Source organism: Rhamphochromis longiceps, linkage group LG19 (genome assembly GCF_057381845.1).
Source record: "Rhamphochromis longiceps isolate RC_006_pf linkage group LG19, R_longiceps_female_GT1.1, whole genome shotgun sequence".
Taxonomy (NCBI): Eukaryota; Metazoa; Chordata; class Actinopteri; order Cichliformes; family Cichlidae; genus Rhamphochromis; species Rhamphochromis longiceps.
Window position 1 is genome coordinate 30,895,742 of NC_140575.1, and position 70,783 is coordinate 30,966,524.

At 42.4% G+C, this 70,783-nt stretch overlaps 4 protein-coding genes and 1 long non-coding RNA gene across 8 annotated transcripts in view; 2 read left to right on the forward strand and 3 right to left on the reverse strand.

Annotated features, from left to right (window-relative positions):
- Window positions 1-624: 624 nt before the first annotated feature.
- Window positions 625-11,325, reverse strand: exoc5 (exocyst complex component 5). Its single transcript, XM_085391107.1, has 18 exons — window positions 11,144-11,325; window positions 10,666-10,760; window positions 9,268-9,415; window positions 8,935-9,129; window positions 7,446-7,510; window positions 7,212-7,240; window positions 5,935-6,044; window positions 5,728-5,772; window positions 5,493-5,633; window positions 5,336-5,418; window positions 5,033-5,242; window positions 4,796-4,943; window positions 4,585-4,693; window positions 3,409-3,529; window positions 3,237-3,323; window positions 3,027-3,135; window positions 2,635-2,850; window positions 625-1,834 (listed from the first exon to the last, which is right to left on the reverse strand). Exons 1-18 carry the CDS (start codon window positions 11,168-11,170, stop codon window positions 1,646-1,648), a joined length of 2,127 nt encoding a protein of 708 aa, XP_085247233.1. The 5' UTR covers window positions 11,171-11,325; the 3' UTR covers window positions 625-1,645.
- Window positions 11,326-11,470: 145 nt separating this feature from the next.
- Window positions 11,471-16,054, forward strand: ap5m1 (adaptor related protein complex 5 subunit mu 1). Of its 2 annotated transcripts, XM_085391109.1 has the most exons (9): window positions 11,471-11,608; window positions 11,714-11,832; window positions 11,983-12,365; window positions 12,459-12,686; window positions 12,762-12,901; window positions 13,238-13,323; window positions 13,430-13,542; window positions 13,922-14,018; window positions 14,104-16,054. In XM_085391109.1, the coding sequence occupies exons 1-9, from the start codon at window positions 11,541-11,543 to the stop codon at window positions 14,184-14,186; spliced, it is 1,317 nt and encodes a 438-aa protein (XP_085247235.1). In that variant the 5' UTR covers window positions 11,471-11,540; the 3' UTR covers window positions 14,187-16,054. The 2 variants fall into 2 exon arrangements, with proteins under 2 accessions (XP_085247235.1, XP_085247234.1); XM_085391108.1 differs by having other exon boundaries at window positions 11,522-11,608; window positions 11,714-12,365.
- A 354-nt stretch (window positions 16,055-16,408) lies between these two features.
- Window positions 16,409-19,022, reverse strand: LOC146647102 (uncharacterized). The gene is made up of 3 exons (XR_014908748.1): window positions 18,505-19,022; window positions 17,956-18,030; window positions 16,409-17,087 (listed from the first exon to the last, which is right to left on the reverse strand). It is a non-coding gene; the product is annotated as an uncharacterized LOC146647102 (long non-coding RNA).
- A 2,037-nt stretch (window positions 19,023-21,059) lies between these two features.
- slc35f4 (solute carrier family 35 member F4) lies at window positions 21,060-37,354 on the reverse strand. 2 transcript variants are annotated; one of them, XM_085391288.1, is made up of 7 exons: window positions 37,005-37,354; window positions 24,305-24,605; window positions 23,871-24,090; window positions 23,653-23,778; window positions 23,372-23,564; window positions 22,622-22,711; window positions 21,060-22,072 (listed from the first exon to the last, which is right to left on the reverse strand). In XM_085391288.1, the coding sequence occupies exons 1-7, from the start codon at window positions 37,231-37,233 to the stop codon at window positions 21,831-21,833; spliced, it is 1,401 nt and encodes a 466-aa protein (XP_085247414.1). In that variant the 5' UTR covers window positions 37,234-37,354; the 3' UTR covers window positions 21,060-21,830. The 2 variants fall into 2 exon arrangements, with proteins under 2 accessions (XP_085247414.1, XP_085247415.1); XM_085391289.1 differs by lacking the exon at window positions 37,005-37,354 and adding an exon at window positions 28,611-29,535.
- A 26,199-nt stretch (window positions 37,355-63,553) lies between these two features.
- Window positions 63,554-70,783, forward strand: part of pgfb (placental growth factor b) — a 12,656-nt gene continuing 5,426 nt past the window's right edge. The window contains exon 1 of one of the 2 annotated variants that reach the window (XM_085391412.1): window positions 63,554-64,350. In XM_085391412.1, coding sequence (XP_085247538.1) covers window positions 64,288-64,350 — 63 coding nt within the window. In that variant the 5' untranslated portion in view covers window positions 63,554-64,287. The remainder of the gene's footprint in view (window positions 64,351-70,783) is intronic. The other variant, XM_085391411.1, reaches the window with a different exon arrangement.

A 70,783-nucleotide genomic window follows, 5' to 3' on the forward strand; every position in this document is an offset into this window, starting at 1 on the left:
TTTCCATGTGCCTGTGCTGGGAGTCCCTGGGGCCAGGCTGCGCCTCTGCCTTCGTCTCCACACCAGTTATCGTCTCTGGCCTGGCTCCGCTCCCCTTCCCGCGCCACACACATTAATCGGCGCAAAAACAAATAGTTTTCAAATGTTTGGAAAAGACCCACTGTTTGCATCAGGGCCTAACAAAATAATTTTTACAAGCTATCCAGTTGTGATTAGGGCTGAGAGAATTGAATTTATGTGGCATTGATAATATTAATATTAGCCTAATTAATTATGTTGTTTGAACTTGCACAGCACCGTGTGTACCCTCTACACAACACTAACCAGCCGGCGCTGGAACTGAGCTTTCAGCCATCTCTATCTCCCCAGCTCTCCCCCAGTCCATGACTACTGCACACAATTCATCAACTCGTAGATATCTAATCCCCTCTGGCTCTGCTCACTTCCTGAAGTCTAAGAAAGAACTTTACTCTGGTGGCAAGAATTCCTATGAATACTTGATGACTTCTATAGACAGACTGTTTCATCTCACTTTGAAAGTCACATTTGAAGAGAACTCAGCAAACTTTCTATTCACAGCTCCCCAATTTATGAAGGATATTCATAGACGGACAGTAATAAAATGCAACAGATTTTTATTGGGTCACTAATTAAGGTAAACAGCAGTACAATGAGAGCGACTTTGTATAAGAGACAGTTTTGGGCATTAGGTACACGACCCTTCGTCTTTCTCAGTGTAGAAGCTCCCTAATAAGCCCTGTGTGAAGAAGTCCCTTCTTGCTTGTTTCCTTAATCATTAGAGGTCCACACTGTAGTGTCTCCTGACCCAGAAACACTGCAGATCAGACTGACAATGTCTTTGGACTGTGTGCCCCACTGGATGAGCAAGTGTTGATCTGTGCAATTACAGTGACACATACTCAGTGACCCATCACACCAATCATCTAAGCCATAAAGAGACCACCCAAACCTACAGAGAGGTTCTCAGACCTGTTTGCAGCTCGGATCACACTACTCTGAGATGGCCTCTTGACCTGTAATTTGTGGTCAAGGGTCAAAGGTTATAGAGGTGGTCATGTGTCTCTCTTAGCCAGACAGACCTCAGATCTCATGCTTAGTCAGGCTGTCTCTGTCTGGTTTCCTACAGTTCATTACAAGGGGTAGCTGTCTGCAATGCACAGAGTGACTACAGCCTTGACTTTACAGTGTGATTGTTGACAGATTCCCTTTAAAGCAGCTTTCGGGTCCACTTCTGTGCACAGGTGCAGCCACAGAATTTATATTTTTGGCACAATAAAAAAAAAAGTGTTTCTTTTTAGATAACCATAGAAATGAGTAATGTCCATTTACTTAGATTTCAGATATCTTTGCCATAGATTAGTATTTAAAAACAATTGAAATTAAGTCAATAGACATTTAAATTTCTTCAGCTTGGAGAAATAAACAATGGGAAAAAAAGGTAAAATGCACACATTCAAGGAGCACTGGCCCTTGTCTCCATGACGCACAAAGCAATCCCAGTACAGTCTGTATGCTAGGGCCAGACTGATGCATTCACTGAAGCAGTAATGGGTATCTTCAAGATGCATCATCTCATCAAAGCATAATTTACTGGACGGAGCTCAGGGAGGTGTTGAAACAGTCATTAACTGAAGTGTCTACCGAGTCGAGCTGAACGGTAATCCACTCTGAGCTGGACGAAGGCGTGCAGGAGGTTTCGGTCCAGATTGGTTAGCTGCTCACCCGAACAGACCTGCTTCAGGTTATCAGGGGCAACCACCAGGAGGTTACAAAGGGCATGGAGTGTGTCAAAGAGCTGCAGCACCAGAGGGACCTGAACGACAGTGAAGTACAAGACTGTTTACATACTTTAGGTTTTTATACATTTAGATTAAATAAAAATGTCTAATATTTGCAGACTCTCTGTGAGAATTGCCAGTTTTTCCATATAATATAGTTAATTGTGAATAGATTAATTTAATTTATTTATTTGCTACATAACATGATACACGGGTCAAGTTTTTTAAACCTCTACATCAGTGTTGTCCCCCCCAACCTTAACCCTAGTCCCCATATGTTTTTGTTTGAGGTAAACAAACTGCGAGCAATAGTCTACAAAAATGCCAGATTTAGTAAAAATGACACAAATTACAATAAAATGCATACATGCAAATTTATATTTATAAATGCATATTCTTTTTTTAGTCATCAGAAGGTTAAAAAAATCAAATTTTCTGAGAATTTTTAATGGTTCATCCTTTACGGGGTTAAATAATTAATAATTAAAATGAATTGTCTTGTGGACTTTTAACAGCTGTTCTGACAAAATAAGCAAATGTACACGTTAAACACGGAAAATTTACAATGCTGTTGGTCCATGTATGTTTAGACTGAATGTTTAACAAAGGAAAATAAGCAATCAAATAATCAATGATGGAACTAATTCTTATTTGCCACCCTTCTTGTTTGTACTGAAAGATTAACAAAGGATGCCAGAGCCTTTATTTTGGATTGGCCTGACCAGTTTATTTAATAAAACATCCCAGGTAGAGCCTTTGTAGGAAAAGCCATGTTTGCCCTGTGACCAGTGCATTCTGGACCTATGCTCCACCCCCCACCCCACCCCACACTCACCCTGAAGTCCTTGGCGCATCGTCGGTATTCAGCCACGTCGCAGATGGCCAGCATCCCTCCCATTGAGCTGTAGCTGTATTGCTGTAGATGCTCATGGATGAGCCGGTGGAAACGAATGCCCAACTCCGTCAGCACTGTGTCCACATTTTTCCCATCCATGGACTTCCGCACGTGCTCCACCTGCCGACTGACGTAGGCACATACCTTGGAGCAGGCCTGTCAAGGTGGGGGGTACACGAGGAGAAACATGGAAAACACGTTCAGTCCGACACACTATCTGTATTTAGTCGAAGAAAAACTAGGTGTGGATTTGATTTGCAAGTTTCCTTTGCTAATTTGTTTAGTTTTGAATGTGAGCTCCTTAAAGCGAGCTGAAGATTTTTCTCTCTTACTGTAGTGTACTGGATCATGACATTGTTTTCATCCTCAGGCCTGAAATCTGTCTTCTTCTGCTCTGTTGCCAAGATGTGCTTCATCTGGCCCACCATGCAGTTTAGTGTTCTGTGTGCAGCAGGGAGAAAGATTAAAAACAAAACACCCATAAATGTCTTTTAAAACTACTTGCTATTTCATTACAGACAAAGTATTAGAAACACACAGACCTGTCGATTCCTGTGTCCAGTTTCACTTCCATCTGCTCTATCACCTCTTTTTTCTTGTGCAAACACTCTGCCAACTTTGGAGATGAGCTAAAATCAGATTAGGAAAGATAAATTCAGGAAAATCTTTTTACTAGATGAATAAAAGGTTCATCATCTTTAACCCTTAACTGACCTTATCAGAGGCATGAGCTGGTCATTAAACTGTTTGTCAAACAAATGAAAGATAGAGTTCGCCTGCTGAACCACATCCAGGAAGTACAGGTTGGCATTCTTTGCATCAGGTGAGGGAATTGCTGTAGAAGAGAAAGAGAGAAAGCCAGACGATAGGAAAAAAAAAAAGTGGGTGAAAGCATGAATCAACATGATTCACAAAGAGCAGAAAACCACTAGTGCCTGATGTCTACTTCTTGGCATTAGAGAAATATAATGCATGAAGCAGAAATTCTCAGTAATGCTCTATTTCAGTGTCAGACAGTGAGGAGAAAGTAATCAAACCACAGGGACATCAATGATCCATTTCCTTAATGCAGAATGTACCTAACGAATTGAGCACTGGGATGTACCAAATGCATGTTTAGTTCCACTGTAGCTGGCTGAAAATGATAAGCTGCTCCCTTATTATACAGTCCCATAGAAAATGTAAAGAAGTGCCAAAAGCGCAGCCTGCATGGCATCAAGGTAACTTGGATTTTTCACTTTTTCATATGGAACAGACATTAATGGGCACATGTAACCAACCGCAGTAAGTGATGTCAGAGCAGGTGTTTTCCTCTAGGTGTCGAATCAAAAACGGAGGATGTGGCCTGCCAGGTAACATACTTGATGGTTTCAACTCATGTGGAGCAAGGAGAATGATGATGGATCTTCCACATGCGGCTAAGAAATTGGGATTTCTTTTGTCTTTGATAAAATGATTTGTGTCTGTCACTATGTGTTAGTTCAGTGATAGACTGGTGCCTTGTCCAGTGTGTACCCTGACTCACCGAATGACAGCTGGGTTAGGCTTCCCGCCAGCACTGAATTCGATGTGTTTCCAGCTTCCTTTGTTAGTGTTTTGTTACAAATAAATGTAAGACAGAAATATTGTATTCATCTGGTTTTCCACACCTAATCTGCTCTGGTTCAACAGTTTGAGAACCACTGGACTAGACCATTATCAAAGTTTCACCAGGATGGCTGCTATTATTTAACAGTCTGCTGGCTGTTTGATTGAAAAGCTTTTCTTACAAGATGGCAAGGAAGACCTGGATCATCCTTGCCAGTAAATTAGAAGTTTTAGTTTTAGGACACAGCTATAGTGAACACTGCAGACAAACATTATGGTTTTAATGAGCTAAGTTGGATTTACCTGAGAGGCCAATCTCTAAGGCGTAATCAATGTGTTCTACACAAAGGTGGTCAACCAGTAGCAGGAAGATTGAGAAGGCATTCTTGGGCAGGTCAGACGGGTCTGAAAGCTGTGTAACATCAAAGAAAAATATGCATTTAAACTTTTTCAAAAAACACAAATGCAGTACAGTTAGCGCACCGCTAGTAAACATAGGGCAGAAAAGCCTCACCCTGTGGCATCTCTCAAAGGCATGGCGTGTCTCCTGCAACAAATTGACAACCAGCTCCGGAGAGAGAAAAGTCTCTCCGTGGGTGTCAATGCTAGGGCCCAATGGAAGATTGGTGCGTTGTCTGATCCGTTCCTTCAGATCTTGAATACTGTTACAAAAAACAAAACTTAAATTATGTTTTGTTTTTTTACCAGTTAATCTTTTCTTTGTGTAAAATCAAATGTGTAAAAGTCTGACCTGCCAGCACCCACTGGCCGTTTCTGGTGATTCTTAGAGTCGTAGTATCGCTGCAGAATCATGGCACCTCGAGTGCGAAGGTATTCTCTCTCCATGTCAATGTAACTTTCCAAGTATGAAGAAAAAATGCTCTTAATCAGCTTGGAGAGGAACGTATGCTTGTCTGAGCCCAGGTTGAACTCTGTGAGCTTTGTGGCTAATCCTGTGGTCCTTCAAAAGGGAAATAATCAGAGTCATAAACAAGAACAATGGTTTCCGGGTACCCATGAAGTGAACTGAATTAAAAGTCAGCAAGTTAATTACCTGGTGTAAAGGTCATAGAGATTCTTGAGGTATTGTTCTACATCTGAGTGTCGAGTTTCATCCAGTTTTTCTTTAACATGTGCCTGCAGACACAAAGCCAGTTAAATATAACCAAAGACAGAGTAATACATCAAACTCTTCATTTCAGTAGAAATACCTGTAATTTGTTCTCAAAGATGTTCTGGATGAGTTTGGCCATGACAGTCTCAGGACTACTGAAGACCTCGCCCACCTGCTTATTGACCCTCTGGCAGAGGACTGCCGTGTCCTCAAACACGTCATTCCTCACGTAGGCACCCTTACAAAGACAGATGACATCAGCAACATGTAAATGTCTGCAGATATTACTTGAAGCAATACTACCAAGTGTAAGAGGAACTTTACACACTCACCTCCTGACACTGCTTGATGTAGACGTCCACACAGTGTGCATAGCCCTTTTACGAAAAGACACAAGCATTACATCGCTGTGCAACATTTCAAGGAAGTGCTAAAAATTTAAATCATACATGATTAATATGAACAGAATGGGAATCACAATTATCCAATTAATTTGACCAAAGGTCAAATGTGGACACTGAACCCATTTTCTAGGTTACCTTGAAATGTAATAGAACTGCTGCAACCTCCCGCATACGTCCAATCTCACCCCTGCGCTGAGCTGCAGTGAACTCCTGGATTAACTGCCGCTCCAGGTCATGGTATTTACCTGGTTAGAAAACCAAACAACCACCAATAAATTATTAGATTTTATATTATATTATTACAAAGGATTACTAGGATTTCTGATTTGACTACTCATAAAATGTGGCCTGATATTCATCTAAGTCACAGACACCAATAAACACAAGCTGATTAAATTAATGATACACAAACAGTTGTACTTCATGTGATTTAAAAATCAACACAGTGCAGGCTGGAAAAAGGAATTAAACTCTTAAATTTAGTTATGCATCTTAATGGCAAAAACCTCCATCAGATGAGGATGGTGTGCATCAGCACACATCAGCATGCCCCCATTCGGAAGCCAAAAAAAGTTTACAGGTCACATCCTACAGCATAAACATAAGTCAACTTACATAAGTCCCATTTTCCTCAGTTTTTCCACACTCCACAGTTTCATATAGAGACACCTTTATTGTGAAATGTCATTGTTTCCCCCTAGATTGGGAGACATCCAGGCCCCGAGATAGAAAAGAGTATACCGATGATCTAAGGGTTGAGTGCTAATGTACTTTCCTCTTTGCACAGACTTTTGTGTGTATTTGTGTTTATTATTAAAAAAAACAAACACCAAAAAAACAACTTCTTTCTCATTAGTCCAGGAAACACTGATCAACAAGTGTTCTGGGATACCTAAATGGACTTCAGTAACCTTGACATATTGCACAAAGTTGTTTTGTGAGGGCAGAGGTTCCATTTGTCCTTCCATCAGCACACTGTCATTTACTGTTTTTCTTAGACTGGAAATAACGTTACAGAAACAAACATTTTTGCAAAGTTTTGATATTTCTGCAGGTGTTTTCTGTAAGCCTTGTTTGGTTTTTTCATTCTTTATGTACACACACTTTTGCTCCTGGTCTGAACTCTGTAGTACATTCACTACTCATGACAGCAGCATCAGGCCTGGACAGATGACCACCCGGGTCTTCAGAAATACTTTTACAGGCTTTTTAATGTTCGGACCCATGAAAGTTGTTGAGACTGAGGGATGGTTAAAACAAACAGTGTTTGTTTAACTTTAATAAGGTTTTCTTCATTGGAGCAGTGACTCAATATTCAATGTTCAATAATGTTTCTTCAAATGAAGAAAACTTGGTCATTCCAAGTAGTTTACAATAGAAACACTAAATGTGGGTGACTGTCAAAAACTTACTTGCAATTTTTGCCTTGACATCTGCAAACCTGGCAGAGAAAAACAGTAAATCAATATCAATGACATTTTAATCTATATACTAGTAAAATAAAAAAGTAGACTATTTTTAGAAATCACATGATGCTGTAAAGATTTAGTGTTGCGATTACACTGAGAGGAACAAAAGTAATACTCTGCGTTCCTCTTGTATGTCACTGCTTTTGTCTAAAGCTGCCTTCAGGATGCCTGACTCACCTGTCGAATGGCAGCTCCTGGGCAATGAGATGCAGCTTCTGAATGATATCAGCAGCTTCCTTAATCTGAGGAACAGAGAAAAAGTGAGAGTGGGTATGTATGTGTGTTTATGAGAGAGAGATATCAGGTGATGGAAAAAGAGTGAGAGCACAGCGGGACCATGTGAAGTGGACATCCAGAGAAAAAGTGGGCAGGCCGCCGGCAGTGTTTCCCCTTGGGGGATCATCATCTTAAAGCAGCCCTCCTCCACCTTCCCGTGTTGAACAGGGAGCTGATAACAGACAGGCTGCGCTCACCTGGGCATCGGCAGCAGCAGCAGTGGAAGTCCTGACTTAGCAGCACATCCAACTCTTTATTGGCATGCCTTTTCTGAATAGGCTGTAATCCCACAGGAGTCTAAATCGCCTTCAATAATCTGTCCGTCCAGGGATATCTGTCTAAAAAAAGGGGGCCCTGTCGAGAGCCGCCCCACACCCCCATACACACCCCCACCCCTCCTGACATACACGCTGGCTGAAAAAAAAGCCCCAGACCTACGAAAGGCCCGCCGTCCGCAACTCCTCTGTTCCCGCAGATGCCTGCCTCAGCTAACATCATTACTCTGCTCCCGTGAGGAGGATCCAGCCTTTCTGCTCGGCGAAGGTTTTCTAAGTATCTGTCCCCCAGCTAAGATTAGCTAAATCCCATGTAAGTAATGTAGCCGTCTCCCTGCAGTCAGGGTTTAGCAGCACTTGTCTCCACGCTGGCGGCCCAGCCCTCCCTTTCAGAAGGATTAGCAAAGCCATCCCCCTTCAGCTATTCACTTGCAGCTTTCCTCTTTTCCCCCTCATATGGAGGTATGCTCAGGAAAAAGGAATCTGGACAGATATTTCTGCATGCCTTTCCAGAAAACCAGCTCCATCTCCAGCTTTCGTTTCTGGGATTGACCCCCAGACACACTTCTCAGCATCCGCTAATGACATTCCTACTAACAAGAATAAATCTAAAGCATCTCAGTCGCTCTGCTGTCACTACAAAACTGCAAAATCAAACTTTTGGCCACTTGTCTAACATCGAAAAGGCCTCTGTGTAGACTGACACTGGGTAAAAGTGTGCATATCTTTTCCCAGGATGTATGTCACCAGTGCCCTTGCATGCACCACCTTGCTACAAGCTCTCTTCTGCTGTAACGTGACACAAAGCTGAGGGCCATCCAAATTCTCTCTCCCAGACAACCTACTGTAAATGCAATTAGTTTTGACATGAGCATGTTGACATCCATGCTAGTCAATCAGCCAGCTATTGTCAGACAGCAAATGACAGTTTATTAATCCAAATTAGTCGAGGGATCCAACTAAAGGGATAAACTTAACAAATTAATATGGATGGTTTACCTCGTAATCCTGTTCATTCTCACCTCCAGCAGTATCACAGCAGGGGGCCCCCGACAGTGGTCACGCATACACACCTCCACTGATGTGAAGGGAAAGAACATGTGCAGCATACTTACCTTGTCTGGGTTGTTAAATACATCGCTGCGTAGGTCTCCATCCAAGAACTCGTTGAAGTAGGTCATCAGACGCTGAGCTTCTACAGCTCTCTGGCGAGGCGTGTTCACCCCCTCCAGCTGGTCCCCCAGGTGACAAACCTTAGTGGCCACATAGCTGATGTGCTCGTCGAGCTCTTGGAAATGCTGAAAGGCCACCTGATATCATGCAAAACAAAGAGGATGTGAAATAAAAAACACACAGAAAAAAGTTTTTGGAATGACAGATAATATAATCTTTGACAGCTCAAGGGCTTTGCAGTGGGTGTGATTGGCTCCTTTCACCACACAACACACCTGGTTGCTTCTCTGCAAGTCTTGAACTTTGTGGGCAAATTCCTTGGCCTCACGATGACACTGATGCTCAAGCTTCTCCACCTTCCGCTGGATCTTCTCATCCAATTGCTTCAACTCCTCAATGTGGTTCTGAAACTCCTCCAACAGCCTTTAATGGGGGAAAGAATGCATGTAAGTTTCCACTTGGTAGTTCTTCAAAAAAAATAACAGGTAAAAGATGCAGAAAATGCCCTTAGTTTAGAATAGTAATTTGGTACCGCAAGGTTAAATCTGTCCCACTGACCTCACAGTTACAGTTAATAGTTAAAGAATAGTGCCAGATGCTTAATTCCTGGGTCCCCAGGCTTAAGAAGCTCTGAAAACTAGCAGCTTCGTCAGCTGCATTTTAAGTGCCACCAGGACTGCAGAGCAAATGTTCTAAGTCAGCACCACATTTCACAGAGTAGGAAACATCCCAAAATGATGAGTGTATAATCTTCTGACTAATTCCCTCAGCACTGGCTAGAGCTTAAAGACATCTCCCATCCTTTCCCAACAGACACTCATTCCCTGGCTGGTGACTCACAGTATGGTGGCCTCCACAGATATGTTGTCTCTGACTTGTAGCTAAGAGTATCCGAGGAGGTGGTGGCAACAGTTTGTGTAGTGAGAAGATAAGCAGGATGCATCTGTGGCACAGTTAAACTGCTGTGGCATTTTTGCTTACGAGATGCAGGCCTGTCCCCAAATATAAACATCACAACAAATATGGGGAAAAAAGATGCAAAAGACTTTAATATTTATTTCTTGTTTTTCTCCAACCCGAAACTTTAAATGAGTGGAGAGGAGATCCAGGTGAGCTTTGTGAAGGACAGCTTCTTTAGAAAGTCAGTCTGTTGACTGTTATAAAATAATACAATGACATAATGTAATTGAAACACTAAAATCTAAAATATAATGAATTATTTCCAAGTATTTTAACAGGAAGCTTACCCTAAATTATTATTAAAATATGTTTACTGAGAGAGAAGAAGATGGTTTATGTGTATTTAATGGCTACAGAGAGAAAATGGTCTTGATTACAGTCTAATTAATTTAATTAACTGCTCAAAAAATGAGTGGCACTATGGCTAGAAAGACAGTATGCATGGTTAATGCTTTCCATTTGTAAAAGTTGAAATATTAATTCATGAATAAGGCATCCTTTTGAGAACATATTCATTATTATAATAACTAAAAATAATCAATTAAATTTTACTTCCTTTTCAATAAAGATAATGGATGGAAGGAGATCTTATACGCTATATAATCTAAAACTTTGAGCTAAAATGTGGTGCATGTAATTCTTATAAACTACGACCTTATATTAAGGATAAGAGAGATGCTACTGCATATGTAAATGACAAGTATCTATAGTACCTTTTGGGGTCAAACGCCTCGGCTCCTCCTTTGGAGCCTCCCCCAGGAGTCCTCCATGCCAGCCTTTCAATGTACTCATCTGCGTCAAAGGGCTCCTAAAGGGGGGAAAAAGCAATGGGAGAAAAGTCACTTGGCCCAAAATACTACAGTCGTCTACAAAAGGATGGTAAAAGATTACAAGATCGGGTAAATTGTAAAAGGTTACTAAAGTTACCTGTGCTGATTGTATTGCACACAAACAGCCAACAACATTGCTATTTCCTCGAATAAGCGAACTCATACAATTAGACAATACGTGTCCTCTTTTCTCACACTTTAACAACAAGAAACCAACGTTTCTCCTCAATGCTTGAGTTATTATTAATTCTTAATTACGCACTCAATTGATAAATACGGTCGGCACTGTTAGGGTACCGTTAATTGTAGTTAGCCCCTTAGCTAGCCTGAAAGCTAACACAGCTACCCGTTGTCATTTTACCTCGAACAGATGAGCTGTCGTCGCCATGTTAAAGATTCAGCTGGCGGCGCGGTGAGATAAAACCTAGGAGATGGAACTCAAAGCCGACTTCTGCATTGATTTGGTGGTTTCGTACAGTTTTGCCCTTTGTTGACAGCTAGCTGGTTGGCGATCCAGCTTCCTGTATGGGAGAGAAGGGTGGGGACAGCCGCTTGGAAGTGCGCAAGCGCATTTGTCAGCTGATTGGACGTGGTTGTCACATGAAACAACAAAACCAGGAAGTAAGTAGCAAGCATCAGCGATGTTCATACAGCGAGGCAAAAAATGAATTTAACACATGCACAGGGAGATTTAAATATTAGATTTTGACGCTTTTGTTTTTCCCCCATAAAGTCGGGAGTTTGCTGTAGCCGGAGAAATGACTGTACGTGGTTTGTGGATTATTTCTCACGAGAATGGAGGAAATCTGTCAATACGCTTTTCTAGGTTTGTGACTTCTAATTATTGTCACATATATGCTAACATAACATATTTTTTTCGGATTACTTATAGATCGCTGTGTTTTGTCATGTCTTGTGTCTCCTTCATCAGGAGGTTTTCCACCGTGGAGCACCGTGCAAAGAGCCTGGCAGGTTCCTCATATGTAGCAGTCCCAGAGGAGAGTACTTTCCTGCAGCTCCTGCTCACTGAGCTGGGGCTTTCAGACTCAGGTAAGAATTATGTAGCCCTCAGAGATGACTGTCTTTACCGTCCACGGTCACCAGCCCTGGAGCTGCATGTGGATGGACCTGCAAAAGGAATACTTTGGCCTGTGTTGACTGTCTCGCAAGGGCCTCTCATTCTGGCGTGTCTGCCTTTAGTGGATGTCCCTCCTGATCCGCGGCCACCTCTGGCCAGTCTGCTGTCAGTCTCACAGGGTCTCACACTTCTGGCAGGCCTACAGACTTTTCTCCTTGGCTCAGGGAGTAAGCCTGATAGTGAAGGGCTTGGCTCTCGTCTGGCAATGGTGCCCTCAGTCCTCCTGCAGGTTTGTCCACTTGGCACACCCCTTGATGTCCCCCTACCTGGGACACCCACAGCGCCCACTTCTGTTGGAACTCAGAAACAGCCAGCCTGGAAGACAGGACTACACCGAGGTCGAGCTGTGGTTAACGTTGGACTGATAGAAACAGTGCGGTCCATGCAGTATGGTAATCGAAGCAGACAGGACCTCTGGGATGTTTATGGCACCGTGACATGCAAAGTAAGTCCGCAATGTAAAAAAAGTGATTAATGTTATAACTTCTGGAAATGATTTATTTAGGATTATTCTACATTTCTACCCTTCTTTCAACAGTGTGAAGTGGAGGGGGTGCTCCCAAATGTGACAGTGACTCTATCACTGCCACCAAATGGTTCTCCACTGCAGGACATCCTGGTCCATCCCTGTGTCACATCTCTGGATTCGAGTATCCTGACTGCCAGCAGTGTGGATAATTATGATGGCTCAGCTTTCTCCGGGCCATACAAGTTTCCCTTTTCCCCTCCTCTAGAGCCCTTCAGACTATGCAGCTATACTTCTGAGGTATGCATACAAATTCCTTGCAGATATGTTTTCATCTTGTAAATGATTTCTGCTAAAATCTTAATTTCTCACCAGGTTCCTGTTCCACCCATACTTGGTTCATACCAACTAAAGGAAGAGGAGAACCAGCTTCGCGTGTCAGTAACCCTCAAACTTCATGAGAGTATAAAGAACAGTTTTGAGTTCTGTAATGCTCACCTGCCATTCTTTAACAGGTAAACTACACAAAGTTCAAAATCACTATTTCCTCGTGCTTTATGCTTTCTTTACAAGCATAATATGATCCAGTCATAAATATAATTACTGAGAGCCCTTTTAGGAGTTTAGAAATTGTTGAAAAATCAAATGCACATATGTGTGCAGGAAAAATTTTTTAATGGAAAACTCTTTTAAATGTTTTTAAATCTAATTTAGCAGAGTTATAGTATCTTGCTTGTGTGTGAGAGACTATTAAACAAACTGCACTGTAATTCAGCTGTGTTCTGTAACCTCTGTTAAAAAAATCCGATTTAATTGATTGTCTGCATACTGTCTCTGTGTGCACTGTGCAGGGATCAAATGGGTGTTGTAGATATGAAGGTAAGCTCTGGACAGTTGGATGTTTCAAAAGAGAAAAACCTGCTTGTCTGGGTCCTGGGTAAGCGTTATGCTTCAGACTCTCCCTATAAGAGACAAAATCCCTTTCACTGCATCTGCATACTTTAAAAAAAATGGATGACTATTTTATTCTCAATGATATGTAGGGCAAAAGTTCCCAAAGTCTCGTGAGGTTACGATGGAGGGTAAGATCAACTTTTCTGGACCAACACCAGGACCTTCTGACCCACTCTGCACAAAACTTACTGCTTATGTCAAAGTAAGTTATTAAGATAAGAGATAAGATAAGATAACCTTTATTAGTCCCACACGTGGGAAATTTGTTTTGTCACAGCAGGAAGTGGACAGTGCAAAAGTTATGAGGCAAAAATTAGAATACAATAAGAATAAATACAGTACACAACTGTACAGAATAGAATAAAATAAAATACTATATACAGTAGAATAAAATAAAATAAATATACAATAAGATAAAAATAGATTAAAAAAAAAAGATAAAAAATTATGTTTCATAATTACCAGTAGCCAAGGATCGTCACCCATACTTACTACTTTATGGTCTTCATGTACTACTCACATTAATGTAAGACGAGATAAAAAGATTTATTACTCCTCATCAGTGGCTTTTTTCTTCACAGTTGCATTTCAAAGTGCCTGACATGACGTTGTCTGGGTGTTATGTTGACCAGCATTCGGTGCAGGTTTATTCTTCTGCCAAGCCACGGATTGTAACATGTAAGCTTACAGTAAAAAAAATTTTTTTTTTTATAAATATTTGTCTCTTGGGTGACCCTAACAACTGTGTCTGTCCTGCCCTCAGCCCGAGAACTTCAGTCCAAAGAGTACTACATATGGAATTCAACAGGTACAGCTCCGGTATCTTCTGGACAGATGATGATGTAGGATGGATTCACAAAGAGGGGCTTTGTGGACACTGCACTGTGTATTAAAGAGACTGAAAATACTGTAACGCACACACAGTGATGTACGACCCAGGACCCAGCGTCCCGGGTACAGCTGAAAGTAAAGAATTTTGACCCAGTTAAATTATTATTATGGTACCCTGTTTTACAGGAGAGTTATTATCTATTATCTACTCACATGTGCAAAGGCACTTCACAATATGCAAAAATCAACTGGATTACTGCTTTTAAAGAACTACCTGCACCTGCAGTTCAACTTCTTTTATCCCCCAGTCTGCCGCAGATATATCCCATTGCAGACACAAGGGCCACCCCTTGCTCTGACAGTCGCACTTCAGTGACTCTCCATCAGCCGGATAATTAGCAGCTGGGGCCTTGTCATCAGCTGTTGTAGGCCTGGAGTAGAGGGGCGGCTGGACTGTGAAAGGGAAGCCTGATTCGGCCAGTGTCTTGGCGACAAAACCTTCTCTTTTGAGCTGGCAGGAGTCCACACCCATACCAATCACTGGCCCCCACCTCTTTTGACCTCAGCTTTGCCCTGTCAACTAGTAGCTAGCTGAAACACACAAACTCTCCAGCCTGACTGTGATTGAGCGCTGACCCTCGGGCCCTTTGAGACTTGAAAGCTGTCGGTCTCATTCTGTGAGCAGGACCTGCCTAATTGGTGAAAAAGTCACAAGGATGGTAACTGTTGAGTTGCCTCTCGAGGTTACAGAGGAGGTTTTTTAACTAATTTATGGTGCAGCCTGCTGTAAATGATTTTGATCTTTTATTGATGTAACACAATCATCAGAGTAGCCCTCTATGTATGCTTCGATGCATAGATAAAACGGCTCAAATCGGCGTTTGGTTCCAAATGCTTCCCTCAGTTTATCAGCACATTACCTGAACTATGCATGTAACATTTCTACTACACAAGCTCCACCTCTGTGCATTAAGTTGAATGAATAACTAGCTGATGAAGGGTTAAACCAGAGGAGATTGTGTCCCAACTATTCCACAGCAGCCAGACTCCTCTGAGTGGCCTCATTGTCTGCCATTGGCCTCTTGTGCCCCTTGCTGGTCCAAATGCTACATTCTCACGTGGATTTCCACTCAGAAGGCTGACCATGACCAATCCTCTGTCAATTGGAACCAATTGCTCACACGGCATCCTTCACCTTCTTTTTATGTAGCAGTATGGAGTGGCAGACACCGAGACCTCTCGGCTCTCCCCCTCCACGATGATTTGGCTTTAAGGCCCAGTGTGTGTGGTTAGCGAACTGGAAAAGGAGAAGGTTTTTTTTTTTTTTTTTTTTTTTTGAAGAGTTGGGCCACTCTAAATCTCCTCAGTGTCGCAATATGTGGTCAGTCTGGCTCCTCAAGTCTGCAGTTAGTGGCCTCTCACTGGCAGACTTTGCTTTGTTGATTGAATAGCTTGCTAAGTAGATGGACTCATTTAATGTGTTGCTCTGCTCCAGTGCCTTCTGTCCATACCTCTGGGCATTCAGCTGAATTGTTCATTTATTTAAAATGTGTTTACTCTTGCATACATGCATACAAGAAACAGATTTACACTTTACTCCTGTAATAATCAAAATAAAGATCATGTGGGCCAAACGCAGCATTTTGGATTGTTACAAATCGTTTAAAACATCATGAAGTTTGGATACTAAAATGTTTTTGCACACCCACAAAAGAATTTGCAATTAAATGCCAAAAAATGCTTCCCACTTCTCTGTGGATGTTTGAGTTACTGTGTGTCCCTCAGCCCAATAATGACACCCAGTGGCAGATTACAATAAAAGTCACATTAGCATGTATTTATGTCTTTAATACATTTAATAAAGTGAATTTCTTCTGTTTAAATAGTTCTACCCAACCACTGCAAGATTATCACTGCTGATTAAATTCCTCCTGCTGTGTAGTGTTCATTTAACACGCTGGGCCTGGGGACCAAGCAATTGAAAGCTTCTGTTGTTCCAGGTGTTTGGTAGGAGTCCAGTTCCTCTCAGCCAGTCTAAGTCTGCTTAGAGTCCGCCTCAGGGAGGCCACTTCATAAATAATGGTAGAATTACTAGCTTCCTGTTTTCAGTCTGAGCGTGCATTTGCTTTTAAATAACAGAATATATCTGCAGACTGAAAGGTTGTTGTTGTTTTTTCTTTTGCACTAACTTTTATCCCAAATGTCTAATAATGGACCAGAAACCTAAAAAGAAAAAAAAAGTCGATTCAAACCTCTTTTAGCTAAATAGTTCATTTTTGGATGTTTGTTGTCAATATTGCAGGGAGGCTGAAGTCAATGTTCCAGCAGTTTTTCTCACGTCATCGCATTTCTTTCACCAATAGAGGGCGCCATAAACTCAGTCATGAAAGCCAGAACATGCAGTAGCTTCCAAACATCAAAAAGTTTCATCATATTGTTAATAAAAGTTGGTTCCAGAACACGCATGGCAACTTTGTTATCATTTCTGAAAACTGAAATTTGGTATGATAGCTTAAAGATCCCGCTTCTGCTTCTTATCCTGCCTATCTGACCGTTTCATCCTGTGACCTCTGTGCACTTTACTTCAGTTCTCTGCATCAGTTTCTCTTCAGTTGTCCAGTTTTCCATTTTGTTTTGCTGTTTTCAAAAACATCTGCCATCTCCAGTTTGTTGTGTGTTTTTTTTTTTTTCCTTTAGTCTGTGCTACATCATGAACTCTTTCTTCTTTGACTGTATGATCTAGCTTGCGTTGTAGCTGTTTTTCTGGACAGGTTACACTTCAAAACCAAAGGAAGGGAAAGATATTGGCTCCAGAAGGCAGCCGGGGTTCCCATTTCTTGTGGTCTCATTCCAAAAGATGTCTCTCTCAGTGGGTTCTCACGAGTTTCAGCTTCTGGATGCCTTCTGCATTTGGATCTCCATCGAAAAGGACAAATAAAAGAAGGCAAGTTAGGTTGGAATACACCGCATTCAAACAGAGTATGTATTAGATCAACAATTTCCAAGCCTGAGGTTAAATGTGTAGACTGTATCTTATGTCTTCTCTGCTGCCTGACATTTTAGAGGTGAGCTTGAGAGGCAGCTCTCTGAACCTCCAGAAACCTGCCCTAGAAAGGGTTAAATAAACTGGATATTGAAATCAACTAAGTTCATTTACTCCAGCACTGTAGTGAATTATAATTATGAGTTATTTGTACTTTACTGAAATATTTCTAGTTTGCTTTGCTGCATACTTCTGCTTCACTGCCAGGAAAATTCCTTTAATGTCTCTACTACTTATGTGCTATTAAATGCTCAGTATTTTCATATTGTCGTAAAGATATTTATAATTAAAGGAACTGACCCATCAGTTTTCATTGGAATTGGTGTTTTGTAGGTAATGGAAGAGTGGATGCTGGGTTTAAAGCCAAACACTAAAAAAAGAGAAAGAGTAACACAATTGTGGAGTCTATGCTTTTATTTGTTTCTGCAAGTTTGCATCTCCTGGTGGGAGCTTTTCTGTTCTCTGTAGCCTGAAAATAGATCCCGTTGAGGGCCAGTCATGGCTGTAGACCACCCCACTTTCCACTCTACTGGCACTTTAATCAGATCCACTGGGAGACAAGAGGAAGGGCTCAGACTCACAGCTGCCTCTCTCTCCCTCCTTTCCCATCCACCCCATTTTTTCTACCCTCTCTCACTCGCTCTTAAGCACCGTTGCAGACTGTTAGTAAAAATGTATGATTTAAATTATTGATGCTAAAGATGCACTTCACCTCTTCCATACTTTGTCAAGATGCTTTACCTGAATTACTTTGCTCGTGCCTTCTTGGTAGGTTGTAAAAAAACGGTGAATATCCCCATCTGTGAGGTCCCTGTCCTATAAAAAAACCATCAAAATTCCTTATTGGAATCGTTTGACATAGCATGAAGGTGACAGTGGGTTAGCAGTGATATTTTTATTTATTTTTATTTATTTTTTTATTACTTTGGCAATTTGATTGGCAGTGCTTGTGTGGCCAATTTTAAGGGCCAGCAGTTGCAGTGCCTGAGGAGAGATAATGACGGGATGTCTGGGTAATAATCACAACCAGTCAGAAACAATAATGAATGATGTCTCCCAGAGTCCCAGCGCAGATGTGAAATGTTTTAAAAATGAACCAGGCAGCACGACCAGTCTGTTTTAGTTAAATATATTAGGCAGCTAATTTTGCCAAGCTAACCCAAGGTCTTCTGGGTGGAGGAGAATGAATGATGCTTAAATTGCACACACAAACACAAAATCAGTAACACATAGTGATGAGTAACAAAACAAATAAATCATAACTGGGAATGAAATTTGGCGCAGACTGACCTGAAAGCAAAGAAAGAGTTATTTCCTGCTTCAGTGGAGGAAAGGTTGTGCTTTTCTCTCCCACAGATCCTGGTGGCAGCTCCACAGCGTGTGGCAGTGCAGGGACTGTCCATTGTGGTTTTGGCTTCTGAGTCTTTTCTTGCAAAATATTACATGGGGCCACTTTATGCAATCCTGGTCTGGAGTGTGTAGAGCCCATTGTCCTGCTGTCGGTCCAAGAAGCTGACACTTGCAAAATACTTCTCGGTCCAAGCTATTTATGTAAAGTTTAATGGTTACAATATCTGTCTTAAAGTTGGGTGTTACAAATGACCTCAGTCACATGATGGCTCTGTGAGCGTAGACCCACTTGTGCTAATATTTCTTTTCCTTTTTGCCCTGTCCTATAAAAATGTCAGTAACTTCACTTTTAAAGGAGTCTTTTCAATTTGCATCATTTGCTTCAGCTGCTTCCAAGCAAACCCAGTGGTCTTCACATCCTCAGCGGCTTTCAAACTTATGATTTGTCCTGGAGCGTTGTTGTGTGGCACCCAAGTAAAAATGTGGTTAAAAGAGTAGGTGTACACTCCATCCCAACCTGACTTTCACATTATAATGAGCTAGGTTTCTATGGCAACTCTCCCTACAGGTTACTTTGTAACTCATAAGTTAATGCTTGAAAGAGCCTGTTATTTTCCTGCACCCCCTTTGCTATCTGAAAGCCCAGAGGGAGCAGAGAGGGAAATTGTTTTCTGACTGAAAAATATGACTCCAGTAGAGCTCATAAAAGCACCGGGGTAGGAAAAAACTGTTACAGTCCTGGTTCCTATTACACTGCATACAGGAGTTGCTGTGCATTTTTTTTCTGTGCTTGGTAATATTTGGAATTTTTTTAAAGACTGGTATTGTTTTTGTTATCATGCTAGCAGCATGGATCTAGGGATGGCAGTCCCAGTCTGTCAGTGTGTTGGTAAACTGCTTTCACCTGACTGAAATATTGTGTCAAACAACTACCCAGTGTGATTTTGCAAAGCCACTTGCGGTACCCAATTGCATGATTATAGCGCCACCTTGAGATGGATAGACGTTTAAATAAAAGGTATTGCTAAAATATCTTAGCAATCAATGACAGCAGGTGCCCGTGTCCCGTGGCTGCTAAACAAGCCCAAATCACCACCCCTCTACCACCGTGCTTGACAGCTGGTATGAGGTGTTTCAGCTGACATGCTGCATTTCTCTTTTGCCAAATGTGGCGCTGTCCATTATCACCGAACCCCTCCACTTTGGTCTGGTCTGTCCAAATTGTCCAGTTGTTCCAGAAGTCTTGTGGTTTGTTCAGATGTAACCTAAGCCATGCGACCAGGATTTCTCCTGGCAACCCTTCTAAACAAGCCATACTTGTTCAGCGTTTTTCTAACTGTACTGCAATGAACCTTAATATTTAACATGCTAATCGAGGCCTGTAAACTCTGAGATGTAGCTCTTGTATCCTCGGACAATTGTCGAATTGTATTGATGCACGCCTGAATGCTCCATACAAGCAAAACTGCCAAAACTTGTGCTTTTATAGAGGTGCTCACACTTGCTGATGATCAAACAATCAAGTGCGTGTGAATAGCAGCACCTGACTGCTACTTACCCTCTTTATTTCAATACAGGCATTATGGGTGTTTTCACAGGACTGCATATAGTTGTACTTTTTTAAGCATGACTGTATGTATTTTACAAAATACTTTTTCTGCAGCTAAAGATTATAAAAGATCCCTCTGATTAATGTGTTTTATCAGTTTCTAGCTGGATACCAGTGACCATTATGAAAGTACAATTTGAACATTGCATTTTTTTCCTTTTGCTTCTTCGACATCATTTATTTTAATATGTTAAAAAGTCGTTTAGCTGAAACTGTCATCTCAGCAAATGCTTCATTAGAGGTTTCAACTCACTGACTGTGCTCCACCATAACAGCACTGTAGTGTGACTCTTGGGATTGTCTGTTTTTCACCATGTTATGAGATATTTAAAAAAAAATCACAGTGACAAGATCATAGCATATGGTCTGTAGGAAACCATGTCCCGTGAGCTTTGACCATTGTTAGACATTTTCACCATTAATTGTGTGTATCTGTGAAAAAGGAAAAATTACAGTTAACTGTCAGTTTTCTGTGTATTGTGTATTTGTGTGTGAGAAAGCGAAGAACAGCACGGAAAAGCATTGTAATTCTCAAAGAGAAGAATTCTGGAAAGTCATCACTGCTGAATCAGAGCAACACAGAGAATACTAATACTGAATGAATCACACTACTTAATTTTGCTAAAAATACTTGTCCATGAGCAGTTAATGGTCAAAGGGACAACAGTCTGCTTTAGTTCATTCTGATAGGTGTGTTTCCATCTTTATAGCTAGCTTGACTAATATTATATATTCAGTAAATAATTTGTAATGGCAGAGAAGATTCGATTAAATAAAAAAATGTTTTAATATTACTCTGCTGATAATGTGATTCAGGGTGCAGAGTCATTTGCTTTTTTTATTTTTATTTTTTTTACATTTATTTGTGTCAAATAAATATACAGTCAGTTTATCAGTTCTAAAATATTAGTCTAATATTAATACCAAAAATGTGACCTCATGTCAGAGCTTTGCTTAGAAACAGTGGAGCCGTTGCTTTGGTCTTTGGGATGTGAAGCTTTTCCAGCACCATTATCTGTATATAAATGTATACGAATGCTTTTCAGTTATCCAGGCAATAAAGTTCTGAAGCTAGAAGTTTTTCCAAAAATATTAGAAATACATACATGTGATTCTCAGTTAGATGCAGCTTTTTTGTGGGTTTTAAGACTTTTATTACAAAATCAAAAGATCCTGTACATTAAGCATAGTATAATCATCATTCTTCTATATAACGCTATTCAGTAAGATTTAAAATTATTACTCTTATTGATACAGATCTAAATAAATATCATAAATATGTGTAAGACTGAGCCAAACTGGCCCCGCTGATAGTTATATTCACAGAATACAGTCTGCAGAGCATCTCAAGGGGAGCCAGTCAGCTCTTGGTTTGGGTGCGTGCGAGGGATGGAGCGCGGCAAGTATGTCAAGAAAGTAAATAACACTTTCAGCTCTTTCAAGTTGCATGATCCATAAATGTTTTCAGTTTCCCCTGTTGTTGTGAAGTGATAGAAACAGTACGTCTCCAGAGTGAAGTTTGAAGTTCAAGACGTTACTGCCTCACTTCCTGATAGATGAGTCCACATGGACTGAGCGTCCCACCACACCTCCAGTGTGGGCTCTGGAGAAATGTGGAGTTTCCAGACTGGTTAACAGAGGTTACTATCAGAGCATGTCATGCCAAGGGAATGGAGACAGTGCCATTTGCGCGACTGCGGCTTCGAGTGTGGGTGCTGGAGTCTGTGAGCTCCTCGCCGTGGTCCTCTGACTTTTTGTCCGCAATGGTGGCCAAGAAACGCAGAGTGACTGAGTCCCATTCCTCTGGTAGCAGCATGAGCAGGAAGCCCAGGCAGATGATGCAGGTGGCAGCCAGTCGCACCACACTGAAGATCACCTCATGTTTCAAAAGATCTACAGCTAGAGTGAGAGGGGAATAAATATGGGTGGGAACAAAAGAGGGAGCCAGAGAGCAGGATGGGGATAGAGAGTGTGAAGGATGAGAGAGAAACACAATCAAATCGAGATTAATTACATAAAGTAAGATAAACCACAGGACAGTGCGGCTGTAGGGGGATTAGTGTAACAAATGCAGCTTATAATCAGCACAAGCAATCCACTTTATCCTCTGTGTCTTTGTGGTCTGGAGCCCTGGGACAGGTTCCCGTAACCCACTGACCTTCATACAGACCATTAAGGAAAAGAACTCGTCTGCAGGCATTTGTGTTGCCTTGGGAATCTGATCCTCCCTTAGCAAGAGGATGGTTGCAGGATCTGTCGAGGCACACTGATGATTGGGTTTCCGGGACAAAAGAGGCAGACTTGCTGTGTAATCTGTTTGCTACAGTGGCCCTAAATGCTGACCTCTCAATACAGCGCCACAGTATGTGTGGCCGTTTACTCCATTTTTTACAATCATATTATTTTACATCAAAATGATCAGTGAATGGCAGATAATAGAAACCTTACCTGCATTTCCCGGCACACTGAGCAGTGTCCCTATAGAGATCAGAATGGGGTAAGTCAGTACCACACCAACATGGACCAGGATGTTGAACACTGCAAAAGAAACAGAAGACTCTGTGAAGGTTCTCAGTCATCCAGGTCATCGTTGTCTAAGGAGCTTGGAAAGAAAAGCGTCTGGACTTCTTTAAGTTGCTTGAAGACGTTTCACCTCTCATCCGAGAAGCTTCTTCAGTTCTAAGAGTCAAATGGTGGGCATAAATCTGGGACTGTCCACCACTGACTCTAAGAACCGAAGAAGCTTCTCGGATGAGAGGTGAAACGTCTCATCTGGGAACCCATTAGCTTAGTTATCTGACCTAGCCACTGGGGATGGCGGCCAATATTTTGTAGCTTATGGTCTTGCCAGGTTATCTGGAAAGTGGATAATGGAACACTTCCTTCCACTCACCATTATTTATGAATACACATATATTTCAAAAAGCGAATAAAAAGCTAAATTGTTGTCAGTCGATAGCTAACGTTCCATTACTGGGGCTAAAAGCAGACAACAAACGGAAAGTGGAAAATTTCCGATACTTAAAATAATGCCCTTTGCCTACAGATCCTGTATTCAGACAATATAAACATCATATCCACCGAGTGACTGATGGTAACTATAAGAAATGAATCCCTATAGTTATACTAAAAGCCTTAAAATGATCCAAAATGGTTTGTACATGTGGATGAAACCATCCGGTGTATATGCACTCTCACCCAGCCACAGTCCTGCCAGTCCACACATGTATCCCCACGGCAGTGAGGAGAGTGAGCCCCAGTGCTCTACCCTGGTGAAATACAGGATGAGGGGCACACAGGAGATGAAGATGAGGTTGAAAAAGCCCATGGTGGAAAGAAAATGAGCCACTTCTCCAAGGTTGGCGCTGCCTAGGAACATCTTGAACAGCACCTGGATGGTGAGAAAACAAAGAGTTGACACGATGCAATCAAAAATCAAGCATAGCTCAGACTGGAACGGGCTTATGAGGAAGTCTGACCTTATAAAGAGCTGAAGTTGAGGCTGAGCCCACAGCCAATGCCACACCCACAAAGGAATCACCGTGGAAACCGTCAGCATAAGCCATCATGACAATACCTGTGATGGCCATTATGGCAGCCACAATCTGCACATAGACACATAGATGACACATTTTGAAGTAGTAAAAGCTTGTGTTAAACAGGTAATAAACAATCTCCTTCTTGTTTTCATACAGACCCGAACACCCATGAACCGGTCCTTGAGGACAATCCATGAGAGGAGAAAAACAAAAGCTTTGTGGCAACAGTAGAGGGCAGAGACATCAGTGGCGGTCAATTTCTTCAAGGCTAAGAGGTACAGGTAGTTGGTCAGTGTCCACAGGATTGAGAAGGGTGCTGTCCTCTTTACAAAAAGCTTGAGAGTCATTCCATCCTCCCCAAAGAGCTTGCTGCACTCCCTGTTAGAGAAAAACACCAGTAAAGTCTTCTGAATGGAAATGCTTCATTGTTTGGAAGACTGTGTTTAGAGAATGGACATGATGGTTGTTTGGCTCTCACAGGCTTGAGGGTGGTTTAATACTGGTTCCAACTCACCAGAGGTAAAATGATAATAGATCGGAACCTCCTCAGATATCACACTTGGCTTCTTAAAACTTCTTAAATGAGGTTTACCTGAATTTCTGGATGGGGGTCTGCTTCTCCCGTGTGGTGACGACATGTCCCGAGTAGTAGATGGGGAAGATGAGGATGTTCCAGTTGCTGCTGAACCAGGAGATGAAGAAGGGACAGGAGAATGACTGGAAGGTCAGCTTCACCACCTGAGTGGTACCCACCCAGGAGGAGGAAACACACAGCACCATCAGCAAACCACCCAGCACCTTCAGAGCCGTGTTGGCGCACGTATGGAAGGACTGGCTCTCCATACTGGTCTCACTTCCTGGTGTCTCTGCGTGAGATTCCGAGCCATCCTCTCCTGATGAGAGTCAAGAAGGGGGGAGAAAAATTAAAGGAAATCCACAGCTAGCATCAGATTTCATCTGAATAATTTTGATTAGTATAATGAGTTTAAACTTAACAACTTTTGTATTTTTTGCACCACTATATATAGACTTCAGTGCTGCCTGCATTGTGGCTTCCTGACTGGGTTCCAGCACATGAGCTTCATCGATCAGTCGTCCTTAGTGATCACTGCCTCAGTTTGCCTTTCTTGCTGTGGTGGCACAATTGAGGCTCCGTTTAAAATGCATCGGGTTAACACGCTGCACGCTGCACATGCCATAAATAGCTTGGTTGCCTCATGATGCAGCATGTACTGTACTCCCTTTGTAGCCAGATGTGCACAGAAACCGGATGCCCAGAGAGCAAAAGTAAACCTAACCACATGACAGTCAACATGAAAGTCAGGCCAACCTTGGTGCTCATGGGACACTGTTCTTGTATCGCTGCTGTGAAAAGGAATTTACTGGAACTTTACTGGAACATCCAAATTGCAAAGGTTAAATGATACGTATGTCCCAGTGCCTTTATGGACGATCAGAGAAAGCAAAGTGGGATGTGTGTGAGCTCAGATCTGTTCTTTACCTCTCAACAGTGTGATCAATTTACACCAGGGCAGGAATAAAAGATGACATGTGCTGGCTGTTTGCTAGCTCAGCACCTAAAGCTCTGCCATTTCCGCCACAGACACCAGAGCCCTGCAAACACACTAGAACGTGTAGCAGTAGTAGCTCTCCTCTTCACAACACAGGGGTGCTCATTATTGCATGCGATAGTCTTCTGTTTGTTATCTGCAAAAAGACCTCAGCAGGATGTCAAGCAATGGGAGCACAAGTCAGTGACGTGTACTGGAAATGGATTGTACCAACAAGTGCAGTAAATAATCATTTCTTACATCAAAAGAAGCTGTAACACAGTGTGTGAAGAGCAAACTCTTTGATCAAACAGCCATTTTATCAGTAGGACAGCTGGTAGAAGTTTAGTTTTTGTAAAGTTCCTTATGTGATCAGATGCCAGTATGTGTTTTAAAATCCATTCCTTCTTTTTACAGGATGCAAACAGAGGAAAACGTCACCAAACTTTGAAAGTAAGTTGATGAGTAACTTCATAAAACAATCAAAAGTCTTGCCAAACGTGGTATATATCCTTTATAAGTGCATGAGATCATCGCCGGCACTCAGTGGCTGAAAAACTGCCCAAGAGATTATAAAATTGCAGTTTGGACACAGTCATTACTGGCAGCCGTCTTCAATCAGTTCAAGGATAGAAGTAAAAAAATAAGAACATAAAAATGCTCCTTTGCAATTAAAAGTCCTGCATTTAAGATCGTATCAGTGTATTATCCTCTACATGTACTTAGCATCACATGAAAGGAGGCACTCTGAAGAAAATTGGTTTCCCTAAACTGAGTATCAGTATCAACTTTTGCATTAGTGATACATCAGTGCATTTTAACTTAACTTTATATGCATTATACTTTGTGTTCCTTTAAAGATTTTAGTTCACTGCAGAAAAAGATGCTAAATGGGGTTAGAAAGAAGAAAAAAACATGTTTTTCAATGCTCAGTACACTAAAACACAAAGTAATGATTTAAAGTAAAATGTAACTATAATAAATAAAAGAAAAATATATGCTAGTCAAATTTCATTTGACCTGGTTCCATTAAATTTAACATTTAAAATTGTAAAATTTAGATGTAATCAAATTAATTAAAGTCAGAATTAGGGAACAAATATTTTTTTGAGTGTAGTAGTCTCTAGGCAGGCTAGCTGTGCTTTAGGGTACAGGTAATGGGGAAGTTAACAAATATATATTTTTTATAGTAATACAGTTTTATTCCAGTCTGGGCCTCAAACAATTATTTAGATGAAACCAAATGAGTGTTTTAAAAGAAAAAAAGCATTCCTCATTATAGACAAATAACTTGTTTTTCAACTGCAAAGCACCAGTGAGCTTTCTAGTTAATGTATTGGTGTAAAAAAAAAAAAAAAAAACTGTGGAATGAGGCATATTACAAATTTAGCATAAAATGGAAACACCCGAGTAAAGTAGCTCCAATAAAGCTCACGTGAATGTATTTTCCAACACTGCATTGCTGCAGCACTGACCGTCTGTCCACGGTGCAGAGTGGAAAATTCTTCAATGACCACTTACACTTTGAAGGCTTTTACGAGCCTTCAAAGTGCAAAAGAAAAATATTATTTAGCACCCAACAATTCAAAAGTAATAATGAGTTCAACCCCCACCACAAAAAACGCTCGCGGGAGAACAGCACTTAAACTGTTTCTATTCAGGGGATGTGTTAAAGGCAAAAAGCTCACCGTCGATACAGTTTCTGCAGGATCATCGAGGGATTTCATTTAATTGCATTCTGTCACAGCAAGGGTTCTTAATCAAACTAATGAACCTGGTGGTTGCTAAGTGGAAAAAACTGAGGTCCGATATTTCTGCAATAGAGAAGCAGCTCTTTTATTTATTTTAATTTTTTTTTTTTTTAACTTTAGGTCTGTTTTTCTTCATCCACACAGCAGGATGGTTTGTGTTTCACAGCACCGACAAAACCTAAAGCTTTTAGTGTCAGATGCAAGCTTTTCTGTCCTGAGGTAAAAGCCACAACAGGCTCATCTGATGCCAAGACGCAGTAATATTATAACTCTACTATTCCCCTGTCTCATAAAAGTTGCTCCCATTGCCAAAATTGTATTCTCATAGCAGACAGTATTATTGCTGACAAATATTGGTGGTAAAATTTTGCAAAGGAAACAATAATCTCTGCTAAACACAGGCTGACAACACAGTACTGCAGGAGTGAAGGTAAATTCAGTCCAACTCAGGGCAAGTTTTATGAAAAGCTCAAATTTAAGGTTAGTAGTGTTAAGGTATCTGTATGTCCATGATGAATAATTAGTTACTTAGTGCTGGGGTGGTTTTTTTTTTTTTTTTTTTTTAAGTGAGTGATGATCAGTTTTGGTGCTTTGGTAGGTAAAATGTGATTGGATAAAAGAATGAATACATGCACAAATATTAAAATCTACAAGTCAGGATAAAATGAACAGTGTGTTAAATGTAACCCAAGAAAAGCTAATTTCCTCATGTCAAAGAAGCATCCACTGCAGTGATACTCGGGATAAAAAAGTGTAATATTTTGAGGTTTTTTATAGTTTTATAGGTTAAATGCACAGTAGCTTATATCGGTTCAGACATGGAGTCAGAGTATTTGGAAGTGCTAGAACACTTCATTGCAGAAAACCCAGTGCTGCATAGCATCAGTCACCACCGGTACCCATTTATCCATTCATCGTGATGCAGTATGCTTCTGGAACCTCACATTTTAATCCATTTTCTCCTTTATCGCCACCACTAATGTTGCACGGCAGTGATTGATGGAGGCCCGTTGAATCCAATAAGAGGCTCATAGTCTTGTCTGCAGTTTTTAGCCAGCTTAGCTCAGGTCAAAACGCATTAAGTCTTTATCCAAATTAGGCCTGAAGATGAGACATGGATATCATGATGCTGATGAAAAGTTGATTAGTGGCATCACAGTAATCTCTGTTAACAGAGTTAAAGGTGGGGGGCTAAAATGTTTAATCAGATGAGGGGGAACAACAACAGGCTTTACACACTCCATTACCATTACACTGCTACCAGGAGGCTGAAATAATAGAAAACATTTTTTTTACAGTATTCAAATTCAAACAGTTTTTAGATCCAAAGGCTGCTCTCATGTAAATGGAGCAGGATATAATTTGGAAACGTCCATATTTATTAAAATCTCAATATTTCCTATGAAGACTTATAGACTCTACATGGCACTTTGGTGTATTTGATGCGTTGTAGGAAACAAAATGTCACTCGTGACCCTGAAAATAAAAGTTAAGTACTTTGTCGTATCTTATTTTTCTATTTACACACACAATGCATACAGTATACTCCAGTACAGTATAAATGGCATCTTGTGTCTCTTTGGAGCTTTCAGTTTACCTTCAGAGTTAGGGCAGGTCAGGACCTGAGTGCTGTATGAGCTGAGAGGAGCCACTCGGGCTGAGTGCTTCTTCATCCTCCACTGGGGGCACCACACACTGTCCTCCCCTGGAAGTAGTGTGTATTTGAGTTTAGAAGTGTTGCTTGGCTGCTGCTGCAAGCTCAGCAGCTCCTTCAGCTCGCTCCGTGCATCCTCAGACTCCCGACTCCTCTGCTTTTTCTTCACACTCTTGACTGCCTCCTCCTCCTCTTCCTAGGTCTCTGTCAAATCTTTAGTCTCCTTCCAGGACTCAAGTCCTGACTCTCTGTTCCTCTCTAGCCCAGCACGTCTGTATAGTGCCACAGCTCAGTGGTGATAGCGAAGTGGAAGTGTAGCGAAGTGGAGACCCTACAGTTGCTCTATCATGCCGTGATCCAGCTCTGCCAGTGTCTCCAAGGGAGACTGAGCTTCAAGTGTGTGTGGCATGGTGCAATCACTCCCCTCATCTCTTTCTATCCTCCCCCTCCTCTTTTCGTGTCTGTCTCACTCACTTTTCCCTCCTCTTCCTTTGCTCCGCAAATCAGCAGCTTTGTTTGGAAGGTAACCAAGCAGCTCAGGCAAATTTATGCTGTGCTAGCTGTGGCCCCTCTTTTCCTCCTCCCCTCTCTTTTCTACCTGACAAGGCTCTCCTTACTTTTTCCATCTCTCTCTCTCTTTAATCTCCCCCCCTGTACAAACTCTTGCCCTCTGTCTTGCAATGCCTCTCTCTTTCCTTGGCACCTCTCCTGCTCTTGACTACCCCTTGAGAGTCATATTATTAGTAGAGCTCTCTCCGTCTTGTTGCCTCAAACCCTGACACATTAGTCAATTGAACGACGATATGAAAAAGGCAAAAACCATGTGCATACTACAAAAGAATACATGACAATCCCAGGCATTTAAATCCTGTTGTGCACAGAGGTCATCTTAGTTCTCTCAGAGGGAAAATAGGCCTTTTTACCCACATAATCCATACTCCACTACTATATGTTTGCATTTTATTATTGCACGGTACTCACGCGTTATTTCCATATTCTACAATCTGAATCTGAGTTATTTAAAGCAGAATACATTACGAGTTAGTAAAACAATCACTTACAGTGTTCTGTATCTGTTTACTTAAATGAAGAATCACACTGGTTATCTGTTGCTGACTTGGATGGAAGTCAAGAGCTCCCCTGTTATTCTTATAATTTCATGCACGTAAGAAATCAGGTTAAGCAAAGCAGAGGTACTTCCCCTCTGTGTCGTTCCATTGTACCAAATTTACTTGAAGGCAGAAGGTAAGAAAAGACTCTACATAACACATAGATCACCAAGATACGGTGGGCCGGAGAGGTCAAACGCATTAAGAAAAGGCCAGCAAGTACAGAAACTCTACAAAAACACACAAAACAAGTTGAAGAAAACAAAGGAGAAATGGAAAAGAAAATGTACGAATCACAACAGAAGTGTGTTTTGTGTATTATATGAATCACATTTTTCTCCCTTACAACACAAATGAATCCACAGCGTCTTTTAAGTGCGTCTCAGTGCGATCCTTTCCGTGTTTTGGTTTCTGTCACTTCAGAAGCTTCTCAGTTTGTATTATGTTTGACCTCTCAGGGCCACCTTACCAAGAAAATGAAAACACTTTCCTACAAGTCAGTCCTAATTTTAAAAATTCAACAAATGTCCATTTATGATAAATCACTGTAGTGTGGTTCTTAAAAAAAAATCCATAATCACTGTAAGCACTTTTGATAAGAATTTCTTTATTTATGCAGAAATTTCTGTGGATGTTAGCTGTTTATTTATTTATTATATGCTGGTACTTTAACGAAGGATTTTAATATTTTATCCGTCACTGCTGCACAGTCAAGGGAAACCCTCATCAGCAGCTATGTTGATGATCGGAATAGCGTTTGTGAGTCAGGCTCAGGATTATAGTTGGTCAGGAGTTTCCATTTCAAGGAAAGCCATGCAGTTATTCAATCTGATGCTGTGGTTTATCTACCTGAAGATTTAATGGACCTAAATATCACTCTGGCCTCTACGTCAACAACATATCAGTGCCAAAGTATATGCGGTCAGACACATGAGGCGATGCAGCCAGTAATAAATATTACTATGAAATCTTACAGTAAAATCTGAATTGGAGAAGCAAGACCAGGAGCAATGTGACCTGAGAAACAGGAAACAGGGGAACCACTCAGTACAGTAACTGCAATGTGATTTTTGCCTAAGTTGGCTGGCTGTGAATACTGAAAGCTATTTGCAGCATGTCTGCTCCAGGATTTCTGTTAACGTCTGCCTCCCGTTTCAAATGCTGATCAGCCAAAGATCTGGCAAAGCTACAAAGGGCATAACAGATCAGAGTATTTGTTGTGCATTCTTCAGGCTGCGAGAGAATAGAAAACAGCACAGTTATTGTTTGGCTGTTTCTTGCAAGTGACAAAAAGACACTGAAAATTTGGGGCCACGTTCCAGTAACATTATGGTAATTCATCTGTTAGAGTTCAACACTTTGAAAAAAGCACTTCTCTACTTTCAGTTTTAGGATGACGTTGTGATGCAGGCACATTTATTCCCTGGGGTCACCCAGTTACAGAATGAGTGTAACAAGAATACTAATGCTTTAAATTATGCAACCAGAATCAGCATTGTTTTAAAATGTTTGCACATTTAATGTGTGACAAGCAGGACTGAATACGTAATCCAGGGACAAGCTGGAGGGTTAAATGTAAAAATAGACCTGCTGATGAGAGGAGCCAACACCTAGACACTGAGGGGACAGAGGAGCGACCCAGTCAGCAAATCCTGGGATTCGAATCAGTATCGGATTAAGAGAAATACCTCTTGTCACAGTTCAATCTCAAATATTGGACTAACAACTCTAAGTTTTAAGAAGATTATTGCTTTCTCTATCCTGCGTTACTATACTGTTCGGCCTACATCTAACTTTGGATGCTTTCTTTTTTGTTACTGCTGAGAGGAAAGTTACTGATCATTCATTCCCATCAGACCTTTACAACATATCTGCATTTTATTCTACAATTCAAGCAAACCATACATGAACTTCAATCATTCAATAACTCTCTAACTAAGAAAGAAAGACAGAAAAAATTCTAATAATAATCCCTTTTTAGAGTAGCTAATAAAATGGAAAGTGTGTCTATATAACAAAATGGTCTGCAAGCATAACTGATCAAAGCACAGTATACCACAGCATCCTCCCTCTTTACCTCCATAGCAACACAGTCTCCTGTGCACACTGACGCACTCGACCCATTCAAGCTCTTTTGTCATTCAGATTAACTAATGCTCGACAGTTTGCAGTAGACGGGTCTTTGTCTTTAGCACCTCTCTGTTACTCATCACATCTCAACAAGGTCCGGGAGCAAAGACGACGAGCACAGGGCGCTAATTTTAGCTGAAAAGCCTTTGAACAAATTTCAGGTGTGTATCCAGACACGGTACCTCAACAACTCAACCCAAGGTACTGAGAACATTTGAAGATGAGGACATCTAGTGGTAAATATGATTGGCTGCATTACAGGTGGGACAGGAACACGGGGAAAAAAACTCTTAAAGAGACAATTTTCTCCAAGCCTTAAAGGGTTGAGTCACTCACATTTCTGCACTACGCAGTCAAAGTTATGGTGATTTTTTTATATTAAAACAATAACAAAGTACATTTTAAAATATCAACATCAGTGTGTGTTAAACTAGGCCCAGTTAGCATTCACAATTAATAGGATTTGTCCTTCTGAGCCAACTGAACAAAGTGGTAAAAAAATGGTAAATGGCCTGTATTTGTATAGCGCTTTACTTAGTCCCTGTGGACCCCAAAGCGTCAAAGCAAGGATATGGCTATTACTGTGAGTTTAGTGGGTTCAGTCTGTTACTGTGGGAACTATTTATTTTTTGTCTACACAGACCTACACTCAATTGGTTTGGTTTTGTTCGTTTTTTGTTGGGGTCTTTTTGCTTTGTTTTATTATATTTTGTTGTTCTCATTTCATGTAGACATTGAAAACCTACACGAGTGTTAATGTTCTTCTATGTTAAGCAAGTTGAGCTTGTTTGTAAGTAAATGTCACCCCCCTCCCACACACACACACACACACACAAAACAGACACCCAGACCCATGCTGCTTTCTTCTTTTGTTTGTGCTCTATCACTAAATCCAATAACCAAGTAAAATGCACCGACATCCCATACCTGTGGTGTATGGCCATTTGACTGTGGAAACTTTGGGTACGCCTGATTAATAACACCACAGATACTGACTTTACTAAGTAGATCAGTTTGGGAATTTAATAACACTTTAATAAAATATGGCTTGGTCATTATTTCTGGGGTTTGTTTTGTTGGTCCAGTTCACAAACAAATAATCCCACTGACTTTCTAAAAATGATGGAAACATTTTTACAAAGATTTATTGATGTGATTAGATTTACAGACCACAAGAGGGCAATGTTTGGCTGCAGCTCATACCTCAGTGTAGCAGCAATGCACGCACACACGCATACTCTCTTCCCATATTATGTAATGTTACTTTGCATGACAGCAGTTGGCTGTAATGTATATGCTCCTTTATTTCTTACTGATCACTCAAAGGGCTTTTACACTACAGCCATTAACCCGCTCACACAGTGACAGACGCATCCAGAGCAGCTGGGGTTCAAGTGTCTTTGTGGGCGATAATCTCTGCAATAGCCCCAAGATACTTGCAAAACAAAGTTCCTAAGCATAAATTGCTGAGGTGAGCTAAAGAAAAAATCTTTCTTTTTTTTTTCTTCAATTTTATCACCTGAAATGGGCTGCAATACTACAACATCGAGTGTACAGTCGCACAAGAATAGGTCAGCACTTCTGTAACTCTCATGGAGAAATATTGCACCCATTACTCCCAGGTTAGTTCTGTGCTTTTGCAGGAGCATTGAGGACTAACAGCACTCCAGGAGTCATTCAGGCAAAGCTCATATCCCATTCGTTGGCCTGGCTATAAATAGCACAGAGTGAGCAGGCATGGGAACGGGACGGTCCAAAATAAGTATGTGCACATACAGAATGTTTGAGGAAGAAAAGGGATATTCATCTAGTGTGAACACTGTCTGATTTTAAAGCACACTCACAGGCATGTATAGATTCACAATCATCATCTGTCTTCTTTCCTTATGTTTCTAGACTTTGTCTGTGGACAGAAGTAGACATAAAAACACACTGCTCTGTGATAAATGGTTGCCTTTCCTGCCCTTCCTCCATATAATTTCCTTCTGAGTGCTCAGGTGTGCCCCTGCTTTACTGTGACGCCTGCAGTGAAAAAGATATAGGTCCAGTACTGAGTGGGACTTCAACTACAAGTACCTGCAATTTCTCTTGCACTGTACCTATTTACCCAGCGGGGAGCGCACACGCACTACACACTTTTTCTAAATTACCACCTCAAAAAAGACACCCAGCAAATTACAGCAATGTTTTCCAGGAGGTGCTGGGGAAGCATTTGCCTCACACACCATTGTTCTGTTAGAATTTACTTTCCTTTTATTTTCTCATTAAAAAATTGATTCCGTTACAGCTTCTCACTGGAGCACGCGTTCATAGCTGTGCAACCATGTAAGTAGCGGATCAAGAGATATTGCACCTTGCTTGTTTAGAAAAGCATTTACTTTTTCCCTCTCAGATTCTGTCACTGCATGCAGCCATTGTGTCATGACTGTACTGTATGCATTAGAGTCCGGACCTTGTCTCCAAATGTGGTCCACAATTCCCCTCAGAGGCATCTTCTAATTCAACACAGATGGCAAGTGGCAATACGAACAAACTGGCAACAAGATCTTACTAAATATATCATTACGCCATAGGCTTGGCAGGACAGGCCTTCTGTTCTATTTAGGTGCTCCTTTGTCTTGTCCTTTATGGAAAATGATACTCACCAGCTTGAGGGACATGTGATTCAAAGTGTAAACAAACCACAGTACTTGAGTGCAATGCTTTCAGGCAGCAAGACGCAGCAAAGAAAGAGAAGAAGAATTAGCAGGATGATGATGTGCAAATAAAATTTTGTCAGATTAGCAGCTACGTGTTTAAGAGCTGTAAACACAGGAAAAACACTGACAAGCTGCACTGGAGAGCACCTTGTATGGACTTTCATTCATTTGATTGATAGATGGAAAAAAACAGGGGAAACGGATTTATCTAAAAAATGGGAAATGTCTTTCAGGTCAAAAAACCCCTTCTGACTGATCTTTTATAACCTTGGTACGGCTCTTGCAATCCACACCTGCTCCCTATATTTCAAATAATATCACAGACAGCACCCCATCTTTCATTTTCACAAGTACAGAATATTATAGACGATAGAATAACAGACTCAAGGCTGCAAAAACTGGAAACCAGAGCCTCACCAGATACTGATCTTCATTATTGTTTAATTTGATGATTATTTTTTGTTTTTCTTTTTTTCTTCTTCTTTTTTTTTTGCAGAAATAGATGATGAATAATTTAGCCTGTGTTGTCAGAAAATAATGAAAATGCCTACTGTTCTTCATGTTGGCATTTTTATTTAAAAATAGCTAAAACAATCTTTCAATAATCAGAAAAAAAAACTCTTTTTACTGGCCAATCAGTAATCAGCAACAGCACCTTATCATCTCAGCCTTCTGCGATATACATCGGAATATTTGCACTATTTAAAAACTAGAAGTAAATATCAATGATGCCAGTGCTACTTCAAGCTTCTAAAATACAAAATACTTTATTTATTAGAGCCAGTCATTCAGGACTGGTTACATAACTCTGGTGCTGTATCAGAAGCCTCTGAACTGTTCAATCTGTCTTCAATTGAAAGTTTGGACTGCTCCTGATTAATCAGGTGTTCTTTCAATAGATTAATCCAGACACGTAGACACATTCTCAAGTAAAATGTGTGATTGCGTTCATGGTTAATCTACTGCAACTGACACCCCTGATAAACAGGAGGCGGTTAATGAAAGACAGGCTCATTTCGCTTTTTCTTTCCGCAGCCTCTATCTAAAAAGCCATTGAGATGCTCCGAGCTGATCTGAAAGAGCCTCAGCTGGAACTGTTCTCGATTGAATGAGACCCTATCAGCATGGCGGTATTTCCTTTGAGATTTCAAATAGATTTGTCACCGTATATCACAGAGCAGGGAAGCCATAACATTGAGAGCACATCGTTTTCCTGCATGTGTATTTAAGTCAGGAATTTATGTTTGAACTTTTATGTAGCAGCCAGAGGGAGATGTTAGGGAGCCGCTGTTGCGTGCCCAATTTAATTGAGGTTAAGGGTCTCAGCATCTGAATGTCAAGACACTCACATGATGACCAGCTGCATTTTGGGGAATTTGTTTAACGGGAAAAAATCCCTTTAAAAGAGAAACGACATAAAATCGTAGTGGTTAGGCCAATTATGCAACACAAAGGTGAATCTGTGCCTGTGCTTTAGGCCTTGTCAAATCCTCCTCCTCTCACCTCACTTCATTACTATAGAGCCATTTATGATAGCACTGATTGGCTTTTCAAAGAGCTTAGTGCTTTTCTCCCCACTTTTCTCTCTCATAATCCCGCTGCCAATGGCAACACTCGAACAAAACCGGAGGGCAAGTTTTCTAAAGATCATCCCCGAACAAAGTGCACCATCAGCTCTCTTCTCCAATCACAGCCATTGTCTCAATGTCAGCAAATTCAGAGCAATGCCTGACACAAATCAAAACCTCTTTGACAAGAAGAAAATTATAGAGAAGCTTAGCTAACACATACACGCACTGCTGTATTTGAAGCATGCCAGGAGATAGCTGGTAATATTCCCATCCATCACAGGAGAAGCTGTGAGATTTTGAATAAACAATTGATTGGGAGTGACTGTTCACAGCCTTCGCCAATGTGGGGAATGTGAGCGCTCGATAGCTGGCAACCTTAGAGTACAGTTCAAGCAGTCACTTAACTGCATGGCTCTTTGCTGTGTAACTGCATTGTCTCGCAGCGCTACATTTGGTTCGTATGCCTCTCTCTGCCCCCTTACCCCCACCTCCCCCTCACTAACAGAGATGGACACTCTGCTGCTCCTTAACAGCCACAATTAAAATCCAGTTTTCATTAACCAATTTTGCACAAGGCCTAATTAGAATTTAAAAAATTTGGCAATTGTACACTGTTTCTTCCAAACACCGAATTACAAGCATTTTTGCTTTTGGCAGCTATAACATGCTTTGATAGGCAGCACCGTTTTCCCACAGTCTTTAATTTACGCAGTATCACACTTGCCTAATAAATGCGTGAACCTGTCACATCAACAAATGACTACACCAGACTACTTTCTTTTTCTTTTTTTTCTTTTTCTTTTTCTTTTTTGGCATCTTTTCACTCACTTCTATGACTGGAGTATCCCGGGTTGTAGCCGTAGTAGCCGGTGATCCTCAGAATCCGGTCCTCAATGTCGTGCAGTCCGTTGGCTGTCGCTTTGGGGCTGCTGTCCGTGAAGACAGCGCAGCTGCCATCGGTCGGCGTCGACTTGCCCGGCAAGTGTGTGCTCTTCAGGGGCTCCAGCCGAATACAAGGCTGGTCTCCACTCTCAAAAACAGTCTCGGTGCTCATCATTGTAGGTCTGAGCGGGAGGAGATGAGATGAGACCGGGGACGAGCCTTGATAACCATGCGAGAGACCTCCGGGGCTGCATCAACAATTAGCAGCATGAGGAAGGCATCCAGACCCACATCCACATTCCTTCAGTGATGCTCTCGGACGCAGAGCAAGGTTATCAAACTCAAGCAGCCTGGCAGCCGTGAAACACCAGGGGGCGTGTCACTACTATCACATGCGTTTTTATGCGTGTTTAATAAAACAAGAGACGGCAAACTTGGCTGCGATCAGCGATGAAGAGCAGAGTCCGCTTATAGCAGTATCTATAAAATGAAATAAAAAAGCAACGTGGTTAAAATAATCAGTAAAACGAGTTTTCAGTAATTAGTTACTCTAATGCGTTTTTTTTTATTTCATGATATCTCTATAATATACCGTATTGCATCGGTCATTTCAGTTTAATGAAACAGCTAAATTGTATTTTTCAATTATTTGGGGGTAGTGGATCTTTTGACTTCCCCTTGGTATCGCTGTTATATTTCAGTTGATGGCTGGCATGCGCTTTTGTTTCCTTCTCTTCTCCTTCGTCTCTTTATCGAGTTCTACTGAAGAAAGAAGGGGCTTTATTTTAGGAATATAAAAAATCAATCGGTCTACAGCTGGGTGCCGGGGGACACATCAGACAGAAACTGATTAAATAAATCGTAACTTCTCGTTTAACCCAACACAAAAATATCTTTTAAAAGACCACAAGCAGTTTATTTTTGACGCTCTATTTTCAGCACGTATTCACTACCCCCTCTGGCTCTCTGTTATTTGTGGACTAATCCTGGACCTCTCACTGACTTTTGTGTTTGTTGTTAATAAAACATGCGTGTGTGTTTGGCACAGGTTTGTCTCACTGCTGTGGGCCCTTAAATGTGTGTTATTTTTCTTATTGTCAGCCTTTGTGTAAAATGTTTTTCTTTTAGTGTAAAAGCTCACAGATTATGAAGTTTGTGCACACTGCTGCTCACCATAGCCAGTCAAGTTTTTTTCTTACAATTTTCAAGCGCTTATTATGAATTTTATTCTAAGGTAAACCCCCAGAACAATCTCTTTTCCTCAGCTGGCCACAGGTTCTTGTGCTGGCTCAGGAAAGCTCCACTTGACTGGATCTCCCAGCTTGCAGATACTTGGGGAAAAAAAACATTCAGAAAACTGGGCTCCAAATCCAGTAACACAAGATGCAGTATTTCAGTGTCTCTGCGATACGCCTCTTTTCCAAGTCCTCCCCTCTCTGTGTGAAATCGATTCCCAGTGTGTGGAGAATTTGTGCCCCTGTTGGCATTGTTGTGCAGACACATGCTGGGGTTTATGATGCCCTTGGACGGCAGAAGTGCTTCCTCCCCCTGTCTTACTTACTAAACCAATCTCCACCTCATGTTCTTTTGTTTCAGTTTGTTTGCACTCCAAAGCACTTATCTCACACATTCAGTTCATGGACAGCTTTGTGGCTACAACAATGAAATGCCAATGCCCAGAAACTTTCTCCTTGCCTTTTTGTGAGAATTGCTAATTTATTATTGGACACTTTCTTACAAGTCTGTGCAGCTCAATCCAAAAAAAGTTTAAAAAAAGTTTTCTTCATGTGTCTACTTTTGTTACATTACTGTATAGTTTATGCAATACAATATCTAAACGGCTACAGTAGCAAATTTTGCATTAGTTTGTGCCCTTTCATGTCTGAGGTGCTCGTCAGAGTTACTATTTTCTGTCAGCTGTTAATGCATGAAGAAGAGTTCAGCTCAGGGGGGAAATTGCTCTCTGACAGCAGCAAGCTTATTAAAAGTCTTTGCAGCTATAACCCACATTAAGAAAGCAGTTTATGCATGAACTGTTACAATGCAAGGCCTGGCATTTTGGATTTTAAATGCTCGTGCTCTGTGTTGTATGAAAGTGTCATCGCAAAGTGATCTCTAAAGAAATCACTCCATCCTTGAAGCAATATCTTAAAAGCTATTATGAAAAGATGATCCTCGTATCAACTTTAATAGGATTTCTAATTGTCCCCCAGCAATGAGGCTGACCTCAATCTCAGACAACATGATTATCATTCAGAGCATCTCCCTGATGTGAATCCTCAGTGCATGATAAATTACTGTCTCACCTTCCTTTCCTTCCACCTCTAGTGTGGGAGAATATGTGAGAGAGCCCGAGTCTAAAACTCAGATTGTCTTATTAATCAAATCTTCAAATGTTTCTCACTTTTTGGTGTGCCGGAGAGTTTTTCATCTGTTAATATACAACAACAGCATGTACAACCGGTGTGTGCAAAGAGCACAATATTTGATGTTGAGAGCTGAGAACATCAATCAAATGACAGTTTAGCTATAATAGCACTCTAATGGCTCCCTGACTCTTCTCCTCTGTGCTTGTGGTAGGCAGTCTACCACACAATATAATCCTTTACCTAAGTGGAATAAAAGGACACACCGAGGAGACAATATGTCCCATGTGACTTCATCCCAGACCAACCCCATCACACCAGCACCTCCCACAGAGGCTCAGCAAGTCACCTTAGAGATCAGTGACTGACTCCCCAGCCACCTGCTGTATAAATATTCAATGCGCACTAAAGATAAACCCGGCTCGTGCATGGAGAAAGAAAAAGAGGGCCGTTCAACAGAAGAGGAGGGTTAGAATTTCAATATAGTTAGTCCAGCTGTGATTGGAAGGCATGTTGGCCTGAAAAGGTCATATTTAAAAGCTTGGTAAACGTTCAATAACTTTCTCAATTGGAGAGAAACTGGAATGTAAATGCAGCGAGAAATGAATATTCATACCAGAGCCAGTTTTTCAGATTGAAAAATCACATATTCAGACATTGAGATAGTTCTCTTCCAACTACAGAAACTATCCTGTTGCACAACAACAGTGCTTAAGATGAAATATCGTTATGTCCTTTGAAGCCTCACATGACCTTTCTTTGTTGTCTCCATGCAAAGAAAAACACTTGCGTCTCACAGAGCACTCTCCGGCCTATAGGATTTCCTCTTCCACCTCCTCTGTCTTCAGCCACAAAAGTTGATTTGTGTCGAGAGGACAATTGGCAAGAGAGAGTCTGCTTGCTCTCACTTAACGATGCCAGTCAGTGTATAAACAAAGTATGCAACGACCACGCTGCATTTTTAAAAATAAACGATCCACAGAGCCTATCCTCTTCCTCGTGCTAATCCACTCCAAGACACGGTAAACATGCTTTTAGTGGAAAAGGGCATCTTGTCACACATTTCACTCATTTTTGAATAATCAGAAGCCTCTGCAGAATTATTTACTCGAAGGAGAAAACAACATAAATCAAAACGCTCCAGAGAGCAAAAAATAATACGTTAGTGCTAACTCCAGTTCACACATTGCTGCGTTCTCCCACTATACATCAGACTTCAGTAAATGCAAAAAAGGTACGTTCACCCTGCAGGCAGCTCCCTCTGGTGTTGAAAACAGGACCAGTGTGACAATTTAACTGTGACAAGACAGAGTGTAATTAGTGCCTCAAGTCACTGTCTGTCACATTGACTCAGTATAACGTCTGAAATATGACGCTTTCATCAACAGTTGTCTTGTTATCCACATCACTGAAGGTCACTGTCTCCATATGTGGCTATGACTTGTAAAACATGTACACATGGTTTATTGTTGCCTGACAGAGGACGCTGGAAGTGCGTCACTGAAAGAGTCAGCAAAATGGATATCACAATACGTCTTTAAGCATGTGGACTCGTACACGAGAAAGCACGTAACCCTTGACCTTTGTCCTGTCGTTAAAGGACGATCAATAAACCAATCCATACAAGGTTGAATTTTGCAGTGAGCATTTGCATGTCATTAGAAGAAGCTGTCAATAAGAGGATAAGAAGTGTTTTTGCATTTGTTCATTAGATTCTCTTTAGGTGTACTGGATGTATTTAATGCATAGCAAGATATATTGTTAGATGAAGAAACATGTTTACTTGTATTTACAAGGCTGGGTTGGAAAACTACATTTTAATATCAAAATGATAAATATATATTTAAAAAAAAAAACTCCTTTAAGAATTGGATGAAATGGTTTCTTTCCATTAAGCCACACTGTTTGTCAAGTTAAGAAGCTGACTGGACCAAATCTTTAAATCTTGATAAAGTTCATCTTTGAAATACATTAAAAGCGTAGAACTATGCAGCACATTAGGGTACAGCTCTATAGCCGAGGTAAAATATCACAATAGTGCCACAACCACAATTTCTCATTCACATCTATGCATCCTTTATGTTATGTCATACATTTAATCATGTAACTGTAGAGCAGCTCTTGGAGGCAGCCGCTGTAGATTTATGGCCTCTGGTGGTAACAAAGTTAAATCCCTCAGTGTAGCTTTTCTGCATGCTCCATCCCTTTGCACTGCAGGCAGGATGATGGATTAGGCCTCCGGTGTGAGGAGGGGGCTGAGGAGCAAAGGCTGGATGACAACAGCAGCGATGGGGACATTTAGCATGATTGACCAGGCGGGATTGTGAGTAATGGTCACACTGATATTAGCTTAGGGGTCTGCCTCACTCTCACACGCTCTGAATTTTGATGATTTCAGGGTGTTTATTACAGCAGATGCTGTTCAACAGATTGCAGATTTGCCGATCTCTATTTCAACAGCACCACGGGGGTTTTGACGGAGACACATCTGTACAGGAAAATGAGTTTTCAGTTTTAATAGAAAATTCTGTAATGCACATACAAATTGACAGTTGAAAATGGCTCAGGCTGCATACACTACAGGACCAGGGTTATGTTAAATTCCACACAAAGGGCATGGCAATTAGTTCAGTACTGGCTCAGCCATTTCATTCAAAAGTGTGAATGAGGGCTTCACCAAGGTGCTCCACAAGGTCAACCTACTTAGCAACTGCTGCACGCTACAACAGAGGTCACCTTGCCAGTGCATCTGACTTTTTTGTTTTGCAGTATGTACATTTTCATGTGGATTAAAAAAAAAAGTTTGTTCAAGAGCCTTTGAAGAATATCCAGGTCTTTCAGTTTTAGAAAGTTTTCAGCCCCAGAAGCACAAAGTTAGATAAGCTGCAACTCGACAGCCAGTCGATGAGGACTTAAGCTTCAATCTATTGAAGCAGAGCTCGATGAACTCTTGGTCAGACTTGCTTTTGTGTGTGGTTAACCTCCATTTTCAGCACTACATAAACTCAGTTGTTGACTATCGACAGGTTTGTCTCTCTCCTGCTCCATAGGCAGATTTTTGGTCGCACTGAACTCTGAGCTCATTAATTACATCAAGTATTAGACAAGACGGACAAGACTCTGATCCAACAAAAGCACACAAGGTGAATAAAGACATGGTGCATGAAGCTCTCGTTGTTGTTTCCTTTGGCAGGTATGAAGAGCGAAATAGTGGAGAGTGTGGCTCAAATCATCCTCTCCAAGAAGCCTTAGGGAGGATGAAGCTGTAGCTCCTAGTGTATTCATTGTCATATATTAAAATGGGGTTATTTATGGTTTCTCGCCAATACAAAAAAAGTGTCACTGGGAAGTGTTAGTCAGAAAACACCACCTAAATAATGCATAAAGACAGCCTTTTTCAGGATATAACCAAAAGTACACAGCTTAAATTAAGGGTGATAAAAGAGCTGATGAAGATATATTTTTTCTCTTTGTGCAGAGTGACAGAAATATTGCAGTTCATGCTCATTTTATAGAGTCTCACATTCAGAATCCATTTTTTTCATCGAGATAGCTGATTCAGCTGCCCTGTGCTAACTTATATTGTTAAGGGAACAATGGGAACAATGCTACCTGCACTTAGTTTTTGGTTTTTATGTACAAATGTAACAGCAGGATCATAATTCAACTCCAGTTCTAAGCTTATTTCATACAATGTCCGCCTTTAATTTACCCAGGGGCATATTCATTTTTTACAAGTAGCTTATTTTTTGGCTAGAAGGGAGCTAAAGATGCACATCTGCACTGTATTGCCAATGCTGTGGGCCCCTTAAATATTGATCATCCACTCTGACCCTATGCACCCTTGAGCATCATCCCCCATAAGAGCCCTTATCCCTCAAAGACCCACATTGATTAAACCATTTAGGCCATCAAGCTGTGTAGGTGCAGGGTCACACTCTGTCTCAAGGCCACTGTCTCAGCAAGAGGAGTCTACAGGGAATTGATGCTCACTGATAACTAAGTCCCTGAGGAGTTTTTTGAAACAGGAAATGCTCCCAAATGATGCCTCATGTTGATGAAACTCTTGATAAATGACTTGTTTTGGCTATGTACTATGCTATTTCATCAACACTACCATGCACACTTGGGATTCAGTATGTAAACTCACACTGAAGCTCTTTCTTCTAGTGTGCAAATTGGAAAGTTATTGTTGATTTTGGGGGGAAAATAATTATTTAAAAAAATCCTTTTTAACTGTCCTCTTATGAAAAGCTACAGTGAAATGCATGACGAAAGGAAACAAAATCACAGCAGCACTTGTTTCCTGTTTGCTTCACATTTATCCTTACAAGTCAAAAAGAGTGAGCATGTGGAGTGTAATCGATCTTGGATCCCAAATTTAAGCAGGACTTTAATAGACTATATTTTGTGTAAATCCTTTTCTTTCTTTTTACAAAACCTGAATGTTAAATAGTATGAGATGATACAGAGTTGCTATAACTTAAAGTCTTAGTGCTTTAACTGCAGATTAAGCTGCAGGTCTGTATGGCAAAGATATTTACTAAATATGTACAGATTTATTTGCTTTGATTTACATCTGCCTTTAAACTAACTGCAATCACTTTGACTGATGAATCTAGTCTAGTCTATTTACATATATTGTCTTAAAAAAATTCCCCAAACTATTTTTGAAAGCATCATACTCCGTCTGTCTTATACAGCTCTTGATTTTGAGTGCGATATTGGTGCTATACATATCCAAACAGCCTCATATAAAAACATGCGGTTTACAACCATTTTACTGCTGTTACTAGAGTGCCACCCTCTGGTCATCCTGCCAACAACACAACTGTGATGAGACACGAGAGAGGTTTTTTTCAGATGCTGAAAATCACTCAGTTGTGTCTATTTAGGCTTTGATGTGATTTTGCATCTATTATGGATAGAGCATGAGGCTGTAGCAGTGCTACAAACAGCACATTACATACAGATATCACTTGCATGATAATCCTTCAAGTAAGTCGATGAAAAACTGTATGTTTTACTTCTTTAATTAATCTTTATAGATTTAATGTATGTATATTTATGTATAATCTGATGGGATCCCGTACAGCCACCAGAAGGATGTAAGAATTGTTTTGTTGTCCACAATCAAAAGCAGCAGCTACTAATGAGGAGGTCCCGCTGCCACGCCGTCTTTTACACATATTAAATTTTAGTCGTTTTCACTTCTGTTACATTTTCCATGATGACACTCTGATTTTCATATGAAAAGGGAGGCACTGCAAACAGAGGAACCACGCCGAGCACAAAATTATCTTGTCTCTCTCTCGCCATTTATGTGTAGTATTGTTATTATTTATGAACATCTTTTGTTTGGAATCTAAGAAGGGGAAAAAAGTACTTCAAAAGCATAAGCGCCTTTATTACAAACGCTTTCGCTTTGTACACACTGTTTTTCTGAGACTGTCTTTTTCTCTGCAAACTCCCAGTATTACCAGCATTATTCATTCACGGCTGTAAGCATCTCAGAGTCTCAAGATACGTGTTGTAGTCTGTTGTACAAACAGTGAACTTCCTAATACTGTCATATCGTTCCACGTTGAAAAACCTCTTTCTGCATTTTGCTGATTTATACATAGCTGTATTGATTAACTCTTTGATATGAGCATAATTCCTTATGAGTGGCCTAATGAGACAGTTGCATTACAGTGAACCCTGCAGCAAGCTGCAGCTGTAAGACCCTTGAGCTAGCAACTAATTCATTCATTCTGCACCGGGGTGCTGTCATAGCTGGATTTAAAACAACTCAATCAGTTTTGTGTATTATCATTAATATGCCCGATTCTCACATTTTTAACAAGGTGTTCGTATCTCCAGTGTCAGGCTAGGCTGCACACAAAGATGTGTCTCTGATCAACTCTCCTTCTAACTCAATCCGCATGATTAGATCATTGCAGCACAGCAGATATTCTCATGACAGAAATAAAACTTTTATCTTCGCTGTTGCAGACAAGTCCAAGTGAGGCTCGACATTCTTCTGAAACAACTTAATACAGAATAGCAGACTCACTGCTTAATAAGCCATCTGTTTAACACTTCCTTTGGTGCGTTCAGATTAAAACCTTCCTTTTTAAAAAAAAAATATTAACTGCAATAATTATTAACAGCTAAAAAAGACGGATCACAAAAAGTCACATACACAAAAAAACATGGTAAAGAATCAGATTTAAGGTAAACGTTCTGGTGTTCAGGTAGTCTTTATGTTCTTCCTTTGGCAACTTGCATCACACATTCAGAAGTCTCACTTCCTTTCCTGTCTGCTCCATCTGATTAAAATCCAGTTTGGGGCCTATGACCTTTTCCAAGGGCAGATAAACCTTTATCTGACTTGTAAATCCAGGAGTCTCATGACTTTGGCATCCAAAGGAGGACTCCTGCTTCTCGCTTCTCTGCCTAAGTCTAAGTTTTCAACTGTGGATTGACAGAAATTCCTTAGGATTCTAAAAGCTATCAACTTGGCACCTCACGAAGCATCTAATTTAGCGAATGAGTCAGATTACTCCAACTGCACAGCAAGACAGTGTTTCCCAAGGTTTTCTGGGAACTGAGATTATGAGTAATTTCAGATGTTATAGCGATTGCCTGGTCTCCCTGAGCTGAACTGTGTCCAAACGCCACTTTATAGAGAGACGAAGTTTGTCTATAAATCATGCCACATGGAACTTACTGAGCAGTTCAATATGATTACTATTGCTTGTGACAGACTAGTGCAATTAGATGTAATAGTCAGTCTATGTATGGTCAAGCAAGTGACCCAGAATACTATCGTTTAATAGCTGGGGTACTCTGGGAGTGTTATTATCCATGATAGCACAGTTTCTGGTCCTTTGAGTGTGATGCATTAAAACTGCCATGTACAGTATGTTCTTATCATCTTGTGTTCAGCCTCAGGACCTAACTTTTGGTATAGGCACTGAAAATAGAAGTCTCTCTCATCAGAGAAAAGATGGTACAAGATCCGCTATATCGCACATATTTAAATTTAGATTTTTATACCTTTTTGCAGCAAAGCTTATAAACTGCTGAACCTTGATGTGTCTCTCGTGATTTACTTTGAATTATGCTAATAACTTCTGATTCATGATTCCTTGGGTTTGTGTGCGTGTCTGTACCTTTCTTCGTGTCTTGAGAAAAACACTTTACCAATCTGATAAGGGCTTTTTAAGCTTTCATGTCTTCACAGCTGCTGCCTTTCTTTGAAGCGATTGGCTTTGCGGTACTTCTAAGATCACACACTTTTTCATTCTTCAGACAGATGTGTGTTACGCGATAAAGAGAATTGCCAATATGTCGCTGAAGCGTTAAAAGATTTCTTTTAATAAAAGCACGTACTTTGACTTTAAAGTTTCTGTTGCAATAAAACATCTGGGGTTTTTGTGTGTTTGTGTTTTTATTAATTATACTTGTGAAATCCAATAAACAGTTGCAGTGTGCATAGTATGTTTCCCATTTTGTTTGCCATTAAAGGTAAATACAAAAGAAACACATGCTGTTATGATGGCTGATTTAAAACTGACAACAGAATAAGGCTGAAATTGTCACGATCTGGTACAGGGATTCAACGCAGAGCGGTAAGGTATCTCCAAGGTGTGGTTTATTTACAGTGCAGTGCAATATATATACAGTGAAGGGATCCAAAACTCCGAGGGGAATCACAGGGTAATCCAAAACTCCGAGGGGAATCACAGGGTAATCCAAAACTCCGGGGGGAATCACAGGGTAACTCGCTCACGTCTCCTTCGCTCACACTCACACACTTTCCCGCAGCAGGGAGGTCGCAGGTCCGGGGGGGGGGAGATCTGAAGCAGACGAGAAGGCAGGTCACCAACTAATCACAAGTCACGGATATGAAGCACAAGAGCTGTGAGAACACTAACGTTAGGGGTACAATCATCCAGCGACGAGAGGATCTGTGTTCCAGCCTCAAATAGTGCTCCCGGTGATGATGGGTGAGTGTTGTCAGGTGTGTGTGTGGGCCAAGGGCGGGAGCCCACAGTGAGCTCCGCCCAGGCAGAGAGGGAGAAAACAGCAACAGCAATTGTAGCCTTGTGGGGCCGACCGGGCAGGCATGGAGACCATGACAGTACCCCCCCCTCAACGGGAGCCTCCCGGTGACCCACCAGGCTTACCTGGATGCCTGCGGTGGAAGTCCCGGAGCATGGCATCATCCAGGACAGCAGCTCGAGGCACCCAGGAGCGTTCCTCTATCCCGTAGCCCTCCCAGTCAACCAGGTACTGAAAACCCCGACCCCGGCGCCGGGAGTCCATGATGCGGGCGATATTGTAGACCAGCTGACCATCCACGAGCCGGGGGGGCGGCAGGGCCCTGGAGGGAGGGCACAACGGGCTGGAGAGCACCGGCTTGACCTGAGACACATGAAAGACATTGTGAATGCGCATGTTGCGCGGCAGCTTGAGGCGGACAGACACAGGGTTCACAATGGCCTCAACGGGAAAAGGGCCAATAAACTGAGGAGACAGCTTCTTCGACTCAGTCCGTAGCGGCACAAAACAGGTAGCCAGCCATACTTGTTGACCGATGGCGTACACGGTGTCCGGCGACGGTCAGCGAGGGTCTTGTTCCGCTCCTTAGTACGGAGCAGGGCAGCCCGAGTCGTCCGCCAGGCACGACGGCACCCGCGGAGGTGAGCCTGTACAGAAGGAACGGAGTGCTCACCTTCGATGGCCGGGAGCAAAGGTGGTTGATAACCCAGGGACGCTTCGAAGGGAGACTTGCCCGTGGCGGAGGATGTGTGGCTGTTGTGGGCATATTCGATCCATGGAAGCTGTTCACTCCAGGTCGATTGGTTGTGCGAAGTGACACAGAACTCCCTCCAAACACGGGACGTGAATTGCGGCCCCCTATCCGAGACGATGTCCTCGGGGATCCCGTGAAGACGAAACACATGGGAGATGAGGAGCCGGGCCGTCTCCAAGGCCGAGGGGAGCTTCGGGAGGGCGACGAAGTGTGCAGCTTTGGAGAAACGATCGATAATGGTCAGGATGGCGGTGTTACCAGCGGAGGGCGGCAGGCCCGTGACAAAGTCCAAAGAAACATGGGACCATGGTCGAGCTGGTGTAGGGAGAGGCTGCAGAAGACCCGGTGGAGGGCGGTTCGAAAGCTTATTCCGGGCGCAGGTCGAACAGGCGGCTACATACTCCTTGGCATCCCTAGTCATAGCAGGCCACCAGAAGTAACGTCGGAGGAACGAGCAGGTGCGGAGGACCCCAGGATGGCATGAAAAGCGGGCGGTGTGAGCCCACTGGAGAACCTGAGAGTGGACGGCTGAAGGAACGAAGAGGCGACCAGGTGGACCAGTGCCAGGATCCGGTTCGGTCTCCTGCGCCTCTTGGATGAGCCCCTCGATCTCCCAGGAGATGGCTCCAATTACGCAGGCGGCCGGGAGGACAGGCTCAGGGTCCGAGTCCTCCCCAGTGATGGAGAATTGCCTGGACAGGGCGTCTGGCTTTACGTTCCGTGTTCCTGGCCTGTAGGTGATAGTGAAGTCAAAACGAGCGAAAAACAGCGCTCACCTGGCTTGCCGGGAATTGAGACGTCTAGCCGAGCGCAGGTACTCCAGATTCTTGTGATCCGTCCAGACGATGAATGGTTGTGCTGCTCCCTCCAACCAATGTCTCCACTCCTCCAGGGCCAGCTTGACGGCCAGAAGCTCCCGGTCCCCGATGTCATAGTTACACTCTGCTGGGGAGAGACGGCGAGAATAAAAGGCACACGGGTGCAGCTTACCGTCCATCTGTTGAGACAGAACTGCCCCAACCCCGGAGTCCGACGCGTCCACTTCCACAACGAACTGCCGTGTAAGGTCCGGTTGCCGGAGTATGGGAGCGGTGGTGAACCTGTCCTTGAGCAGGGCGAAGGCTCGCTGAGCGGCAGAATCCCACTGGAAGGGAACCTTGGGAGAGGTGAGTTTAGTGAGAGGGAGAGCGAATCTGCTGAAATCACGAATGAACCGTCTGTAAAAGTTGGCGAATCCCAAAAAACGTTGCACTTGGCGGCGATCAGGAGGAGTAGGCCATTCCACCACAGCCCGCACTTTCTCCGGATCTGTCCGCAAGTCCCCCTTCTCGATAATGTGGCCCAGAAAACTCACAGACGACACGTGGAAGTCGCACTTCTCCCCCTTCACAAAGAGCCGGTTCTCCAGAAGGCGTAGCAGGACCTGCCGGACATGGACCTTGTGCTCCTCGAGCGTCTTAGAAAAGACCAAGATGTCATCTAAGTACACAAACACACAACGGTTAACAAAATCACGAAGGACATCATTAACCATCGCCTGAAACACCACGGGGGCGTTAGTCAGCCCAAACGGCATCACGAGATACTCAAAGTGGCCCCGATGCGTATTGAACGCGGTCTTCCACTCATCCCCCTCCCTGATGCGCACCAGGTGGTAAGCGTTGCGCAGATCCAGCTTGGTAAAGACGGTCATGCCCTGAAGCAGTTCAAAGGCGGAGGAAAGCAACGGCAAAGGGTATTTGTTCTTAACAGTGATCTGATTAAGGCCCCGAAAGTCAATACACGGCCGCAGCGAACCATCCTTCTTATCCACAAAAAAACCCCCAGCCGCGACAGGGGAAGAGGAGGGGCGAATCAACCCCGCCGCCAGCGACTCCGAGATGTAGCGCTCCATAGCATCCCTCTCAGGCCGGGAGAGGCTGTACAGGCGGCTAGACGGCAGCGGAGCTCCAGGAAGAAGGTCGACGGCACAATCGTACGGGCGGTGCGGGGGAAGGGACCGCGCCCGATCCTTACAAAAAACACCCCGCAGATCATGATAATCCCGCGGAACCATCGAGAGGTCCGGGGCGTCTGACGGCGAGGCCGCGGGCGGGAGCGAAACCGGGGAAGCCGCAGCCCGGAGGCAGTTCATGTGGCAGGCCACACTCCAACCCAGCACGGCACCCTTCTCCCAGTCGATATGCGGGTTGTGGAGGACAAGCCAGGGGTGACCCAGAACCAGCGGAGTGAGAGGAGCCTTAAACGAAAAAAAACAAATCCTTTCTGCGTGATTGCCAGAGAGAGATAATGAAAGGAATTCAGAAACATGAGTGATGTCAGGCAGGCGCTGACCCGACAATGCGTGAACGCGAAGGGGGCGTGACAGAGGCTCCAAGGCGATGTTCAATTTGGCGGCGAGTGAGGTGTCAATAAAGTTCTGCTCAGCCCCAGAGTCAATGAGAACGGAGAGAGAATGAGAAACAGTCCGAACATGCAGAGTAGCCGGCAAAAGAAGTCTGGGGAGAGGGCTTCCACTCGACAGACCGCCCACCAGCACCCTCACGATCACTGGTGAGCGCGCCCTTTTGCCAGCGTTGGGCAGGAGGAGACAGAGTGGCCTTTACGGCTGCAGTAAACGCACTCACCGGAGGCAAGGCGGCGCTGGCGCTCCGCGGGCGACAGCCGCGAGCGCCCAAGCTGCATGGGCTCTTCCCCATCCCCGGCGTCGGCGTCACACAATCCATGGGCCGCAGTAGGGGTCCCACAAAAGTCCAGCGGGGCATGCCCCGAACGCGCGCGTGCGCTCCGATGTGCGCGCACCTGATCGTCCACCCGCATACACAAAACCAAAAGCGCATCCAGGGAGGAAGGTAGTTCTCGGAGCATTAGTTCATTCCTTATTTCCTCATTAATATTAGTGAGCAATGCACTTTTAAGGGCCTCTTCCCCCCATTTCGCCTGTTCAGCCAAGGTAGAAAAGTCAATAGAAAAATCAGCCATGCTGCGTTTACCTTGTTTAAGCGCAAGCAAGCGCTGGCCGGCGGTGGCAGTTGTGGCTTTCCTGTCAAACACACCTTTAAACTTAGTCAGAAAGTCAGAAAAGGTGATGTCCGGCTCCGCCTGAAGCGCAGCTTGAGCCCAGGTTAGAGCACGGTCCTGGAGTAACTGGACGATATAAGCGATTTTAGCACCATCAGTAGAAAAGGCTTGCGGTTGCTGGCGAAACTGAAGGGTACACTGAGTGAGAAAACCAGCACATTTATCAATCTCTCCCGTGAAAGCCCTGGAAGTAGGGAGGAATCTGTCAACGTGAACAGGTGAGGGAACAGGTGGCGCGACACTTACAGCTGGAACTGGCGCCTCCAACGGAGGAGCGGCGACCAGAGGAGCGGCCGGTAGCGGTATTAGCTGAGCCACGGCCTGTGTGAGGTTCGCGAGCTCTGCTCGAAGGTGAATGAACATCTGCTCGTGGCGTGCCAGCATCGCGGCCAAAGTGGCGAGGGTGGGAGTCGAGACCGCTGGGTCTGCTGAATCCATTTTCGTGGCTGGATGATTCTGTCACGATCTGGTACAGGGATTCAACGCAGAGCGGTAAGGTATCTCCAAGGTGTGGTTTATTTACAGTGCAGTGCAATATATATACAGTGAAGGGATCCAAAACTCCGAGGGGAATCACAGGGTAATCCAAAACTCAGAGGGGAATCACAGGGTAACTCGCTCACGTCTCCTTCGCTCACACTCACACACTTTCCCGCAGCAGGGAGGTCGCAGGTCCAGGGGGGGGAGATCTGAAGCAGACGAGAAGGCAGGTCACCAACTAATCACAAGTCACGGATATGAAGCACAAGAGCTGTGAGAACACTAACGTTAGGGGTACAATCATCCAGCGACGAGAGGATCTGTGTTCCAGCCTCAAATAGTGCTCCCGGTGATGATGGGTGAGTGTTGTCAGGTGTGTGTGTGGGCCAAGGGCGGGAGCCCACAGTGAGCTCCGCCCAGGCAGAGAGGGAGAAAACAGCAACAGCAATTGTAGCCTTGTGGGGCCGACCGGACAGGCACGGAGACCATGACAGAAATTGCATAACTTCAAGTCGTCCATCAGCCAGTTCATGGGAAAGGCCTCTTTTATTTTTTGTTTGTTGCTTTGAGGTTTATCACTTGTTTCACATTTCTCAAGCACCCTGCATGCATAACATCATCTCAGATACCAGATGCTTGGGACTGGACACTGCCTGTAGTACTTTATTTGACTGCATCCTTGAAACAACTTGCTCTTATCTCTTCTCCTGCTTCGCTTCCCTCAGCTTCCATCTCATTTCCACCAAAGGGAATAAATATGCTGCATATAAGGTGCCATTCGTGCCCCTTTCAGATTGAGTATATGGGCAATTTCTCAGAAATATAGTAGAGACTGCCTCCACTGTGCCACTCCATTCAGAAATCCAATTTATTCATTTCAGCTTCACGCAATAGGACTCTCTTACACAAGCTATTGGATGTAAAACACAGCAGTACACCCGGGATCCCGGGATCCCATATTTCAGGATAACTTATTTCCCATGCAGATGTCTCCCAGCTGTTCAACATCTGCAGATTTGTGTTTCCTGCCCAGAGTAATAAGGTCTGTCCATCCATGAGCACATTTCCCAAGCCTGTGTGCTCAGCCTGTTCCTGTTGCTTCTACGCTCTCTGCCATGTCTGTGAGGCCTGTAATCTGATCCTGGAAGCACCAGGGTGCACAGGTCAGATCCTTTAGCACGCCAGCCACAATGCCACGAGGCACCCTGTCTAATAGTTGCAAGCCATGTCCGAACCCAGCAGTGGCAAAGCAAATCTTCTCATCGCTGTAGACAGGAGATGAAGAGCGGTGTGCAGGCTCTTTAAATTAAGATGGCATTTCCTTCAGTGACGTCTTCACATTGATAAGAGCTTTCCCAGGAGGCATGGGGGGCTAAAGGCAGTGGGCGGGGTGGCATAACGTGAGTGTGTAAATCCCACTTACAGTTTATCTGTTATGTGGAAGACTAGGGCTGTCCCTTGGGACGGTGAGCCCTTTGCCCCCTCTAACCGTGCCCCCCCTTCAAACCCAGGGAGCTTCTGGGTATCTCTGCGATGAAAGTGGACAAAGTCACGCCAGAAAGAACCAAGATTCCTTCTGGTTACAGTGTGGGAATATGTCCTCTCAGGAGGAAGTAGGAATAATAAGAAGAGGAGGAAAACCACAGCGAAGAGGTCAAGAGGGAGGGTGGGGAACTACTTGCAACTGCACCATCAAAAGCAGCAGATGTGGAGCTTCTCTTCCCTCACTTCTCCTTGTTAAGAAGAAAGAAGAAGCCCTTTTTGGTCTGAATACTGCTGAATGCCAGATGATGGCCCATTTAGCCCCCTTTTGTACTGGTTCCTCAGGCTATCTCGCATATGACCACAGGGCCGCAGTTTCCCATCAATCACAGCATCCATTTGTAGTGTGATTAATCTCTCTATCTGTGGTGTTCTGGATCTGCAGGTGTGGTGTTTCTTTACAGCCAGGTGTAGCATAGTGTGAATGGAGACACCCCAATGCTTCACAGAGGAACATTAGAGCAGATTTGCAATTGTTGAGTTGCAAGATGTGTCAGGATGACAGATGAGTTCAGTGCTTCCTCTGTATATAGAGAGAATAGCATGGTAAACAATAGACTGCAATCTTCTTTGATCACCAGCACAAAGACACTTGATGACTGACCACCGGAGCCACCCTGCTGATATGAAAGTGTTGCGTACAAGCCTGGCCTCCAAACCCCCATCGACACCAGTTTGTCATCTGCGTGCGTGCCTCCGTTTAATCCCGCATCATTCAGCTCTACTTAAACACAGAGGCACATAGTATAAACAGCCTTATTAACACCGCCAGGGTCAGTAATCTTCCTCGAAAACTTTCGACCGTGACTCACACTTTTACCCTGACATGTGCTTCGCTCATTACAGCATGATGTATTGCAGGGATTTTTATAGTCAACATTTGCCAAGATCTGTTTGGTTTCATTGTTTAATCTGCATCAACATTTTGACACTGTGATGGAGCTGTTATCAAAAAAATCCGAAACGTGTTTTTCAAAAAAAGGAGCATTGGTGAAGAGATGGCTGTAGTGTATTTACATACTCTTTAAAAGGAATGTAACCAAGATTCGCTCTGTGCACAGATGCTCATGAGGGTTTTTTGATATTTCCTGATGTTCTGCCTCAAATGCTGTTATGCTAAAATGTCCTTCTAGAGTTATTCTCACTTTTATGCCACGAGTATCGAGCAGCTATCAGTCTTTTTAATTCCACAAATTCTCCAGTGTTGTCGACATTTCACTATGCAGTATCAACAAAAAATGCACACATGGAAAATAAGTGGAACTTTTTTTTTTAAATAACTTGTTTATTAACACATTCTTTTTACTGAAGAAGGTATTCATTTATCTCCAGAAGGATTAGTCTCTTGCTTGCTCCCTCCTCTTAAACTTCAAGGTCATGGAAGGAGCAGCCTCGTAGGAATTCCGGTATCTCACACATTTTAAACATTTTAGCATTTAGATTTTTGTTAAATTGGGTGCTCTAATCTAAATGCTTTGGTTGAAGGATGATCTTGGCCACCTAAACAGTCTCATACCAAAAACCTTATCTCAGCCGATGGCAAGGCAACATGGACATTTAGCAGACAACTATAAGCCTTGTATCTTGTCCTTTTGCTCTCCCGCCTCAGGATAGTCAGTCAGTCTCATCTCCACTGGGAGTAACTGTTCCTCCCCCAGCTGATCTGTTTACAAACCACAGCCAAACAGCCAGCAGTTGACCAACTGTTTGTCTTACGCTGCAAGCCGTGGTATTCACGTCATTACTGAGCCGAAGAAGCCAAGGCACCGGGCTCTGGGGAAGCCATAGGGCCCATGGGAGTCGCAGGTGCACTACACAGAGCCAGAGAGGATATTTGTAAAAGTACAAGTTCCAGAAGGTTCCCGATGAGAAGAGGGGGAGTGGTCTAGTGGGTCCCATCTGATATCAATGATTCTTCTTCCTGGCAGAAGTCAGGGGTCACACCCTATATCAACATTGGGAACAAAATAGTAAAGCCCAGTCCACCTAGAAAAAGCGTGCTGGTTGTCCATCTTAAGTGGGAATCGTCAGAGCATGACGCTTTTATCAAATTTTCTTGTTTGCCTTTTTCCATGAGAAAGTTGGGAGCTCTTGGACTCGCTCCATGTGCTCACAGCTCTGTACCTAAAGCCAGTGCCTCCCACAAAAAGGACTCCCCCGTCATGTGACTGGGCTCAAGGACAGCTGCCCTTCCCATGGTGCTCGTGTTCCTCCCCCATCCCTTGGGGGGGAAGAAGGCCCAGGTTCGACTGTATGAAGGAGGGAAACAAATACGGAATCTGTGTGACACCAAAAAAGAGAGACATCTGCTTCTCCTCATCTCTATGGGAAATTTCCCGCGATCCTGGAGATCGGGATGGAGTCCCCCAGTCAGAGTACACTGGCTCCTCTAAGGCTCACAGCTTGTGTGCAGACTCTCCAAGGCATTGTTGGCTTTAATCCAGAGTAATCCATTTGAGTGAGTGACCCTGTCTTCCCCCCAACAAACCACAGATACACATAAACAGCGTAAGTTATTATTGCTTCCTCATACAAGTTTTATTTAGTGAGGAAATGCTGATATCCAGGTAGCAAAACTAGCACGAACACGGGCTCACTGTGGTGTCTAGGCCTCAACATCCTGCACTCATTCCTCTCATTACCATGATGCCTGGGGGTGCGACTCTGTTTATTTTCACCTGATTAGCGCTGCACATTTTCACTCGTTCCCGAATCGGGGTGTGGGGGCTCAGTTAGTGGTCTGTGTTCATTCAACACCATAACTTTCCACGGTGGTTCAAAGCTTATCACAACACCTACTAATTCTTTCACATCTGCCCCTGCACATGGAGACAAAACGCATGGTCTGAACTTTGTTGGGCTTACTGCTGGGATCGGGTCTGATTTCAATTTTAATCACTTTTCAAGCAGATCATGCAGTAGTTTAAAAAAAAAACATTTTCCTTTGGTAGCAGTTTTTTTATAGTCTATAAACACATTTAATATTTCAGGGATGTCACAGCCTTACAGACAGTATGTCTGTGTTCTGTTCCTCATCAGAGATGGATACTAAAAGGACCTCACGGTTTGTTTCTAAAGAAAAAACTTCCAAGTTCTGCAACAGATCCTTCAGCTAAGCGCTGTGGATTACTAAAATCTCTGCAAATGTGTTACAGGAATTTAAATGTGTTGTGGTGCAATGTAGAACTTGAGGCATATGAGTGGCTTAGCTGATGCTTTTTCCTCTGTGATAGAGACTAAATGAGAAACTGCAAAGCATGAAAAGAATTACATCTAACCTCCTTTCTCACAACCCCAGCCTCACCGTCCTGGAAATTGTGTGTTTATTTGATTATTTTCCTTTTCAGGGCAATGGAAAATTACACTTCAGCTACTGAAAATGTTTCCTTAAAAAAGAGAAACATGCCCAAACGCTTTCTTTTTTTGAGTCCAGAGGCTCGTTATGTTGACTAATGTGAGAATATCAATCAAAAAGCGTTGGTCAAGCTTCTCTACATTTGTTCTAACTTAAGTTAATAAAGTCCACGATCATCCTAGACCCAGTTTCGCTGGTTGTTTTATCCACCCTGGTGGTCCTCATTTATCTGTCCCCTCAGGGCAGAGCGCCATCTGAGATTAGCTGTCTCCACCATCTTCCTGACGGCAACACTTTAAGACCAGACACTTAATAGCAGCAGTAAAACAATAAACATACACATTGTCCTAAGTAATTGAAACTTTTGTCCCAGAAAGTATACAGCGGGCATATTTTGAAACAAAGTGGATCATTTGATGATAATTTACTGCGCTGCTGCCAAATTCCCATCAGCTGGATGTATATTTACTATTTCAAGTTATTAACTTTCCCCAGCTCTTTGACCTCCACCCACTCTCTCACTGCTCTGCTCCAGTTTCCTTGTTTCTTGTTCTACAAGCTATATCTATTTGAGTAAATGTATTTTTCTACACATAAATAAATCTCAGCGCACAATTTTGCTTGGCTACAGTTTATATAAACAGTTGTGCACAGATGAACTTCACCTAACGCTTGCGCAGGTCACCGCCTGCTTGCTTCTGTACTTTTCAAACTTTAAAGGTCTGTCATGTCTGCTTCTAAAGTTTTAGCTTTTGAAATTGAGTCTCCGTGGGTTCAGTAACTGAGAGGAAGGCGTCGTTCCAGCTTTCCTACGACGTTCCTGATATTCTGCATATCAGGTCCAATGATAATTATCCACCTCCACTATGCCTCCAGTCTTTGCTTTTGGGGATTTTTTATAATAGTGGTATTGATTACATGTATGCTTCTAATTAACAAAGCAAATAAGTCTATCCCCCACTTAATGATCAGACATCACTCAGCATGGAGACCAATCATCATTAAAGATGTATTTTCTCTTAAGACTGAGCAGAAAAAGCATCAGAGGTTGTGCTGACTGTTTTCTATTTCACAGTGTCAGAGATGAAGTCACTTCTGTCTGTTTTCATAATTTAGTCATTAACCGTGAGCTAGGATGATCAGTAACACAGAGCACATGCAGGAGACAGAGCGATGAATATCAGTAACAAACTCATTTGTGTATCCTGTGAAGGGATACCGAATAAACCCTATAATAAACTGTCCCTGATCCCCGAGCTGCCTGTGCTGGTTTATACTGTTACTAGTTGACATCAGTGAAGCAGAAAGAGAAGCACTGAGTCTGTTTTAAAGTCAGCTGTCACTGATGACCACTGTCGAAGTGCTTATTTTAGCTTATTAAAAGATTAATTCCTAAACTACTTGCAGAAATGTTATACAGCTACCATCAGTTTACTAAGGTTTGCTTTATTAATGTGGCTGATGTGAGTGTGTATTTTGTCAGCAAACCTTTTAAAACTTTTACACATAGCCCCCAAGGTTTTTTAAAAAAACATGCAGTAACCTGAAAAAATAAACGGCAGTGCTTGAATGTGATTTCAGTCCAGTAAATCTCGCTGTCTGATTGAATTTACGTTTGCTTAAGTGTCTTTAACCCCCTTTACTTAAGTGCTCCGTCTTCTAGGAATAACTCTATTCTCCCTGCCAGTCAATTCAGATTCAACATTCACTATTCAAAGGTATACTCCATTAGTCTCCCTTATCTCTTTTAATAACATGTCAGATAGCTGAAAATATCGTGTAAGCTCGCAAGAAAGCGTGTTTACAGAATAACTCGAGGCTTGCAGCAGCACACCTGCTGGAGCTTGAAGAAATGAACATTTGATTTACATTAAACATAATTTTGTACTTATTATTTGAGGAGAGTGTTTTAACATAAGGGAGATGTTAAAAGCATCTCATTTATCTGTTTAATGACACAGCCTGAACCGCCACCAACAGTGTCGGCCCATGAAGACGTGAATGCGCTCCACATGTGGGACCTCTTAATGGAGTTTAGAGTATGACTGCGAGCCTGAATTATAACCTGCTCTCTGACTGCGGGACCACTTCCGCGCAGTTTGCACTGCGTGTTCTTCATTTATAATGCTTACAGCTTTTACAGCTGGCAATGACAGAAGCCGAGATAACTCAATCACAGTGTTGTTGTTTTTTTCTTTCTGTATTACACAAGGCCCTTTTTGCCTCCAGCTGCTGGAGGTGATGAAATTTTATCTTAGACAAACACTTTGCTTTCCTTTCAGAGTGCTGCTGTGGCTGTGCGCCTGTCTCTCAGTGGAAGTTGTTGAATATGAGCTAGTCTTTATATTATATGTAAAAACAATAATAATAATAAATTAATGAATTATAAGGGTTTTTTCCCCCATCTGCAGTAACCTATACTGTATCTGGCAGCACAGCTCTGCCCTAGGACCTCCCCTCCCTTAAAACAGGTATACACAGAAAGCCCATAGACTGTATTAAGATGATGGAAATAGCCATTGTGAAATCACCTCTTGGTGATGTAAAAAATGCATTTTAGCATGGTGATATTTTTATTTTATTTTATTTTTTAGAGCCAGTAGTGACCATAATAGGACAAGATGGTAACATGTCAATTTATCGGTAAACAACAGATAACTTGTTTATCAAAATGCATCCTAAAAGTTTAAGGGTGTAGCACACAAACACAGATTACTATTTAGCGCTAAGTAACTGACTAATAAAATACTAGAATTTCTCTCACCATAACCTCACTGACATGGTATATTGGTCCAATTCAGCAAGTTAAAGTAGCAAAAATGAAGCCTATGAGGCAGTCGTAGCTACTTTTTGCACACCTGTCAGTCTTAGAGATTATATAACTAACTTAAAGCCTCAACAAAATCGAAATGGGTGCCTTTTAACTCTCAAGTGGAAATAGCTATTCAGGCTAAAATCATCTTTTATGCCAGGCTGCAAACATGATCATTTTGCAGCTGAAGTTGGATATTTGGTGGGTGTCAAAGTGGTGAATGGACTGGCACTTAGTATTTTTCCACTTTAAATGAGCACTCTTTAGTGCAAGCCATTCACACATGCACTTTTTCCTCCTATACCTAAGCTTTTCTATACCTTGCCTAACGTTTGTGCATAGATTCACACTCAACTTGGGGTTCAGTATCTTGTTCATACTGGACAGGCAGGGAATCAATCGGTCAACCTTCCACTTGGCAGACAACCCACTCTACCCTCTGATGGTAATGCAGTGACTAGCCCCCAGTGATGCAGTGGTTAGCACTGTTGCTTAACAGCAAGAAGTTAAGAAGAGTGAGTCTGTGTGGGTTTGCTTCTGGAATTCCAGCTTCCTCCCAAAGACATGCATGGGGTTAGGTTAAATGGTGATTTTAAACTAGCCATATGTGTGAATGATGGTCTGTCTCTATATGTTAGCCCTGCGACAGATTGGCAACCTGTCTGGAGTCTACCCTGCCTCTTGCCCTGTGATAGTGGAGATAGACTCAGCCCTCCCTGAATCAGATAAGCAGAAGAGGATGGATGATGTCTGGGAATACTGACTGGCTTTTGACTCCATCCTCAAGTGGCCAGTGGAGGAACTGCAGGTTTTAGCATTTATGTGTTGGATTCATTTTTTAAAGCATGGGCATTGCTTCTTCAGAGAGCTGGAGGCAGGGAGGGTACCAGCAAAACCTTGTGTACAGGCATCACTGACAATGGACTGATTAAGTCAGACACGGTATGAAAAGAAGGACTTTGATGTTGGTGAGTTGTAAACTAGCTGTGACAGACAGACTAAAGCCTTGTGTGAGATTTGCCATTTGGATGCTTCGTAACACATCGGCTGAGCCATCAGCGGATTTGTATTGGCAGTGACATCAGCTGGGATTGAGCATGGCTTTGTGGCCTGCCTGAACAAAGGCTATGCTCATTTTTGAGCAGGGCTCCTGTAGGAAGTTAAGAGCTGTCCCAAGTTGTAAACCAACATGTTTACCCATCCACCATGATTATCCAGCACGGGACTTCCTGCAAAACCACTAATTGTCACTTATTCGTTCCTTTTTGATTCCCACAGAAGACTTTTTGCTACTTAGGCTATTCGGTTCCTAGCTTCACATTGACTTGAAGCGTCTACTCAACTCACAGACCTAAGAGTGTTATCAGCAGTGTTATTTATATTTATATTTTAAAAAAGAAAGCTATAAGAAATAAGTACGGTTCCAAACATTTAAATTCTTTCAACTCTTTTGGTACGACCGTTGCAGCCAATGAAAGCTTGTGTTCATGACTGATTGAATGCTGGATGTTTGACTATAATGGCCCCAAAAATAAATCAGTGAGAACAAATGGAGTCACATTTCCTTCTGACATCAAGAATTAAATCCTCATTTAGCCTGCGGTTGCCACAGCCAACTGACATTGTGATGTCCAAGACACAGCTGTATAAAGTTAAACAGCATCTAGTGGAGATTTTTGCAGTGACTGGTTCATGAGACATACAGACCAAAATAATTCCCATTTGTCTGTTAACATGTTGACTGACTTCCTAAAAATCAAACAATGCTCACACATGAACAGACAGGAGAAGAAAACAGGAAAGCACCTGACAAACTTGGACCGTGCCTGAGACACAAATATGTCAGTGTAGCGTAGATGTGTAAACAGGATTTGACATGTTTGAAATGAAAGAGTGTGTTGTGATATAACAGTAATCACCTTAGGGGAAGGTAAGCAGCTTTTTACTCATAGCTGAAGCACTTCCTATTTTCCACTTCGTTCAAACGTACTTTACAATAATACAGTTGTTGCAGGCAAAAAAATAGCCGTAGTTCGTCACAGCTAATTTAATGACAGGAAGAGGGAGCTTAAGTGTCAAATATTACCATATCCTGTTTGGGTCTGCCGTCCAGGTGGTCCATCGTGAGTAAAATCCTGTTACATCATCTCACAGAATCCTCTTGTTGGAGCTGTCCTCTCCGCTCTCATGCATCTGCTTTTTTCTTTTCTTCTTCGTCCTTTTTCAGGAAATGAACTCAGCAACATGTACAGCAACATTAAGTTACATCATTTAAATCAAAGATGATCACCGAGTGATGAATTAATTCACAAGATTCACTGTGACAGTGCGACCAACTTCTGTCTTTAGCAGAAACATTGGTCTCCCTGTAGGCCTCTAATGAGATCCTTCAAAGTAAGGGGCTCTCTGCCTCTCAGCGTTCCCCTTAAAGGCCTCACTGTGGAGGAAACCAAAGTCGCCCCAACAATGATGAATGGACATCATTAATGTTGTTCATCTGTTTAACTTTTACTCAGCAATCTTGGAAAATGAGGGGTCAACAGCAACAGGGAACTCTTATTCGCTTTTGCACTCCAGTTCCTGAGAGCCACCCATTTGGTCCTCACAATTTCAAAAGACATTTGGGCTTATTTGTTCGAACAGCCTACCTTCTTTCAACCAAGCAGCTAGATCACAGTTAGAGAGGACGTTTAGCTCACATTTTAGCCTCATTCCTTGATTGTCATGAGTCTAACTACAAAGAAAGAAGAAAACAGCATCTCAGTTAGTTTTAAAACTTAATTTCATCAAATTAATAATTTAAAACACCCACCCTTCAAAATAAATCTTTAAATGAATGAATATTAAATCTTCTCCAATCACATCGTTTATCTCAGAATTGAGGAGACATGTGGTTACCGCTATCAAGCTTTGTGGTTTCAGCAAAAGCAACGGGGGCCTCAAAGTTGTTTCACTTTCAGACAGCAGACAGATCCATCTCCACTGGACTGGACTGGAGTACATTATCAGTAAAACCTTGTTTGCTCGTCTTATCAGCATGTATTTATAGTCCAAACTGTTTGAGTGAGCTTATTAGGCTCTATCAGCTGGTGCACCTTTCAAAACACAGATAGATCACTGAGTAGATGGCGAGATGATGGTGAGAGTCGCTCTGACTTCTGTTAAAATGCATGCTGTCCCTGCGCTATAGCAGGGAGGAGATGCTATGACCCTTAGCTTTTCTCTAAAACATTTTTAAAAAGGCATGAACATCTCTTGTACTCTGTTATTATAGCCTTACGTAGAACTTTTTCTAAATTGGAGGTATCCCTTTCTCAACTTAAGAGGGAGAAACAGCGTCTGAACATCTGCATTTGGAATATTGCAGAATATTTTGGATAATTAGACAGTCTGAAAACGATATTGTTTAAAAAAAAAAAACCGCTGACTATCAAGACAATGACTGCACATTTAAAAGCAGCAGAGAACAAAGTAATTGCAGAGTCAAGTTCCCTGAAGAATATGTTTGCTTTTCTTGTCATGTCCCTGAATTTCAAGAGACATCCATCATTGCCATCTGGAGATACAGTTCAGGAAAAGACGAGCGTGAAACGTCTTTCATCAGCTTTGATAGTTTGCTCTTACTGATTCTGTGGAATAGCCGGTAGCTGGTGGGTGGGGGGTGTCTAAGTGTCTAAGATGTTTAGAGACACCACACTCCTGAGTGTGGTCTGTTCAATAGCAGAGCCAATGCGGCCATTGAGCACTGCTGAAGGAATGTGTGGAAGCCCACAAGGAATCCTCTCGTTCCAGTGTTTCTGCAAACACAGAAGTCCCACACTGAAGAGTAAGCCTGTGTGTCAACAGAATAGGAATCTCCCTTTTCTGCCTTTGCAAACTTGAATAAATAGACTCAGAGGAAAATCTCCGTGCACGAGCAATGAGTCTACCATCCATGTCAGCAGTTAAAAGATCTCCAAATGTTTACCCAGCCTGAATTGCGCTCACAGAATGTCGCAGGCACTCGGAGGATGTTTCTGTGTACGCTCTATAGTTTAAATCACCTGCGGTGTATAGTCTAGAATTGCACTACAGCATCACAAACTAAATAAACTACCTTTTTATGTTGCAGCTAAAAGGAGGAAGCTGTAAAATGTCATCAGTAAGTTGTATGTAGACAGATGCAGCAGGGCAGAGACCAAGACAAAAGGGGAGGAGATTAAACGGTCTTGTGAAAAGGTGGCGCGGAGCAATTAGACGCAAGTGCTTCTCTCTGTCTTTCTGCTGACTGCAGCTCAGAGGAGGACTGGAAACTGAAAGTTGTTGGCACAACTTCATGCGTGATTTTTTGAAGCGGATTCCTTACTTGGAGATCTTGGACTGAAAGCTGCTCACTGAATATGCGTCGTCACATCTGGCGTTCACGCTTTTATTTCCACAGAATCCGTTTTTAAGCTCATATTAAAGGAAAACGAGACACAAAAAGTGTGTAAATGTGAATATTTATCAGTTTCTCCTTTTTTTGTTAAAGTATTATTGTGTTGCCTCCTCGTCACCTCCACTTTCTCCTGAGGGGCCTTATTCATTAGTGAGCACAATCTACTTCATCAGGTTACACGCGCGGAGCTACGTGACTCCACTCATTCTCCGCGCTACTAAACCGGGAGCAGATGACTTGGAAAATCCCTGGCAGCGAGTTTTTTTCTGTTTGCTTCTGTTTCTGAGTATTTTGGGACTTTTGTTGGATTTTTTTTTTCCGCCACTATCTCCATCGGGAGCCATCGCCACTCTCCACGCACAGACGTCACGAAATGTTACTGGGTTTTGTCATCGGGACTGTGGTGGCGCTTTATCTGCAGTTCTCACCTGCACAGGTAGGACGTTGCACGCTTCGGTGAAACTTTACACTCAGAAGCAAAATGAGGGGATTGCTTGTTTCCCCCACTCTCCCCCCTCCTCTCCTACTTTGCACTGAAACCACAGAGACTTTGGGTTGAGATTTTCACACGCTGCTCGGTTTATTTTGTGTCTGCTTTGTCCACCAGTAACCCAGCAAAGTAGAAAATAATGCACCTCGTTATAGAATGATAAATAAAGCGCCTATTGTTAGGTCTGCTAATAGCCTCGTTTAAGTTCAAAGTGTAACCTACATATGAAACGCTCGAGTCATCAGAAGCCAGTCAAGTGATAATGATCTATTGTTCTTTCTCATGCTGCTTTGAATGAGCGCCATCGGGCACCCCTCATTCATAAGATGAAACGTGACAAACTGCATCACTCTCTCTGTGGAGCAAATGATGCAAGGTGACTCACTGTTATACTTTGCAAAGCTTGCTAAGCTCATAATTACAGCCGCATCATACTTTAAAAGCTAGGTTCACAGACATGGATTATGTTATATTCCCACTCTTGTAGGCTATGGTGGGATCTTTTTTTCGGTATAAATTTCCATCAAGGGGAGCACTCTGGTCGTCATGTTGGCGATATGTTCTCTAAATGGGAGATTGCTGTGTTTCTTTCCAGGTAGTAGATGTAGCAGATCCTGGAGCTGCTTATAGTCTGAAAGTGTATTTAGTAAAACTGGATCATGTTAAGCTTGCAGGCACCTGCAGCTTTCCCTTCTTGTGCTTTCTTAGAAGGACACGAAGAGAAGGCAGCATTCTTTAACTGCTTTATTCCAAGAATAACAGTAATGAAGATGAACCAGTGTGAGCATGTGGAATTCAATTAAAAGCATAATTTCAGGGAAGCCGTATCAGTGTCAGGAGTTAAATCGGCCTACAAAGCTGGTCTGTTCTGTTGTCTGGCGTCGCCTGTTATTCTCTTAATGAAAGTCTGTCAGAACAGGGGAAACGGTGAAATTGGAGTGAGGAGTCATTCAGAGGCCTGTGTTGTGCCAGAAATACCTGTAAGAAGATGTGTCATTGAACATTCGGACTTGTGCCACCGTATGCTTCAGCCCTTGAACCTATTCAGTCTCTGATTTCCTTCCAAGGTGGCTGGGGACTTTCAGCTGTCTCTGATGGCTTTTATGTTTAATGCAAAACCAGGCAATTCTCTTGTCCATTCACTGCCAGTGTCACACTTCATACTCTGCTGCTTTCCTGTTGAATCAAGTAACACCCCCTTCCCCTTTGCAAAGCTGCAGGCCTCACATAGAGGTACTACTCGCTGACTCAGCCAGGCTCTCAGGGTTGGAAAAAAAACAGATTCCCAAACCCAGAGACTTTGCAGCTGTTGCTTAAGTTGAGAGTGAGTGGGAGAGGCATGAGTTTACCACATTTCCTTTAATCCTCATAATCAGCTCATGGCCCGGTTAGTCAAAACAGGAGTGACAAAATCCAGGGGCCTCAGTGTGTAGCAGGTTAGATGCCCTCTGCTGCACCCAAAGACTGATGGCCAATGTAACAGATCAAACATCTAACCTGACCAATTAGATGTCATACAGTATGTGAAGATTTGACCTCGGGATCCCTGCAGTTGCTGAAAACTTATTTGCATTTACTGATCATTTGTAAATTTAAACGTTTTCTTTGTTTTCCTGCTTCAATACAATTCAACTCAAACCAGCAGCTCTTTTCACAAGTTCACACACCAAGTTATGTCTGGAAATACAGACACTAGACATGTGTCTGGGAATCGCAGACCAATAATTTAATAATGATTAGCTTTCCTAACTGTCACAGCTGTGAATCATGTGGTCAATTACAGCTGTGGACAGCAGAGAAGCTGGAGTTGACTTCAACTGTTTAATACCGTCCTGCATGAGATTTATAGTGTAGTCTGTGTGTGTGTGTGAATGTGTGTCACATACAGAGGGCGAGTCTATCATTACTGCATATATCAGTAGTTCACAGCAGGTTAAAAGAAGGAGTGTTTTCCCCAGTGTTCTTGGGTAATTGTTATAAGACAGAAGAGATATAAAGAACCAGTGAAGAGGAAAAGATTGGCTGGATTAAAGGCTGTGTTCTGCTATCTCGCTATGTTCCATAAAAAGGGATAAGATGACTAAAGACAGATGGCTGTGATTCGCAGCGAAAGCCTAGCTACACCCATCTCTCCACCTCTCGCTATTCCTTGTAGTAATCCCATGCTGCAAATCAGTGGTGTGATAACTTTTATCACTAACACTGGTGTGTTATGTTAGAAGCATGGTGACATGGTGTCATCGGAGAAAACGGAAACAGCGTAGTATAAAAATATGTATGTAAATAGTATTTTTTTTTTTTTTATCATAAATCAACACTGTAACAGTAGGTGTATTCTGCTGATGTTGATTCCCATTGAAATGAGCAGGTCAAACTTCCAAGCTTTGTGGCTTGTCACTGAGGGTGGAAGCACCTGGGTTTCCCTTCTCAACAATAGTGGCCGCTTTGTCACCCTTTTATGAAATACAGTACAAGCTCCATGCCATCCACCAGGTGTTTTACACATGAACTACAAACAGAGTTCAGTAAACCTAATATTACTTTATGGGAAGTACTGTATATGGAAAAGATTATTGGTTTTAGCCAAATCTCTTGTTATTTTGTACAGTGTATTTCTTGGGACAAAGCAGTCGTCTATTTACTGTATTATTGGCAGACCTGCATGTACAGTACAGTGTGTGTTTTAACCTGAAGTTACAGTAGTAGGACTACTGTGAAACCTGCCTATACATTGCTTTTAAATACCTGTTGCCTCCTGCTCATTTGACAGCTATCCCTGAGTTAGATCAAAACCACTGGAATGCTCTCCGTACAAAGCCGATCTCTTAGTGATCGTAGTGATTGTATTTCATGCTTGCATAAACAGAACCAAACCTGAATGGCATTTGGCAGCATTTCCAGGTGAAATAACTCATGTCCTGAAGATTTGGACATGTGCACAGCTCGCAATTTTGGTCAACTTCTGAAAAAATATTTTTGTGATTATGTTATGATGAAGCTGTGGAAAAAAATAGCAAAGGTTGAGGATTATATGCCTCACTGAAATGCAATTATGAAATTCTTTGAGTGACTTTTTAAATTGTATAACAGATATGGGGAAATTATGCCTAACCCATGTGTTATTGCCAGAGTTCTGATGAAGATCATCACTTCATCGGTACACCGTGTTTCTGTGCCTCTAAAGGCAGTGAGCCTCAGCTTCTGCTTTTGTATTCATAAGGACATGACGCCACACAGGTGTTTCCTTTAAATCACCCTCCGCACCAAAACAATACTTGAGACTGGCCATCTGTACCGCACGCATGTGTTTGTGTTCAAGTCAGAGCAAAGAGCAAATGTATAATCAAACATTAAGTCGACTGCTCCCTTCCCGCCGTGGCTTACTCTGTCTTACGCTTAGCACATCTTCCTGTGTAGATCAGATGTCTGCACGGGAGTCCCTGCAGTGGTGGTGACCTGCTGACTGCCCCTCTGTGTTGTTGTGGTACTTCTCCCTGGTTGTAATGTCCTAGCCCAGGGGAGAGTTGCAATCGCAATCAGGAAATATGGAGTTCTCCTTCCTCCAACAGAGGAGGAGGAGTGGTTGTGCTCAGGGCAGCTGTCTACTCAGCTAGCTTTAATCTCCCATCTGGATGTAATTTACTGTGGTTTACAGAACAGCGTTTACTGTAATGGAGACCACAATTACCACCGGTCAGCTTATCTCAAGACTTGTCGTGTGTGTATGTTTGCGGACAGGGTGCACAGTTTACACAGTGGTTGTGTGTTTTTGTGTGCGTCCTTGGGGAGACATTTATGCATGCATTAATGGACTTATACTGGGGAAATCGTGGTTATCTAAATTAAAATTTATGCCGACCCTTACCTCTCCCTCATCACTTGATCCTATTTTACTTCTTGTTGTTTTTTGACTAGACGGCAATGCCAAAAAAAGCAGGATTGTTTTCAAACTTCAGCACTTAGGCTTGAAAAGGGTTGGTTTGGTTGTTGCACAAACGATACCTATTCTTTTTGTCAGCTTTCATACAACAAATCTCTTTTTCTGCCGTATCTCAGCAGCAGGATCCAGTGCATGTGGCTCCAAATTGAGAATGGGTCTGCCTGCACATGGATCCACCATATTTAATGTAAAGGGCAGACATGACGATGTCAGTGAGTCTCATCTATCTCCCAGCAAGAACACTTAGCTTAGCTGTATGCATAATATCAATTAAAATGCATTTATTCTGAAATCTGGCAGTTATGCATGCCTATTTATGCTACTTTTTTGTTTGAATCTGTGTGATCTATGTGTGTTTGTGTACTTACATGTGGAATAACTCGTGATTTCAAAGTCTCTCTGATGATTCAAGGCATTGCTGTGGAATGTTTACCGCATGCTCCAATGAAGTTTTTCAGTCTTTTGGCTATATCCAGTGACCACCTAGAGACTGGGTACTTCTCAGTCCTGTAATAGCACCGCTGTCAAAAGCTGACCCGCCATGTGTGTACAAAAGAGAACCGGTCTTTTTTGTAGTGGTGGAGAGAGTGACTTCATGCTCCACGAGAAGGCCATGAGTTAATGTTGTGGCCATGGCGCTGATGACGTGGAATCTGGTTAGCAATAAAGGGCACATGAGGAAGATCAGTAAAGCATCATTTCTAACTTATTGAGTATCCACTGTCCCCCCTTCTGATTGGCTGCCTCCCTGAGAAAACCAAGTTAGGGCTCCACGTCCTCTGTGACATAATACAGATACAAGAGTAGACAAAATTTGTCCAAAGAAAATGAGCATTTAAAGCCGTCTGCAGTCTGAGACTTTGGCTTACAGTGATTACTTGTACGTATTCTTGACCATTTAAAATTTAAAACCTTTGTTATGATTTATGCAAACTTCTACCACTGTACCAAAATATGTGAGAGAAAATAAAGAAACACAAGATAAGTCCACTTAAAAATTCCCTTGTTATGCGTCTTCAGAATCACCCAACTGCCAGACTACTTATATTTACTCATTTCATTTAGTTTACTGTCATTCTTTACCTCATTTAGCAAACCCAGTCAGTCAAGTTATCCAGCTTGACTGAACTAATTAATGTAAAAGCAATTACAGTTTGTCAGATGGTCAAAGATTAAGGGGACTGCCTAGAGGACTACAGTTTACTACTACAGCCTGAATACCATCAAAGCAGGAGATCCAACGATACATGTGTGCTAATCAGATGACCTAATCTTTAGTCAACAGAAGCAATGAGTCAGCATTAAAACTGCATGTAATATGGCAACATTTTTTGCAGAATAACACATGAAAAGTTGTTTTTCAGCCGAAAACTGTAGAATGTGGTCGGCTTTCTAATGGTGGAAATACAAGCATGTTGTGAAACACTCATTCCTTTCAGTGTCTTGGCTCCATTGTGAATAGTATGAATTAAATCCTATTGTATTGTCAACCACAAGAGATATAACCTAAAACGCCCTACCAGCATGTGAAAAGAAAATCTTACTGCAGGCTTTAAGATAGCCGTCTATTACTTTGTGAAATCTGAACAATGTATGTATGGGACGCTGGTTACTGATAATGATTAATTATTACTGTTTTATACTGGAATACTGGAATGACGTGAAAGCATTTAATTGTGATTTATAGCCGCCTTTAGAAAACTTCCATTTCACTCTGCTGGAAAACAAAAGCATGCCCCACCCTTACTCTTATGCAATCCACTGGAGAAGACGAACCTAACCTCCAAGCCTTCAGAATAGGCTTTTCTATCTAATAACCCTAAATTGGTTTGGGAACCTTTGTATTTGATCTGCCATCCTGTTCTTTCCTTATGAAAAATACATTGTGGAATAAGCTGGCTGGACTCCAGATTTTTCTGGCAGAGGGCCATGGGTACCTGCTGTTTACCTCCTCCCCCACTTGACCCTCAAAGCTGAAACATCTTCTGACAATTATGCTGGGTCCCCATCATGTTTTAGGTTTGCTCCCTATCCACGCTGCCCTTCCTCTGACAGATGGAATAAGCAAGGAGGTTAAAGATGACGCATTTCAGCTGTGTGGGACTGCAGAGTAATGAGGCTTGGGGCCTCTGCGGCCCAATGGCAGGAGCCCAGGGACGCAACAGGTCCTCTGATTTGACCTAGAGTACAGCACAAACTCTTAACCAGCAGTAGTAGGAACAGAACCTTATAAACAATGTTTTATTTCAGCTACAACTACTACAGACAACTCAATCCATACTCGCTTTCTCCAGCTGATTACTGAAATACTGAAGCACACTGCGCCACCGTAAAGTACTAAATGTCAAGACCTGAAAGCATTTTGTACAACTACAGTAGCCAAACAAGGGTGTGTTACTTATGGAACCTTGTAGATGCAGTAAGAAAGGTTTCTCTGGC

Bases quoted from the DNA above. Each gene is read 5' to 3' on its own strand.
- exoc5 (XM_085391107.1), bottom strand. From the start codon at position 11,170: ATGGCGACGACAGCTCATCTGTTCGAG. The intron at 9,416-10,665 runs GTACTATAGATA...CCCCCATTAAAG, and splicing joins GAGGCGTTTGACCCCAAAAG to GCTGTTGGAGGAGTTTCAGA. The intron at 4,694-4,795 runs GTGAGGCTTTTC...GATGTTACACAG, and splicing joins CCTTTGAGAGATGCCACAGG to CTTTCAGACCCGTCTGACCT.
- ap5m1 (XM_085391108.1), top strand. From the start codon at position 11,541: ATGACTGTACGTGGTTTGTGGATTATTTCTCACGAGAATGGAGGAAAT. The intron at 12,687-12,761 runs GTATGCATACAA...ATTTCTCACCAG, and splicing joins TATGCAGCTATACTTCTGAG to GTTCCTGTTCCACCCATACT. The intron at 12,902-13,237 runs GTAAACTACACA...TGCACTGTGCAG, and splicing joins CACCTGCCATTCTTTAACAG to GGATCAAATGGGTGTTGTAG.
- slc35f4 (XM_085391288.1), bottom strand. From the start codon at position 37,233: ATGATGAGCACCGAGACTGTTTTTGAGAGTGGAGACCAGCCTTGTATT. The intron at 24,091-24,304 runs GTAAACCTCATT...TTTCTCTAACAG, and splicing joins ACCCCCATCCAGAAATTCAG to GGAGTGCAGCAAGCTCTTTG. The intron at 22,712-23,371 runs GTGAGAGTGCAT...TTTCTTTTGCAG, and splicing joins ACTGGCAGGACTGTGGCTGG to TGTTCAACATCCTGGTCCAT.